Here is a 72,089-nt window from a genome sequence, read left to right as displayed (position 1 = left end):
GCTTGTCTAAAATTAATTCCACACCAAAATATTTTGGAATAATGCACTTCAGAAGAATTTTTCTCACTTGTCTTGTAAAAACTGCTCAACAGAGTCCAATCTGTCTTTGAATTTATCAGCAACCAGGGGGCATCCATTAGCTTTTGATATCCAGGCAGTTGCCAGGTGTTTGTTATTTTGCTGTCTGCTCTGCAGTGGTACTTAACGTGTGCCAAACCAGGCATTTATCTGCAAGGCAGGTAGCATTTTCTTACTTACATTTTTCTGCAGTCTAAGAGCTAAACAACTCTTACAGCTTCTGTGTATCAAGCCAGTACTATAGGATACAGTATGATTTTGTTTTACAGAAGATCAATTTATGACAGAAATGAAGCAGATATTAGAACTCCTCACATTGAATCTGTGGCAATCGTTTCAAAAATATGTAGGGCAGAAGGTTTATAAATCTAAGTAAGCATTACTCAAGAATAGGGACATTTACCTTAAGACACAGTTTGTGAATCAAACTTAGAAAACTACAAGTACTTTGCTTGTATAAGCTTGTGAGATCATTCTTAAAATTATGATCTGACTATGGGAGAAACCTGCCTTAGAGCAATGTGGCGATTGCTGACTTCTTATATTTTAAACCAGACACTTACTCTTTTTCTTTGAGTTTAAACTTTTGTATCAACTTCGGTTTTCTTGAAAGAGTCATTAGGCTCTTTGGTGGAAGTTCACACTTGCAGTTCTGCAGAGAACTGGTCATCTCATCAAGAGGTAACTAAGGTTTTTACACAATGGCTGTTTTCTGGTTCTGATCAGAGGAACAACTTGAGAATCCAAACTGAAAAAGGGGAAATGCACACTGATTAATAAGGTCACAAATTTATTGACAGTTAGAATATTTCAGTCTGGTCACTTAGACCTCATCAGCATGTACTAATCAGCATGTGAACTTCTCTTGCATGTAGCCAATATTTTTTTCCTTTCACTCAGAGTAGTTGCTAATAAAAGTCATAGTTTCTTATCAGCAAGGTAGTAAAAGAGCACCCCCCCCCCTTTTTTCTTTTTTTCTTTTTTTTGTTTTGTTTTCTTTAATATCCTTTCCCTTTCCAAAAAAAGAATGAAATTTACATTAGTTCTTTAAATGAGAACTGACTTGTGTTGGATTTTCTGTTCTTGTTGCTTGGCAGCAGCAATGCAAGCATATGGGTGTGTCTGCTTCTAGGGCACTTTTACTGATATTTGTTCACTTCAGTCCATTTTCCACATTAATGAAATGATGTTGAATTTCATGTTATTGAAAAAACAACAACAAACAAACCCAAAACCAAACAACCTTGAAGCTCAGTTTCTGTTTCTTAGTTTAATTGTAGAGGGAAGGATAGACAAATAACAGTAAGGAAATGCCTGTCTTGCAAGAGAAATATATGTCCTTTGGTGGCAATGCATTTTCATTTTATTAATTGCATATAATTTTCTTCTGTACCTTATTTTATAAAAGCAAGGCCACTTCTATAAACTGAAATCATTTGAGTATCTGAGAGGATTAGGAATTAAATATGTAACTCTTTTTTTTTTTCTGAATATCTACCATTAAATGGTTGAAATTATAAGTGATTAACAGTTCTATTTGTTATTAAAGCCTAAACCCCTAAAACAGACCTGGTATCTGGTCTTTGCGTGTCCGTTGGAGCGTATGCCTCCAAAGATGATGTTAAATCAATATGCTTTCTCTATGATTTTCCAGACTTTGAGCTGTATTGATATCCAGAGTCTAGCTACTACAGATCACAGAAGATTTGCTACACTCCCTTGATCCTCACAGATCAGCTGCTCTAGTGAATTTGGTAGAAGAAGAAACTTCAGATTTGACAGAGCAGTTGATCAGTGCTGAAAGATTACCAGCTCAGAGGAAAAAAAAAAGCACAGTTTCAGTTATTGTGTGATTTTTCAGAATGCAAAAAGAAAAAAAGTCATAGAATCATTAAGTTGGAAAAGACTTTTAAGATCAACGAGTCCAACCATTACCTAACACTGCCAATTTCACCTCTGAATCATGTCCCTAAGCAACACAACTACAAGACTTGTAAACACCTCCAGGGATGGTCACTCAACTACTTCCATGGGCAACCTGTTCCGATGATCAATAACCATTTCTGTGAATAAATTTTTTCTAATATCTAATCTAAACCTCCCCTGGCACAGCTCCAGGCCATTTCTTCTTGTCCTACTGCTTGTTGCTTGGGAGAAGAGACCAACACCATCTATTCTACAACCTCTTTTCAGGTAGTTGTGTAGAGAGTGATAAGGTCTCACCTCAGCCTCCTTTTCTCCATGCTAAACAGCCCCAGGTCCCTCATCCACTCCTCATCAGACTGGTCTAGGTCCTTTTCCACTGGGCAGCTTTCCAGTCACTCTTCCCCAAGCCTGTAGCGCCGCCTGAGGTTGTTGTCACTCAAATACAGGACCCGGCACTTGGCCTAGTTGAACCTTATACTATTGGCCTTGGCCCATTGATCCAGCTGGTTCAGATCCCTCTGTAGAGCCTTCATACTCTCAAGACCTTTGGTCTCAGCAGAAAAATAACATGCAATTATGCATACAATTGTGAAAATAGTAATATGCAGAGAAGATATTTAGGGAACTAACTACATGAGTTTGTTGAAAGGGTGATGGTGATATGAAGGTTTGTGAAGAACAGTATATTAATGGATACAATGTGAGGCTATTTTAGGTCCTATATGAACATAAATGTTTAAACTATTTTACCGGACCATTAAGTTAAATGGACTTTTATGTCCATTTAAAATTTTAATTAAATTGTTGAAGATTCTATATTCTTCTAAACCTTTTTTAAAAAAACACTTAAAGAGGGTTTTTTTTAAAAGAAGTAGGTATATCTTGGGCATGATTTCAATTGTGATCTTTCAGGGGGTCAAGCCTTGCTACTTTTTGAAGATAGGAAGTAGTAGAATGGTCTACTCGTTGCTGCAATTTTTGAAATGCTGATCTTTCACAACCCATCTAAAGTACTCCTGTTTTTTTCAAAGATTTAAGTATGAGTTTAAATTTCATTGACTGAGCTAGTTTGCAGATTGTTATGAACAAAAGACCACTCATTGCCAGCCTTACATATTTAACATTCTGCATTACTAACGATCTGGTAGCATTGATTCATTTTGGTTGTGTAAACATTTTAAGTCACTAGGAAAAATATTTCAGAGTCTTGTAAATGAAAAAAGTAGTACGCTAGAGAGCAATATTATGCTGTGGTTATTACTTTGTCTAGAAAAAATCAATACAAATGGCATGAATCTGTAGGAAGTAGAATAAGAAATACATTTAAGGCTGGATAGTAGTTATTTACCCATCACTCCTGTATATTCATATGGATTCTCTGATATGCTAAGGAAATTTGTGGCAGGGGGACCAAACAAATGTACTGTATTTACCACTAGTACCATTATAAATATTTTAGAAGGTTAAAATACTTCTTACTTCTGGAGTAGTATTCCTAACTTTTTTTAAAGCTTATTTTAACCCATGCAAAACTACTTCTGCTAAACAAATACTGTTTCTGTGAGTAAAATATCTGTTAATTTAATTCTTTCTATCTAAAAATCAAACCTGTTATCCAAACCGGTCTTGGAAAGATGCTCTGCAAGTGAAAGTCAATTACATACCAAGACTAAAAGCACTGGCCCACATCAGATTTTTCTACCCATTAATTCAATGTTTTTTTGATCATTAGACCAATACATCATGTATTGTTTCTGCATTTTTATGTCTAAGGCAAATTAGAACCAGAGTTACTGTGAGACATTTTCCAAAGCTATGAACTTTCCCAGCTGGCAACTTTCTCAGCTGCGGTTGCTTGGAATAATGTGTAAGTATTCATTCTAACCGACTTTCTGCAAAAAGCTACCTTCTTTTCCATATCAAAAGATGACATGCTGATCACTACAGTATTTGGTCAGATCAAGGAAAAGGCCTTGTGTAGTCAGAATGTATAATGAAGGCTTCCTTCAGCTCCAGCTCAAACATAAACCCAATGATTCTCAGGGTCAAGGCTCCTGTGCTGCAGAAGTCAGTCCTGGATGTGAGCTAGGGAAGCTGAGAAACTCATGAGTCTGGCCAATTAGTCTGGCAGAAGTAATCACTGACGTCAGTCATACAAGATCTCTGCTTTCATGATTCATACTTTTAACCCCCAATCTACCAGGTGTCATGCTGAGTCCTGTTATCACATCATTATTTTTTTAAAAAGAGGAAATCAGAAAGAAAGTGAAGTAAGGAGTTTGTATCAGAAAGAACAACTATATGGAGCTAAAATAAAATGCAATATTCCTAGTTAGTTGTCTTTACTATAAAACATTAATCGACTAACATCTACTTGAAAGCAAATCATTGTCCTGGGTACTCAAAGAAGTATTTTACACAGGCAAATCCCTTTGTTAGATGGACATAAGAAGACTGCAGGTTGGGTAATTTTGTTGAAGCACTATATTACTGAATTTCACTCTGTTCCATAAACATTTTGTTTCTCACCAGTCTTTGGGGGATTTCCAACTTCAGAGAGAGAACCCCCCTCTCCACACATGTCCACCAAAATAAAGTCAATATGCATGATCCATGTATGTTTTTTGAACTTTCACAGAAATGTGACTGTTTCCTAGAGGTTTGGGTTTGGTGTTTTGTTTTTTTGTTTGTTTGTTTGGTTTTGTTTTATTCTTCTCTAATTGTTCAAAACATATTCTTCTTTACATGGGGTGTTAGAATGATGCAGGAGAATTCTTTCTCCATTTTAATCAAAACCTAGCAATTGCCAAAGTAATTTCCAAACATAAAAGAGTTATTGCAAAGCAAAGAGAAACAGCTTGCTAAATGAGGCTGGGACAATATCTTTAGGTATAGAACATATACTTTTAGGTATGGAAATGTATGGCTTCTAAGATAAGCTTTTTAAAAATTTTATTTTATTTTTTTTTAACCATATCATAGCATCATAGCAGCATATTCACACTGGCAAGAGCAGTAGCTATCTAATTCAGAAAAACTGAGTAATAACAACTCATTTTCACTCAGTGGCCACACACAAAATCTCCATTGGTTCAACAGCCACAGTTAACGGTTTTGAAAATTGCTGGCTTACAGATAGATCCAAGAAGAGCATTTCATTTTTAACAGAATACTTAATACTGTCCTACTGTCTATAATTGGGAAATTAGAGTTATGATTTCAATTTCAGGCCCTATGTCTGCTGCACATCTTCAAACAGAAAATTTTGTCTCTGTAGGTTTCATAAAATGTGTTATAGCCCATAAAAAGCTTTTATGGACAACAGTTGCTGAATCATTCAATATCTTCAGTTACACAGTGTCTACTTATCTCCTTTGCCAACTCTCCATTGTGATAAAACGTATGGGAATAAACATATAAAGTGAATGCCTATCCTAATTTGTCAGGCTTAAATGAATCCTATTCACTACCATTTTTTTTGTAATTAAAGTGGGCACGTTGTTATTGGAAATAATGGCTTACTTGGTAATTTTTATTGATTACGAACATATATTAAATGAAATAAATGAGTAATCTAATTGTTTGTGGATTATTGTTTCCTGCGCACTCATTACACTGGGTCACACTGAAGTAAACAATACATTTCTCAAGGAGAACAAATATTGTTTTTTATTAGCAAAGCCAAACACTTGTGAGTGCCAACAGAAAAAAGTATTTGCAAGTCTTCATGTATACACAGAGGAAGACTCAAGGGCAGTAGGGTAGTCCCAATAGAGAGACAGATCAGGAGGACATATGCCTCAGTTAAGGGATGAGTAAAAGAAGCAAAGAATCATTTAGGTTGGAAAGGGCTCCTGAAATAATCTCATCCAACCTCTCACTCAAAGCAGGAGAACTTCAGTGTTTGGTTAGGTTGCTTGGGTTGCTGCCTTTTCAACACCTCCAAAAATGAAGGTTCTGCAGTCTCTCTGTATTTGACTGCCCTCATGTTGCCAGACCGCTACCACTGTTGGCATTGTCCATAGAATAGTTTGGGTTGGAAGGAACCTTTAAAGGTCATCTAGTCCAACTCCCCTGCAACTGAGTAGGGACATCTTCAACTCATCAGGTTGCTCAGAGCCCTGTCCAGCCTGGCCTTGAATGTTTCTGGGGATGGAGCATCTACCACCTCTCTGGGCAACCTGTGCCAGTGTTTCACTACCCTCATTGTAAAACATTTCTTCCTCATGTCTAGCCTGAAACTCCCTTATTTTAGTTTGAAACCATTACCCTTTGTCTTATCACTACAGGCCATAGTAATAAGTGTGTCCCAACCTTTCTAATAGGTCTCCCTTCTCCAGGCTGAGCAACACCAACGCTCTCAGCCTTTCCTCATAGGAGAGATGTTCCATCCCTCTGATCATTTTTGTGGCCCTTCACTGGCCCCTCTCCTACAGGTTCATATCTTTCCTGAACTGAGGGCTCCAGACCTGGACCCAGGACTCCAGGTGGGGTCTCACCAGAGTGGAGCAGAGGGGCAGAATTACCTTCCTTGGTCAGCTGGCCAGATTCCTTTTGGAGCAGCCCAGAATATGGCTGGCTCTCTGGCCTGTGAGCCCAGAAAAGCTATCATTTTAAGCTTCCGCTGTTGATTTACAAAAATTAGTAAGAGACTCTGGATCTAGACCAGAGCTACTAAGCAGAATAAATTTCTGGAAAAGAAGTAACTTTATGCCTTGACTTTATGCCTTCCTAAGTAAAAGGAAGAATTTTATGGCAGTAAATTCTGGGAATGGTTTAAGATTGTTTAGTTTTCCCTAGTTTATATGCACATCTACCTGTATTCATTCTATGGATGCTTTATAAAGGACTGCATATTCTGATACCATACACCACACTTAGAATTTTGCTTCTGCAACTTGGAGCATTGCTACACACAAATACTTTCCTGGATCCAACCTCTAGGAAAGTGCCACCGAAAGCGGTGAAAGCCCTTGCCTAGAAAGCCTTATAATTGGACCAAAATAAAAAAACCAACCCATTGTTTATTACTTAACCTTTAGTCCTTTCCAAAGTATATTTATCAGATAAATCAATATCTGTTCTTGAGCTGAACATTTTTTCCACAGGCATGTGGTAAGAAACCAGTTCTTCTGGTGTTTTCTCTGAGGTCAGAATGTTCTCTTAAAAACAAGGTAGGAGTGAATATCAGCTATGCACTTTGGTACAACAACATATGCTGATCAGTGGAGTTCAAGATGTTATGTTATGTTCTTTTAAGCCATATTATGTCCTTTTAGCTCCTTACATTTTCTTTTCCAGTTGAAACTCAGAATCAAACACATAAATCAAATTGCTTGTATTCTCTGTTGACATTTTATTCCTATTATTCCAAATCAACTGTATCACCTAATTATTAGATTTCTCTGCATTATCCTTAAAGGATTGCACTCAAATACTTTTTTTTTTTTTTTCTTAACAAGAATTTCACAGGGTCTTCTTTTATTTTCCTTAACCCTTTAACCTAACTTGAAATGTGAATAAAAATTTGCAGCAAATTTAATCTAAAACTGACGCTGATAAACTATTCAGGAATCCCTGGGTTCATAATCTAGCTATGTCATCAATTAGGTAAGGCATGCCTGGTCTAGGAATGAAAACCACTAGTGTCTGCTGTATTGAGTGAAAGGTGTGAATGTTTGATGTCCTGTAGAGTCATAGAGCAACTGAAGCTGGATGGCACCTCTGGGGATTCTCTAGTCCAGGGGTGTCAAACCCATTTTCACCAGGGCCCGCATCAGACTTGTGGTTGCATTCAAAGGGCCAAATGTAATTTTAGGACAGTCCTGGTGGATATTTCTTTTTCAAACTGAGGTCCCCAGACTTGTTCAGATGGACCTCATGGCTCTGCCTTTTACTCTGTGCCATCCTTTCCCATTTACATTCTATCTCTTGTACCAGCTTTATTATCATGGGTCCTCTCCCTTTCCTGTACCTCTGCAGACATGTGCCACTTCTGGTTTTGGGAAATGGTAGAAGACCTGAGGCCTGGAGTGACCCTGCCACTCTCCTCTGTTCTGCTTCTCAGTACCACACACTGTTACTGTCACCTTTCTACATCCCTACATTTAACAAATAGCAGCTCTGCAGGCCCAGTACAGCAGTTGAGGGGTTCCTGTGTGTCCTAGTCAATGCCATCCCATAAAAGACACCTTGGCTTTTGATAATGATAATAATAACACGGTTCAGAAGTTTTGATACCTGAAAAGTTAAGGCTGTGTCAGTGAAGGGTTGATCTCAGGCTAACTGCCTCCGCTTTTCAGTAGCAGTTAATTAGATTTGACAGAGCACTGTGTTTAGGACACTTCAATAATTCTAGTTTTGGAGCTAGCTGAGGAACCTATGCATGATGCAGACATACTCTCTCTCTATTCTCTGTATATCTTTCCAGCACTACAATAAAATAAAGTTTTCCACTTGCAAAATGGACTTATGCCACATACCCAGTGTTGAGGAATGTTAGGAGTGGTCCTGAGGTGGGGGTAACAACAACTGCATGTCCTATGCAGGTTGCTTTGGGTTGCCAGGCAGGTTTACTGTTATGTGCTCTGTGACATCTCCAGGGTGTCCTCGCTTTCCTTCCTCTGGGCCTGCTGCTTCCAACCAGAGATACAGGTTTGTTGATAATACACACAAGACCTACATAACTCATGAGAAAAACCATAAGAAATTAAGGGGATGCTTGCACATGTTATCGTGAATAGTTCTCAGGGACAGTTTCTATACTTACAGAAACATTCTGCAACTTTGGTGGAGATAAATGGAAGAAAAGCCATCAGCCTCAGGGGCTCTTTGTTTCTAGAAAGCTTTTAAGCTCCAGAATCCAGTATGTTTTGAAGGAAGTTGTTTTGTTTAATTACAAGATGGTTAAAAACAAAACAATAAAAAAATCCCAGGGCATCAATACACTAGGCATTATTCAAATTTATTAGGAAATAAGAGTCCTTGTCCCACAGGATTATTGTGTTTGAGGTTAAACTAGCAGAAAGATCCATCTCTCTCTGCCCTTAAGGCGGAATGTTGATAATTCAGCTTTCTGTCATGGTCAGTTCAAGTGGAGACCAATACAGATACACACATCTGTGTAAATGGTTCATTATTTTGCTTTCTACGATAATTAAGTAAAAGCCTAATAGATGAGCACAATTACTTGAAATTAATCACTTTCAGGCTGGTTAAGTCATGACAGATTAATTGTGTGTAGCTATTACTACATCAAGAATTTTTTATTGGCAGAAATACCTAAGTAGCTCTCCTGTCTTAATGTATCATTGCTCTTTTATTAAGAAAATTGTAAATATTTGTTTATTCTAACCAACTGTATTTGTTGTTAGTCTTTAAAACTAAAGTGGTTTTAATTACATTTTGTATGGGTGACATTCGCCTGCTGTTATCCCAAGCAAATTATTAAACATCTTCATTTCTCTGATACCACTGAGCTTCATTCTAAATATTTGGGGGATGTAATGCCACTCTGGGAAAAACAGTCTGACTTTACTACTGAACACAGCTTATGACAAAGGATAGGACTCAATTTCTAGAAGAGGTTCGGGAATTTGAATATATTATGGCATTATTTCAAAACTCTGGTAACTAGATTTTACATTAATTATTTGAGCACTCAAGAAAGCAGTGTCTGTGTGTTCCTAACATGTGAAAGATCTATTACTTATTTGCTTTAAGCCATACAAAGCTTGATCTATAGGAACAGCCTTTACAGTTGTCCAAGAAGGTTTGAATTCACCTTAATTTTAGCGATCCAAATGTTAAGCTTATAAATTATTCTGGTTATCTCCTTCTGTAATCACTGGAAAGGAAATGAGAGAGGCATCACCAGAGAATGATCAGTTCCACACAGAAATCCATACTGTGATCACATTCATTAATTATTCTTAATGGCTAAAGTTCTGTGAGATGAATCTAAACACACGTTGCTAGTACCAAAGATTGGAAAGAGGAAAGGCTGCTGAGCAGATCTTGTAAGGCTGGATAAGCAATCTGACATTCTGCCAAACTGGCATTATATGGTAGTTTATCCTGTCTTTTGGATATTCAACTTAGAAAGGCAGGCATTGTGGTCTTGAGGAACATCTCTACCTATTGGCTCTAAACAGATTCTGGAGCTCTTAGGTTCTATGTCTTGCTTTAGCATAGCTTGCATTAAATGAATGCCACTCACAAGGTCTACAAGATCTGCTAGCTATTTGGCTATTGTTGTTGTTCCTGGGTTCAAGGCAATTCCCTATTGGTAGAGAACACTGAAAAGCTAGAATTGCCACCTGAACCTGTGTTTTTCCAGAGATAGCTTTGTAGTGTATGAATTCCATATCTTTTTAATGTCAAGAAACCCCACACCTGTCTAACACGTGGAATACTCACAACTATTAGAAAATCTAAGTCAAGTGGATGCCAGCAGATCCTCTGCATTTTACTGCTATTGAATTTATGGTAGTGTTGAAAATGGATTTGTTAAAAGAAAAAACAAAATCTTGCTGATGTTGAATTTTATTTTGGGATTCAAATAGAAATCACCAGAAACAAGCTTAGGTCCTCTGTTATGGGATGAGTAGGTAAAGTACAATTCCAAGGGATAAGAAAAGGATGTATTAGTTCATTGGAGGAGCATTAAAGATTCACAGTTGAAGGTATCAGGATGCTGACCTAGAATAGATTGAGATTAATGATGAGTGACTCTGCTATTGTATTGATCGGTGCCTGTGGCTATTTAGTTGGATGATAAACCAAACAATATTGATTAAGGCTGGTGGCAAAATGCTTTAGATGTCAAAGCTGCGGCACTTTTCTTAAAGCTCAAAAAAGCCTTTAATTAGGTGTACACAATGGAATATATGTACAAACACGTACATACACACACCCGAAATACTTAAGAACGACTGGGAAAGGCACTGGTTTAGTACTACAAAGTGATTCAGGTTTTTTACAGGTCCTTTAATACTATTTTGGCAAGCTGTCATGGAACTAGTAGATTATACAGCAACTTTTACTAGAAAACACTATATACATGGAAGATCAATCAGTTTAACTCTTATTATATAGAGACTTGGGGAAAGGAAGAATATTGAAATGTCTGCTTGTTACCTGAGAGATCCATTTCACAGTTGGAATCTTCCTGGGGGGAAAATATAGATCTGAACTCATTAGTGACACAGTAGAAATTACTGAAATGTTGAAGAGATTTCAGAGAAAAGGAGTAAAATAGGAAGTAGGCATAAGAAAATAAACACTTTCATGTTGTAAAGAACTTATTGTAGTAACATTGCATGCTCTTTGGCAAAATATCAACAGGATTGTAACACATAATTGCAGCTTCCGGAAGTCACCACAATTACCTCAGAAATGAATGTCAGTTATGTAGAATCTACCATGAAGAAACAATAATGCTGGTGCAAGCATACAAACATGTTGTGAATCTCCTAGGCATCTGTTTTTCTAGTTTTCAGAGTTCCAGAAATGTCTATTCCATTTCTTCTTAGAGCAAATAGACTCTTGATGTGGCCCTGGTCAGAGCAATAATCAAACGCTGGACCATACACTGAGTTCATTCACAGACACTATCAAAGTGTGCAAGTAAATGAAAAACTCAGGAAGGGTTTATTCCAGATGCAGAAGCTGTTTCCTAGCATAAAATGTGGAAATGCAACCTCTTTAACTGGGTCACTTTTGTTCAAGCATATTTTACTATTCACAGAGATCCTGCAAGCAGGATATATGCCTTAAATATTCAAAGCAATTATTTATTTTATCATATACACAGCTACTAAGCTTAGCATTAATTTGCTCATTGGCTCTGATGAAATAACCAATGAATCTCTGCTGGCCCGGTAGTCATCAGTCAGCTGCAGAAGTGCTGCCTCTTTACTCTTTGCAAAGAGCTGATCCTAAATCTTGCTAAGTGTCCATCTTCTGATTCTCTGTGTTTTTTCTTTCTTTGGTGTCTATTTTTTCTTTTTTTCTTTTCTTTCACTTCCTTGGATCCTTGAATTGGTAACTATTATTGTCTCAACAATTTTAATTCTGTCTGTGCTTTTACTTATCTTTCTTCGCTTTAACTTGGGTATTTTGTCACACCTCAGCAACAATTTTCTCTGACAGGAAGCCACCCAGCTGTGCTACACAAAACTGGGCTTCTGGTTACAGACAGCTGAACTCCTTGGCCACGGGTTACAGAGTCTTACAAATTTATGCTTCCTTAACTGGTAAATTAGTTAAGGTCATGTGCAGAGCTCCATCTGGGTTGAGGACACATATATATAATCCTGAAATGATCTCAGTGCCTTTCCAGCATTCTGGCCCTAACTCCATCATCTTACATTCAGCCTGGCAAAAATCCAGACAAACATCTACAACACTCTTTTGTGATCAGTGTAATCTAAATCACAAGTGGATAAATAAAAATGTGACAAAATATGTTGTATAATGTTGTATATATTTTCTATTTTTCCATGCAAAGCATAGAGAAATGCTAGATCTCAAAATGAAAATGTCAACATCCACTCTTGTTATACCATTTTATTTCTTCTGTGTATACCAATTGAACAAAATATTCTGCAAAAACATTAAGAATATTTAAGGTAGCCAATTCTGTCCACTGAAATGAAGTAAAATGTTTTTGTTTCTGCTGCAGAATGGTCACTGGGCTGTTTTGTCAGTTCTCAAAATTTGAATGACAGTACACTATGGGATGAATGAATTTTGAGCAGTTCTGCAGAGGAGGACTCAGGAATACAAGGGGATGAAAAATTGGACATGACCAAGCAATGTGGTCTTGCAGCCCAGAAAGCCAACTGTATTCTGGGCTGCATACAAAGAAGTGTGACCAGCAGGTTGAGAAAGGCTGTACTCATCCTCTACTTCCCTCTGGAGAGAGCCACCTGGAGTACTATGTCCAGTTCTGGCACACAAGAAAGACATGGACCTATTAAAGCGAGTCCAGGGAGTGCCAGAAAAATAGTCAGAGGGCTGTAACACTTCTCTTATGAAGAAAGACTGAGAGATTAGGGTGTGTTAAGCCTGGAGAAGGCTCCAGGTAGACCTTATAGCGGCCTTTCAATATTAAAGGGGACTTATAAGGAAGATGGAAAAAATTTTTTAGCAGGGCCTATAGTGACAAGGCAAGGGACAAAAGTTTTAAACTGAAACAGGGTTGGTTTGGACTGGCTATAAGGAAGACACTTTTTAATGATGAAGGTGGTGAGACACTGGAACAGGTTACCCAGAGAAGTTGTGCTTCCACAATTTCCCTATCATTGAAAGTGTTCAAGGTCAGTTTGGATGGGGCTTTGAGCAATCTGGTCTAGCAGAAGATGTCCCTGTGCATGGCAGGGGGGTTGGACTAGATGACCTTCAAAATTCCCTTCAAATCCAAACCATTCTATGATCCTATGATTCTAAATATGCTGCTTTCTCTTTGCTTAATGTAATTGAACTAAGTATCAATACTTCACTTCGAGATCTGCAATATAGATGTCTAAAATCAGATTAACTGAATCCTATCCATGGTATTTTTAATGATTAAATAAATAGGTTTGATATTGAAAAAAGAAAATATTAACATGGGAATGGAAGAAAGACTTTTAACTATGGGATTCTTTTCAATACTCGCAGTGTTCAGGGAAATGGGGACTTGGTATATGTAATTGTTTTCTTATTTCAATTTTTTTCCAAGGGTACTTATCGGAAAAGTATTTTTCTTAAATAAGAAAGTGTTGCTGAAGTAATATAGCAAGACTACAGTTATTTTATTTTAGAAAAAGGAAACATGGCAGACTGAGTAGAACTTTGTTAGCATTCAAAAGCGTTGCTTACATAAGTATGAAACGAATTTTGAGTGTTTTTTTCTTGCATGTTAAAATGCTACATAATGCTTTAAAATTAAATCACATAAATACTATTTTTGCATTTGGAAGAATGTTGCAAGTTTTTTCACTAAAAGTAGTAACTTATGAAACAAAAATCTTATTAGTGACAACAAAATTGACTGAGCTTTAGAAATGGTACTCAATATTTGAAGGCTGCAGTTGCTGAAGTATATATTACTACCATTCTTCAGACTGAAAAAAGTATATTTGAGAGATTATATGATTGGTAGAGGAGATTAATAGGTATTGTCAAATCCTGTGTTTATAACTGTGACACATATGTTTATATGAAAAATTGTTTTAAGATAATGATAATAAAAGAATACAATAAAAAGCACCTTCTAAAGATTTATTTAAATAAAAAACCCTAACAATGGAAAGTGAACTCACTGAACTAAGTGCTTATGTATGCAAGAGTGTAGGTATTAGCTCCTTGTTAAAAGCAAGGAACATATTCAACAAGAGATATTCTCCAAATTAATTCACAGGATTTACTGTCTTTACTAAAATATATAAAAAATTTGTGCCTGTTTTGCCAGGTCTGCTCTATTAGACTCAATGCATGCATCTGAATAAAAAATGGCTGGATAGCGAGGCCCAAAGAGTTGTGGTGAATAAAGTTAAGTTCAGTTGGCAACTGGTCACAAGTGGTGCTCCCCAGAGCTCAGTATTGGAGCCAGTTCAGCTTAATATCCTTACCAATGATCGATATGAGAGGATTGAGTGCACCTTCAGTAAATTTGTAGATGACACCAAGTTAGCGTGAATGTTGATCTACTTGAGGGTAGAAAGGTTATACAAAGGGATCTGGACCATCTGGATTGATGGCTCAAGCCCAATTGTATGAGGTTCAAGAAGGCGAAGTCCTGCACTTGGATCATAACAACCCCATGCAATCCTACAGGCTTGGGGAAGAGCTGCTGGAAAGCTGCCTGGTGGAAAAGGATCTGGGGGTGTTGGTCAACAAATGGTGGAACATAAGGCAGCAGTGTGTCCAGGTGGCCAAGAAGGCAAACAGCATCCTGGCTTGTATCAGAAATAGTACGGCCAGCAGGAAGTGATTGTCCCCCTATACCTGGCAGTGGTGAGGCTGCATCTTGAATGATGTATTCAGTTTTAGGCCCCTTACTACAGGGAAAAACAATGAGGTGCTGGAGTGAGTTCAGAGAAGTGAAACGAAGCTGATGAGGGGTCTAGAGAACAAGTCTTACGAGAAAGAGCTGAGGCAACTGGGGCTGTTAAGCCTGCAGAAAAGGAGGCTGAGGGGAGACTTTATTGCTTTCCAGAACTACATGAAAGGAGGTTGTAGCATGGAGGGTATTGGTCTCTTCTCCCAATTAACAAGTGATAGCACAAGAGGAAATGGCCTCAGGTTGTGCCAGGGGAGGTATAGGTTGGATATTAAGAAAAATTTCTTCACTGAAAGGATTGTAAGGCCTTGGAACAGGCTTCCCATGGAAGTGGTCAAGTCAGTATCCCTGGAGGTAAGATGTCTAGATGTGAGACTTAGAAGACATGGTTTAGTAGTAGACTTGGTAGTGTTAGGTTAATGGTCGGACTCAATCTTAAAGGTCTTTTCAAACCTAAATGATTCTATGATACTATGAATACAAGGTCCAAATTTTCAGCTTTTAGCGAAAAGAGCTCTTAGTGATATGACAGTCATTCATCAGAACCCGACCTTCAATATCTCCAGCTATTTGAAGATCTCCCTTTTCTGAAGGACTATGTCATGAGTTCCTCTGCATTTCAATGTGTCATTTGAGAGACTTTTCAGAGCTCATCCAGTTGACGATGCCAGCAATTCCTCCTGCTGCTGGTTAGTTCCTGCACAAATCCAGTTCCTGTGATTGCTATTCTTATTCACTTTCAACTGTTATACTGAGTCTACCAAGCAGCTGTATAGTTTCCTCCAGTAAAGAGAGAATCTGCCATATGGGCGGATTCCTCAAAAAACCCATAGACAGCACAGATTTCATGACATGCTCCCCTCCTTCACTTCCAGACTCTCAGACATATGCATTTGTCTGCAGCTAGGCCACAAAGTGAAATGCAGGGGCCATGCTAATATGGGCCAGCTATGATTAGGGTATCTTGAAGCCAGGAGTCAGTTTAGAGCTGATACAATCTCTGATACAATCTCTGTGCATGATGAGGTTCACTTCTTTCCTGTTCTATAGGTTAGGCCCTTCCTCTAACTTCCCAAAGTGAGAAACAGTGATTAAAATGCCAGTTTCAGATTTAAACTAATTTCACACTATTTATCAAATAAGCAAAAGTAAGTGAAAACTGGATAGCATTATTGTAATCTCAGTGTTTTATAAATTCATTAGCAATCCTGGAGATTAGAGAAGTGCATGAGATATGTTACCCAAGTAGAACCATGGTATTGTTCAGTTATTCTATTCAATAGATAAGCTACTGTTATTGTTCCATTTCACCAATCCTTTACTGTTTAACTACTACAGTTACCAAAGATTGCAACACAATACTAAGAAATAAAATATTGAAATATTGATTTTTCATTAATTCTTTCCCATTAAGTCTCATTGTGCATATTCTTGAAGTTCATTAAGGTACATCTTGAGCATTTTCAGGTCTTGGGTTTATAATGCAGGTACTAAATTTTTGTATTCAGTTTGGATTTCAATAAAGTTCCTCTAAACATCATTCAGACGATATTTCTTTTTTTTTTCATTTTCATGAGAATATTTTTGAGAAAACAGAACAAAAGCGTACAAATAAAAACGTTACCATATGAAGCAAGAAAAAGATAACTTTCAAACGTGTAAGTTATAAACAAACCTTGGTTTCCGACTGAGAATTGAAAAAAATGGCATCCTAGTATAAGGAGGAGAGCATTCCACTGCAAACTCTCTGCTTCAAAGAAAACCAACTCAAAAGAAGTCTCTGTCGGGCTCCTAGTTGAATCTGAGCTGTGATCATTTATGGCAGTGGTCCAGAAACTTCTCTCAACCAAGGCATTTAATTGGTAAAGGGCTCTGTCTGTCAAACAAGGGGTGTGTGCATGGCCATACTGGTTTATTTGTCTAGAAGTTTCTAGTGTTTTCAGGGTCTGAGGTGGGGAAGGAGAAAGTACACCTGCCACAGACCCTAAGACCATTGAGTCCAACAGTAAATCTTACACTGTCAAGTCCACCATTACACCATGTCCCTAAGCACCACATCTACACATCTTTTTAATGCTTCCAGAGATAATGACTCAGCTATTTTAGAAATATCATGACCAATATCCAGCAGATGACAGCATAGACTGCTCCCGTGTTTCAGTACTTTGTTGAATTGAGGCTGTGAGAATGAGAAGACCAGAAACTGGATATATGAAGAAAATATATTTAAAAGGGGGACCAGTATGAGGTGGCACAACATTTTCATATGTTCAAATACCTGCCATGTATTCAATTTATTGAAAAGAGGCTGTGATCTGGTTAGTATATTTGTGTGTATCTAAGTACCTCACTTATGTTCTCAAATTCTTGTTTGCTTTCCTTGTGAGTACTTTCTTGTGTGGGAGAAGTGTACTAAAATTAAACAAATACGCGGCCTCAGAGTGACTCAGAAAAAGCAATTTTTTTTTTCATTTCAGTACTGGTTGTTTATGAAATATGCATGAGGCACAAAATCTGCAACTGCAGATGTACACGCACTAAGGATCCTACAGCTGTTGGTTAAAATCAAAACCAAAAAACAGTAACAGGAATGATCAAAAGCAACAAATGGAAAACTTTCTCTTCAAAAGCTCTTAATTTAAATCTTGGGGGAGTATTCAAAGCAATATACTATTTGAGTTGTTACTGCTGAATGTTAAGTTTTTTTGTAGGTTCTTTCTGGACTGGCCACTGAAAATGAAGCTTTAGTAGCATCCTGTGTCAAACAGCTGTGTTCACTGTGTGTTGAAATGTTACCTAATTTTCTCTCTATGACTTCAATTGCTTCAATGCCTTTGTGGCTTCAATGGCTTTGGTGACTGAGACAAGCAGAGCTGTTTTGTCATACAAGTTATGATACTTTGCTTTTAATGTGATGCAACGTGTAGAAAAAAAAAAACTAAGGGTATTTATAATCAAAGTATGCAGATGCAGATCACCAGGTTTGCCAAGATCTATGGCATTCATTGTTTACAAATATCATTCCATGATTACCAGGTACTGAATGTCAAGTTACACAAGAAGGACACCTCATTACAACCTTCTGGCTGCTCTGCATTGGGAAGCTGGCAGGTAAGAAGAAATGAAGGGTCTGATGCTGTATAAACATCTAGGACACACTGCATTGTAAAATTTTATTTATAATTAATGTAGTGGTAGAGCTTGATGAGGTTTAATATAAAAATTATATGGCTGTTTTTCAGATAGTTGAATTTCTAAACCTGCTCTAGTAATCTGAGGTTGAAAATGTATTTTACACATTTAATAACATAATTTTTTAAAACGGTTGTCAGGGTGCCTAGAGCTTTTCACAAGGATATTTCCTACTACTGCCCACATCCAATTTCTTTTCTGTTATTCAAGAAATTATAATAAAATTAAGATGAGGTTAACCAGAACCTAAGCCTTTAAGATGTTACTTCTCCGACAAGAAGAGAGAGTTATTTTTACAGAAGGAATCAGAGAGAACAGAAGCCAGCAGATCTTGTGAATTTTCACTGTGTCCTATAACTTTTGCTTTGGCTCCTCTTGTCCACTGTAGTACGTTTTTCACCCAAGGAGTCTGATTCTGAACATATTTGAAACAGTTGCCACTAAAGCCAGTGATCACAATCATTTTGGCTTTGACATAATTGTATGGAACTAAGACAACATCAGTGTTTCTAAAAAGCTAGAACTGAATTGTTTCTATAGGGAATTATTGCAGCACCCATGCTTGTGCTTTGGTCTTTTTTCACTTTGTGTACTTTGGGTAAAGTATTTTGACTATGAGGAGATCTAGGACGACACAAGCAGACTTCTGCATATAGTCAAAGTGTGTGAAATACTTAAAGTACCTAATGCTACTGTGGAAATCTGAATGTGATATAGCTGGCTCTTTTTGCACCGTGATTAAAACAAAACCAAACCCAAAACAAAACAAAAACCAAACAAAAAACCCAAGAAACCACCACATTATGATTAGCTGAATCTTATTTTATGTGTGAAAGAATATCAGAAGCCAGACAATCCAATTGCAACAGCTATTTTTTTCTGTTCCAAAAATTCCAGGTGGTCATATGGTCTGAGAGTTGCAGTAACATGAGTTTTCAAAAAAACCTTGTAGGAAATATATGCCCACTACACACTGAAGGATGAGAGCACCTAGCATCAGTTAAAGCCCCCGTGGAAGACTGGGAAGATCTAAAGACTTTTTATTTCTCTTTTCCAATACCTGTCTCCCTATATCAGAATGTTTTACATTAGAATTATAAGGCAAAAAAACCTTCTAGCTTTATTTAGCTTTAAAATAATAAAAACAACTTGACTAGGTGTGGGAGGTCTGCTATTAAACTGAACAATATTAAGCTAGAACTCGATTTGCCCCAACTCTCATAATCACATCTTAAACAGAATCATAAATCATGATGGAGTTACAGTGGAGGAGATTGACATTGTCAGTTGTTTTTTTTTTTTTAATTTGCTAAAATAGTTACACAGAACTACATGAGCTACATGGGACTATTTAATCAAGGGTTTTTTAAAATCAAAGTATGTTTTTTTCTGAAAGAAACTTTGGCAAACAATGTCTTTGAGTTTCTTACATTTTTCTTTCTAGTATATTCTATTTTCTATTTGTACCCAGTATTTTTTCACTAGTAGTGCATTTGAAATGGTAGCAAGCTGTCATATTGAATTCTGTCACAATCATATATATCATCATACTAAACCAGCAGAATTTCTTCCATCAGAACTGGAAGGATTCCTGGACAATCAATTTAAATGCCTTATCACTTACTGCATTGTAGGCTTCAATTTATAAATAGATAAAACACATATTTCCAGAACAAATCATACAGTACTTGCTTTGCAATGAGACAGCTGAAAGCCTGGTATCTTGAACATGAGAATAAGATGAGTACTAATTTAAAAAACCTTTGTTTTCTGTATTCTAATAGTAGCATGGATTTCTTGTACTAAGATATCAATAACGTATTGCCCATGCCATATCTTTTTTTTTCTCTTGGCTTGGTGATAAAAGGAGTAATAACAAAAGCAGTAATAATAAAAGGAGCACAACAATCTTAAAATACAAATTTATTTACAAGATATCCTGGAGAAAGATGTGATAGAGAAAATATGTAAGGTCAGAAAGAAATCGAAAGGACCTAACTTTTATGATTTGGCTTGGAAATAATTAAGTTAGAAAAAGAAAAACATTCATAGTTTGTTATACTGATGCATGATCTTTGACAGTGTAGAGTTGGCAACAATGCATAAATAACCAAATGCTTATTCAAGATCAGAACAAAGCCTCAAGGAAAGACTATAAAAGGTCTTCTCAATGTCTTTGCATTTACTGCTCTGGTACCCATTCAAAACTTCAGGGAAGAAGCAATCTCTGTTTGCCTGATATGACAAATTGTCCCAGACCTTAGAAGATTAGCATATAGGCAAGATATATAGGCTATTCCTGTGGTGTTTTAGTGAACCTCCTCTGTCATGTTGTTCCCTATCCATCTCATGTATGATTTTGAAAAGGAGGCTAGATAAATTAGTGTTTTCAGGAAATGGTAAGTTTCAAACAATTATCAGCTGTTACCATTGATTAGAATTTCCTAGTTTCATTGAATAGCATACATCTAGTTGGCACAAGAACAGGCCATAGATACCAGACACTAAGAAAGTAGATCCTTCAGTGTTGAACAACATTCAAAAAACAGGATTTAGTATAAATTCCATAAGCAGAGAGCTTCTCCCTATTGTGAGCTCAGTCTCCTTACAAATAAGCATCAAAATATTTGTACACCCAAGAAAAGGAGGATTGACAGATCACTTCAGCACTGATTTATCACAGCAGTTCAAAACCTTCTGAAGAGCTTCCTTTCTGCATGCAGCTGAATGCTCAGTCCAGCCTGCACCTACAGTAATGCACTGGCAAGGCTGCAGGGTGAAAAGGGACAAAAGGTGAGGAAATGTGAAAGCAGGGTTTGCAGTATGACTTTGCTGAGCATCCTGTGGTAATTCAGTGATACAGAAGACTTGCACATATGGGTATTTTTCATATGTTAGATAATGCCACTAGAATGGCAGAGACATTTTTAGCTCTCAGAGGCATTTTTAACTCTCCTCTTTCCCTCAGGCATCTTCTAACTACTGTTTCTGCCTCCTGCTTGCCAGACCTGCACAACTGTTCTCCCTGGACTGCAACAGCAGCAGCTATCAACTTGGATCGGGCATATTTGCTTCAATTCAATGCCACTTTCTTACCCTGCCTTTGCTACAGGTCACAGAAGATAAGAGATGGACTCACAATTGGACACAATCTTTCTGCTTGCCCTAAGCTAGTGTGATTCCCTGGGCATCATACATCTTGAATTTGATGTAGACTCTATTCAGTATCCATTGATGTTTGTGGAGTTCTGCAGTTCAGGGGACTAAGCATTTGCAATCTTTATCAGTCAGCATGGCCAGAAGTTGCAGCAGGAATAAGCCATCTAAATTCCAGAGAACGAACACACCATCCATGAAATAAATAGGATAAGGCTGATGGGGGGAGGTGACATATTTAACTTCATTTTAATAAAGACTATTCTTTCTGCTTACATTCTTTGCCTTATTTTTACTCCACATAGAATACAGGGTCTCTTTTTCAAGTCAACCATGAATCACAAGCTGCAATTATGTCATTGACAACTACTTAGGAAATTAGCATCACTATAACAGAAAGTAAATTCCTTTCCTTTCTTGGTGGCATATGTATGTTTCTGGAATGGGAAAAAAGTATTATTGGAATTTATCCCTTCTTCGTTCAGCCTACAGCCCGTTCTACAACCCTTTGTCCTTTGTTTATCTCAACTGAGGTGATTAAGACCTTTATGATTTGCCTCTCCAGTTTTACTCTCCCTTTAAACACTGCCATAGAGGAATAAAAACCAGAGAACTTGAGAGAAGTTCCCACAACCCAAATTCAAACCTCTACCTACAATGAAGGGCAGAAAATGAGCAACTGTGAGACTGAGCATTTCTGAATCTCAGGCTTCTTTTCAGGGCTCCCCAGAAACATGGATATTTTCAGAGTACAGAAAAAGAAAGCTAGATTATTCTGACTTTTCTTATTCAATATCCAGTTCTTTATGACGAAAGAGATTATTGAAGAAAGCTGTGATGTGTCAATGCAGAGCAAAATTGCACTGAACTAAAAGATGAATGTGCACAAACCATGCATCTCCTTTGCCATTGTAGCATTTATATATTATTTATGTCTACACTGAGAAACATTTATATATTAATGCAGTCTTTTTTAATGTCACTTAGCAATATTTCAGCATCTACTTTCCTGCTGCAGGTCACTAACAGCAAGTTTTTATATACTCTCAGTCAGAAAGAGAACAATAACTAGATGACCACCTGATCTTATCATAGTGTGTTGTCATTATTATCAAAATAAAGATAAAAATTTAAATGTGAAGAAGCCTTGGACTTCCCTAGTGAGAAATAACAATAGGAACTATATTTATGTGTCTGTCTTCACACTTTTTGGCTATCGGGCAGAGCAAGGATCTCAGAAAGAAAGCACCCCTGGCTTTTCATTTATTTCAGGATGAAAATCACTTTCCATTTTGTTGGTTACTGACTATGTAGTCATGTGTAAGCATGTTCAAAACATTTTGCTTAGAGAACAATGGTGCATCAGGCCAAATATGATCCTGTGCTGAAATATTTATCTTTTTTCCAAATATTATTATGATCAAACCACAAGGTTGTCTAAACCTGTTATACTGAAACGACCAACAAGATGAAAAACCATGCACTTAAGCTCTGAACAAAGCATCAAATGTGGAATACATAAGTGTCACGGAGGCACCCCGAGGTTAATTTAAGGGACAACAGAGTCCAAAACAACTTTTATTAAACCAATGAGAAACAGGGTTTTAGCACTCCAAAAGTGACTTAAATACAGGTTCGGATATCAGTTGAGGAAAATTATTAAGGGGCAGCAACTAATACAACAGGCGGTCCACAGTGTGCATGCACGTGGCTTCACTCAAAACAATGCCGGAGCTGGCCCTGAGTCCTGGAGAAATACACACTTGCCTAAACACAGTGCAGGATTATTTTTAAAGAGATACACGCACTCGTAGTGAGTACGGGAAGTGTACACTCGCGATTCCGTGAGGGTAAATTTATAATACACTCGCAATCCTGCGAGGGTTAATTTACTTACATGTGCAAATATGCACGGAATCCTACACGTGCTTATGTAGAAGCACGGGAGGAAAATACACTCGCGATTGTGCGAGGGGCTCTCGGCGGCCACTCGCGATTGTGCGAGGAAATAATTTAAAGTACATGTGCAAATGTGCACGGAAAATACATGTGCAAATGTGCACAAAAAGTATAAATATACTCGCAATTCCGCGAGAAGTTTTACTCACACCCGTGGCGGCAAGGCAAGCGGAGTCTCCATCCCAGGGAGGGGGGGCTCTCAGCGGCAGCATCTTGCTTGTGTTCCGAGAGACCCACACAATGGGCGGAGTCTCAACGAGAATCCCGTTTTTATCTGATCAGATCTGACTGTAGGCATTCTAGAAGCTTCTCTGCACCCCCATACTGGCTGTGAGTGCCCTGCGGCTCACTGGCTCCTTGGCACTCCCTTCTCCCAATGGCCCTGGCCAGTGTGCTCTGGGGCCAAACAAAAGAAGCTGTTAGCCTCAAGTAGCAGAGAAAGAGGGAGATGTGTCTACTCCTTCCATACTGAAGGAGGGAGGGGGAGAGAGGGGGCAGAGAGGGGGAGAGAGGGGGGGTTGCATTCTGCCACAATAAGTGTAAACATGGCAATTTGGAAATGTCATCTAAGAAATATATAGGGCCTTCAAATGCACCTGTTGACTCTTTTAGGACAGTGGCAGTAATTTAACAATGCCCTGTAGAACCCCCAATCCTGTATCAATCAATGGACATTAAAGAATTAAAGGTTAATTCCTGCTCCCTGTTCCTAGTAAAATCAAGGGGACCTATATCTCTGTTTGCTCCTTCAAGGCCAGATGGAGTAGCTAGGTAGGTTGAATAACAATTTCTTATACAGCTGTATGAATAATTCATTCTTTGATTCCTGACCAAACTCAGAAAATGCACTGTTCTTGTATTATGTGAAATACTTTTTTCCTGCTTGGGAAAACAATAAAACATAGCTGCAGACTTGATCTAGGTGAGTTCATTGTACCTAAACCAGTATTTTTTCTCTTTAAAATTTTCTTAAAGCCTTTGTTATTACTATCAAATAAATAAACTTTAAATATGATGTTTTAGACTGAAAACATGAAATATCTTGACTTTCAAAGCATCTTCCTTAAATAGTTTAAACTGTCACTAAATTCAACATGCCTCTGGACATGCATTCAAGTCAGGTTTAAATGAAGTTTTTGAAATCCTGAATTTGCTTTTTTATTCCTAACTCTTTTTTATAACCTTTATGCAATACTCTGAGGATTGTAAAACTTTCAATAGTGATGTTTAGATGTGAATGACCTAATTGCAGGATGGAGTACTAGCTGACTAGAACCTGGATAAAAAGCAGAGTGTATGAGAATCTGAAGTGAGCACCTTGGATTGAGGAAAAGGCAGTAAAGAAAGGTTCCTTATAATGTAATATTTCAGGTGAAGAGAGCCAGGAGAAGTCCAGTAAGGCTTTGTGACAAATTGTTAGACTTCAAACTTAAACTTCCTAGAAGCTATTTAGGCTTAATATTAATTTTGGTTCCTTCTTTGAAGGCCTTCCTTACCAACCTTGGTTAAGCAAACACACTGGTATCTCTCATGGAAACCTTTCAGTAGAGCTGCCAGCTTTCCTTTGGTCAGTCATTTCTTTATCATCCTCCTTAGACCAATTTTTCAGTAGAACAGCTAACAAGTAAATTTTCCCACTAACTCCTTTGTCTCTCCCGTTATTTTATTAGGCAAATTTCTCAACTGTTCCAGTCTATTCTAACGTTCTAACTTTGGTTGACCTACTATTTTTCCAACTCCCTATGCATTTCTCAGATGATTCTAGCTGAGGTCCTGCAGACACTGAAATTATCCACCTGATGCCACTCTTTATTTGTCAGGCTAATACACAGATAATTTGGACTTGTTGTGTCACAGCTTAGCCATCTTATTTTAAACCAAAGAGCCAGATACAGGAAAGTGTATAATGTCACAGAAATATTTTAAGAGCAGGACAAAATAGTTTTAAACTAAGTGTAAAGAAGGCTAGATTAAAAAAAAAAAAAAAGCTACAGTGTTAAATATAGTGATGCATTAAGTAAGGAATAGAGCATTTAGCAGTCTAAAAGAAGCATATAGTGCAACTACCTTTATGTTGGATACTTCACCTGTGATGTTTCCTGAATTTATCAGGAAACTTAACTGTGCAGGTCAGCTGTTTGTGACCAGATGTCTTTCTTTTATATTTCCACTTGAATTATTAGATCTTTTCTTTCCTGTTATTTTTAACCTTTTTTTTTGTTTGTTTTAATTGTTACTGTAAATATCAGCAAAGTGCATTCAACACCCATGAGAATTTCTTCCTGGTAGGCACTGTCACATATGGCATTGTCCATTATACTTTGTAAAGTTGACACAAAGCTCCCTGGTGTCCGTTTAGATGATGTAATTGAATTAATTACTTATAGCATGCTGCTCATGAGAGGCGTATGAAGTAACAAATGTCAAACATTTGCCAGGAGACAATAAGACATTATTGGTAAAGAGAGAGTTTGCATTATGCCCAGTGGCAAATCTGGGAACAGTCTTCATATTTCATGTCAAATTTGTCTTTTGGTCTCACAAAATTCAGTATATACTGGTGGTTGAACTGAGATAAAATTTCAAAGGTTACAAATGATAATACCAACTGTGAAGATGTATGAGTGAATAGGTAATTTCTAAAGATTCATATGTGTTTCTCTTCTGCTTCTATTTCCCCCCCAAGTTCTTGTTTTCCACAAGGTGGATAGCAATTGTAATATCCACCGTTGAGTACCTTAAGATGTCATTTGGTACCCAAAGCAGCAGTATCCAAGAGTCAAATTAAAAACTATTTCAGATTCCAATATTCTCAAAGCAGTTGGACCTTACTAGCAGATCAGCATGAATAAAAGAAGGAATAAAAGAACGACATTGACCACCTCTCTAGAAAGTCTATTCCAGTGTTTGTCCACCCTGTAGTTAAAGAAATACTTCCTAATGTCAGGTCTGAACCTCTGTTGGTGTAGTTTTGAGCCATTCCAAAATATCTTATCACTGGATACTGGAGGGAAAAGATCACCATCTTCTTCTCCAGGTACCCTCCTCAGGAAGCTGTAGAGAGAAATGAGGTCACCCCTCAGCCTTCTTCTCCAAACTAGACAAACCTGAGTCCTCAGCTGTTCCTCGTGGGTTATTTCTTCCAGTCCCTTCACCACCTTTGTTGCTGTCCTCTGAATACACACAGTACTCAGGGTGAGGCCACAACAACACTGAATACAGTGGGATAATCAGCTCTTTTGACCCTCTGGTTGTACTGTATTTGATGCACCCCAGGATACAGTTTGTCCTCTGGGCTGCCAGGGCTCACTGCTGGCTTATGTTGAGCTGCTGTCATCCAGCACCCCCAGATCTCTTCCTGCAGGGCTGCTCTCCAGATACTCCGAATTTATATTTGTGCCTGGCACTACTTTGTCCTGGGGGAAGAATCCAGCATTTGGACTTGTTAAATTTCACCCCATTAATCATTGCCCAATGCTCCAATCTATCTAGATTGCTCTGCAAGGCTGCCTCTCCCTCAAGACAGTCAACAGCTCTTCTCAGTTCAGAATCAACAGCAGATTGCTAATGATGCATTCAACTCCTGCAACCAGGTCATTGATAAATATATTGAACAGAACTGGCCCTAGAATTGAGCCCTGAGGAACACTGCTGATGATGGGTTGCCAGCCAAATGTAGCCCCATTCACTACACTTTGTGTCCTGCCCTTCAGCCACTTCTTTCTCCAGTGCACCGTGTACATTCTCATCTCACATTTGGGCAACTTGTCTAGAAAGAAAGTATCAAAAGGCTTAATAAAGTCCAGGAAAAACTACATTCACTGCTTTGCCTTTATCCATTGTGCAGGTGACCTTATACTAGAAAGATACCACATTACTTAAACAGGAATTTCCCTTTATATATAACCCCCCTTTAAGGGTTGAAAGTTTACAATGAGGTCTCCCCAGAACCTCCTCTTCTTGGGGCTTAACAACCACAACACTCTCAGCCTTCATAAGAGAGGTGTTCCAAACTTTTGACAATTTTTGTGGTACTCTACTGGACCTGCTTTGGCAGGTCCATCTCTTTCTTGTGCTGGAGATCCTAGAGCTGGATGCAGTACTCATGAGAGCAGAGTAGAAGGGGAGAATCACCTCCCTTGACCTGCTGGCCATGATTCTTTGTATGCAGCAATACCATGTTTTTTTGGGTTGCAAGTAGACATTGCTGGCTCATGTTCCATTTTTCATCCCCCAGTATCCCTAAGTCTTTCTCTGCAGGACCATTCTCAATCCAATCGTCCAATAATAGGCTATGAGGAAATGAGAAATTATGAGAAATGGTCCAAGCATAGGCCACAAGAAAGGTTTCTGCAAGTTGCTCACTTATAGAATTGTTTTTAAGCAGTAGAATTTATGTTATTCAATATAGCTAGTTAAACATTGCTATTAAAAAGATTGTTTAATTTCTTCTAACTTCATATTCTCCTTTTAGATCCAGACTGGAAACCCATCAGGTGCGTATCAGATAATTTACTTTTTTGAGTAATCCTATCAAGAGAGTTGCATGTTTGAATAACTTCTAGCCACTAGCAATAAGAACTTCATACCTCAGTATTTATGAGTTATAGGTTACTTAAAGTTTATTTTTAACATTGCAGGAATTAAGCTAAATTAATGTTCATTAAATGTTCATTAAAAATTGAATTTTCTAAACTTCTAAGTGAAAAATGAATATAATATGTAAGAAAAAATAAGGCTTGGATTTGGCCTTTTTGTAGACATAACATGTGATATCTGCCATTTCAAATAAATAAAAATATAAAATATTGCAAATAAATTTAAAAGCTTTTCAGTTTCAAAAGAAACTAGAAACTAAACAGAGATGGAAAAGTAATGTTCTTCTGAATACGTAAGAGTGAAAAAAAAAATTATTTTTGATCTACAAATCTTGCCTTAAAATTTAAGAACTTTTGGTTTGCAGGAGGTATTCATTATTTTCTTTCGAATTTACTGTTTACCAGGGACTGTATGATCATCACAAACAGCTCTTTTAATGTTGCAAAAGACTAGGAAAATGTTTCCCTCAAAATGGGTAAGTGTCTCAGCTGAACCCTTATCACACAACTGTACAAAGTGAGGCTTATAAAGTTATCAGACAGTAGAGGGAGAATAGCTCATTGCACTTTCCATTAAAGTACTGTGTTATGTAAATTGTCAGAAAACTCTTTGTTCAAGCGGTTGAAATGTGTAGCCAGCTGTTTTCAGAGATATTTTAATTATTTTATCAAGAAAACTTAATGGTCGTTGATACAGCAAAAGGATGCTGGGGCAGGAATTAGCTGGGCTCATTTGGAGAGCTTTAAACTAGGCTCGAAGGGGGATGGGGTTGTAGCTGGGCTTGTCCCAGTGGGGCTGCATTCTAAAACTGATGAGGACCGGGTGGCCTCCTATGCCCCTAGGGAGAAACTGGTGTGCTCTGCTCGCTCCCTGAAATGCCTGTATACCAATGCGTGCAGCATGGGGAATAAGCAGGAGGAGCTAGAATTCTATGTTCGGTCGGGAGATTATGATCTGGTGGCAATTACAGAAACATGGTGGGACAGTTCACATGACTGGAATGTGGTCATGGATGGCTATGCCCTTTTCAGGAAAGACAGGCCAGGCGTGGTGGTGGAGTTGCTCTCTATGTGAGAGAGCAACTACAATGTACTAAATTCTGCCCAGGAGCAGATGACGAGCGAGTTGAGAGTATATGGGTCAGGATCAAGGGGCAGGCTGGCAGGGCTGACACTGTTGTGGGCGTCTGTTACAGGCCACCAGATCAGGCTGAGGAAGTTGATGAGGCCTTCTATGGGCAGCTGAGAGTGGCCTCACAGTCACAGGCCATGGTTGTTGTGGGTGATTTTAACTTCCCTGATGTTTGCTGGAAGGACCATTCAGCCAGCCAGCCACAGTCCAGGAGGTTCCTCCAGTGCATTGATGATAACTTCCTCATGCAGATGGTGGAGGAGCCGACTAGGAGAGGTGCACTGCTGGATCTCATCCTCACTAACAAGGAGGGTCTGGTCGAAGCAGTAAAGGTTGAGGGCTGCCTGGGTTGCAGTGACCACGAGATGGTGGAGTTCAGCATCTCGTGTGGCAGGAACAGAATAGCAAGTAGAATTGCAACCCTGGACTTCAGCAGGGCTAACTTTGGCCTTTTCAAGCAATTGCTGGGGGAAATCCCATGGGCAAGACTGCTTGAAGGAAAAGGGGCCCAAGATAGCTGGGTGGCATTCAGAGATTGCTTCTTCCACGCTCAGGATCAGAGCATCCCCACACGTAGGAAGTCAAGGAAGGGAGCCAGGAGGCCTAGGTGGTTGAATAGGGATCTGTTGGGTATGCTCAAGCAGAAAAGGAGAGTTTACAGGTCATGGAAGCAGGGGCTGGCCACTTGGGAGGAATATAAGGCTGCTGTTAGAGGATGTAGGAAGGCAGCTAGGATAGCCAAGGCCTCCTTAGAATTACAGCTGGCGAGAGGGGTCAAGGACAGCAAAAAGAACTTTTTCAAATACATAGCAGATAAAACTAATACCAGAGGCAATGTAGGCCCACTGATGAATGGGGTGGGTGCCCTGGTGGCAGAAGATACAGAGAAGGCAGAATTACTGAATGCCTTCTTTGTCTCTGTCTACTCTGCCAGAGGCTATCCTGGGGAGCCCTGTACCCCTGAGACCCCAGATGAAGCCAGGTCAATGGAGGAGTTTGCTTTAGTCGATGAGGACTGGGTTAGGGAGCAATTAAATAGTCTGGGCATTCATAAATCCATGGGTCCAGATGGGATGCATCCGCGGGTGCTGAGGGAGCTGGCTGAAGTCATTGCTGGACCGCTCTCCATCATCTTTGCCAAGTCTTGGGAAAAGGGAGAGGTGCCCGAGGATTGGAGGAAAGCAAATGTCACTCCAGTCTTCAAAAAGGGCAAGAAGGAGGACCCGGGTAATTATAGACCGGTCAGCCTCACCTCTGTCCCTGGGAAAGTAATGGAACAGCTTGTCCTTGGTGCCATCTCAAGGCATATCAAGGATAAGAGGGTTATTGGGGGCAGTCAGCATGGCTTTACCAAGGGTAGGTCATGCTTGACCAACCTCATAGCCTTTTATGAGAATGTAACAAGGTGGATGGATGATGGCAGAGTGGTGGATGTGGTCTACCTTGACTTCAGTAAAGCCTTTGACACAGTCTCCCACAGCATCCTCACAGCTAAGTTGAGGAGGTGTGGTCTAGACAATAGAGTAGTGAGGTGGGTTGCAAACTGGCTTAGGGAGAGAAGCCAGAGAGTGGTAGTCAATGGTGCGGAGTCTAGTTGGAGGCCAGTATCTAGTGGAGTGCCTCAGGGGTCAGTGCTGGGGCCAATATTATTCAATATATTCATTAACGATTTGGACGAGGGAATTGAGTGTACTATCAGCAAGTTTGCTGATGACACCAAGCTGGGAGGAGTGGCTGACACGCCGGAGGGCTGTGCTGCCATCCAGCGGGACCTGGACAGGCTGGAGAGTTGGGCGGGGAATAACCTAATGAAATTTAACAAGGGCAAGTGTAGAGTCCTGCATCTGGGCAGGAACAACCCCAGGTTCCAGTATAGGTTGGGAGATTACATATTAGAGAGCAGTGTAGGGGAAAGGGACCTGGGGGTCCTGGTGGACAACAGGATGACCATGAGCCAGCACTGTGCCCTTGTGGCCAGGAAGGCCAATGGCATCCTGGGGTGTATTAGAAGGGGGGTGGTTAGTAGATCGAGAGAGGTCCTCCTTCCCCTCTACTCCGCCCTGGTGAGACCACATCTGGAATATTGTGTCCAGTTCTGGGCCCCTCAGTTCAAGAAGGACAGGGAACTGCTGGAGAGGGTCCAGCGTAGGGCAACCAAGATGATTAAGGGAGTGGAGCACCTCCCTTATGAAGAAAGGCTGAGGGAGCTGGGTCTCTTTAGTTTGGAGAAGAGGAGACTAAGGGGGGACCTTATTAATGTTTATAAATATATAAAGGGTGAGTGCCATGGGGATGGAGCCAGGCTCTTCTCGGTGGCAAACAATGATAGGACAAGGGGTAATGGGATCAAGCTGGAACACAAGAGATTCCACTTAAATTTGAGAAGAAACTTCTCAGTAAGGGTGACAGAGCACTGGAACAGGCTGCCCAGGGAAGTTGTGGAGTCTCCTTCTCTGGAGACATTCAAAACCCGCCTGGACATGTTCCTGTGCGACCTCCCCTAGGTGTTCCTGCTCCAGCAGGGGGATTGGACTAGATGATCTTTTGAGGTCCCTTCCAATCCCAAATATACTGTGATACTGTGATACTGTGATACATGTCCAAAAAGCAAAGAATTGGTTAAATTATCTTGCTAGATGATTTGCACTAGGTCTCTGGATTTTAAGCTTTTTACGAATATAGCCAATTTTATGGAAGAATCCCCATCAGGAAGCCCCCGATGGCAGTTAATTTGGCCTTCTTCAATGTCAAATATGCTATGAACAAGCTTCTTCATTGTGGAAGCTGAGAAATAATTAATATGCTATGTGATATTTGATATGTGCACCATTTCATGAATTTTGCCATTTTTAAGACACAAATTCTATTCTCAACATTCTTTCTTTAATTTCTGTGTGATTGTAGAGACCATTTCTGATCAAAGACAGTGTTTCTTTACTACCCAGTGTTTACTATGTAAACAAAGCAGATAAAACTAACAGATTGTATAGAGCATAAATATTAAAATAGTTTCATAGAAGTTGCACAGGCTGATCTTTATTTCTTGTCATAAATTCTTCTGAACCAAATAAATGTGTTTGCGCAATAATATTTTAAAAACCCCACATATGTAATTAAAAATATGCCATGTTATTGAAGTTTCCTAGAAACTATTAAAATACTGAAAGTTAAACCTACCAGACTCTCTTCCCATCAGCTATATTTCCTAAATGAGTCACCACTGTAATATGCGTGCCACTCTCTTTCTCCCATACATTTGTATCTCCTTTTTTCCCAATAAAATAAGTTAAAATAGACATTTCCCTTTTCTCCCTGTTTTGTCTATTATATTAAAGGTTTCTGAGGTTCCGTTTTGGTGTCAATTTTTCAAACATGTAGTTTGAGGAAGCTATAAAGGTCTGATTTTCAGAGAGCAGATGCTCAGTCTTTCACTCTAAACCATTTCACTTTGAATATCTCAAACCGCCAGTCACTTTTGAAAACATAGAGCTGACTCCTTAGAATATTACATAAGAAAATTCAAAGATAACCAATTATTACCTCACTAAAAAGAGTCTACTGCAAAGCAAATGTTTTTTACTACTCTGTGGTAATGAGCACACAGAAAAGTCAGAAGATCAGATGTGACAATCAGGCACGGCTAGGAATCCTCTATCAAGATGTAATGCTAGTTTAATTCTTGTCTTTTTCCACATGCCACTTTAGTGAGTTCCCCTTTGCTTGTAGTTGCTGAACAGCTGAATATTTTCCCAGAAATATTTTAACAATCCTGTACCACAGTTTTCTGCTGAGTTTAACTATGCTAATTATGACCATATCCAGATGCCAGTATTTATAGCACAAAACAACGCACATAGAAAACAGCAGGACAGCTCACAAAATAAGGTTGTCGATCATCTCGCTTAAGCCTGGTTGTCCCCTCTATACTAGTCCAGAGTCATGACAGGAACAAATTCCTGCAACACTGTGATTATTTCTGATGAGAGAGAAGTGTAGTGTTCGAGGTTCAAAGCACTAGATGGATTGAAAGACAGATAAATAAATGAAGAAAAGCATAAGAAGTTAAAAAAAAAATCCAGTTCTGGGCCTTGGAATTCCCACTCCTCTTTGGGTCAAATATGTCTTCATTCATATTGTGAAAGATGAGAGATAATAGTCAAATGGGCAAAGATGCATATAAATATATACATATGTGTATGTATAGGCATAGAGTTACACTATCAGCCAAGGATTTTATGAATAAATAATTCTGTAAATTGTCAGGAACTTTAAAATTTAAACTACAAAGAGACCCCTTCTTCACTTATTCCTATCAGTCTTCTGATAGACTGGAGAAGAAATACATGTTTATCAATGCTGACAGTAATTATCCAGGAAAAGAAAGTGATAACCTTTATCATGTCAAGCTGCTTAAACTTAAAATATACAGTTTCTGAGGTGCTGTCAAGTGCAGTTAACTAATAAGAGCTCTGCTGGAATGCAGTGACAGTGTGCTGACAAGCTCCAAGTCTGTGCAAGATCAAGGCAACTTAGAACCTCGTACCAATTATCTGTTGGATATATAACAGTCTTCTACAACTGTCATGCTTGGAGAAAGAGAAGTGAGAATGAAGAGAGATACCTTAATGAGACATATGGTACCATGGTCTTTGATGCTCTGAATGAGGCATGTGTCACAGATACTGCTGAGGACAGAGAATCACTTCTACCTTCATCCTTCATGAGGTGCCGTATATCTGACTGGCTGCATAGGTTGTCTCAAGGTAGGCTAACTCACACTGGTTTTAGAGCTGACAGAAAACAGAGTGATGTTACCTGGTGCAGAAGAATCTATCACAAACTGAGTATGAATGCAGACTGGCATGACATGAGTCATTCTTTACACAACAAGTAAATAACAAGAGCAAAAAATGAACCCAGCATGTTTCCTAGCAGTCATCTGGCAGCATGATAGGAAAATATTGTAAATATTTACAGTTATAGTCTTTGGCTGTGAAATCATAGTAAGTATTGCTAGCAATACTCAGTTTAGCAGGTCAGCTATCTGAAGTTGTCATTCCAGAAATATTGACAAAAATTAGAAAAGAAAAAAGTTGTCTTGATAAAAAATTCAGTGTTATCTAATACTCTGAATTTTTCTAGTCTTGCTATGAATTTTTAATAGTTTCATTTTTCACAGAAACAATTGAAATTCTTTAGGTTTGAAATATTAAACTTCCAAATATTTCAAAAGAAATTTAAAAAATATATTGAAAAGATATTTTATTATCAAAAACTATTTTGGAAATAAATATCTTGACTAAATCTACAAGTAATAATTCATATTGTTGAAACCCTCCTGGATTAAACACACATAAATCCCCAAAGCTATTTATGTATAGAAATGGACTAAGCTTTTGAATAGCTTACCTAACATAGTAAAATTGCAATAAAGAGAAGGTGAACTAGTTCAGCATATTACTCCTGTCCCTCAACTTCCAAAATAAAAGTAACCAGAAAATGAAATGCTTTCTATTCTAAGTAGAAGTTCAAGGAGGCAAATATTCTCCTTTATCTATGAGTTAAGGCCCCTGCCATTTCTTAATTGCAGTCAACTGTTAACATTTGAAAATAGTGTGAGACACTTCCAATCTGGAAAAACTCTGATTAAAAAATAGCCCTCAAATGCCATGGTGACTCCACCACTTCCCTGGGCAGCCTGTTCCAGTGCCTGAAAACCCTTCCCATTAAGAATTTTTTCCTAATGTCCAACCTAAACGTCCCCTGGCACAACTGTCCTATCACTTGCTACAAGATAGTAGTCACAATTAAGCTTAGAACTAGACTGAAGATATCAGACAGGATCTGACCATTGTAATAACTTTCTGCAGGGATTAAAAAGAAACAGTGCTTCCCCCCCCAAAAAAAAAAATAAAAACAAAACAAAACAAAACACCAACCAACTCTACCAACAACAATAAAAACCCCAAAGCCAAACCAAAACCAAACCAAACAAACAAAACCACAAAAACCCTTACAGTGGGGAACAAGTCAGAATGAATATTATTGTGATACTCAGAACTGCATGCAAAAAACTTTATAACCATGTAAAGGACATTAATGTATCTGACATCTTAATTTTAAGTAATGTAAATAATTGATTAAATTTAAATAATTTTTATTCCTTCCCTGCTCCCCCCCGCAGTCTTACCTGAAGTAAATAGAAGTAAAACTGGAGTTATAGGTTCCAGGTGATATTGCTGATACATAGGAAAACCAAAAACGGTTCTTGTTCACATTAAAAGTTAATTTAGCTCAGTATCATGACTTTCTAACAACGGTCCATAGTGGAGGTTCAGGAAAACATATAAGCACAAGTATGCAGTAATAGTTCCCTCGACTATCCCTCTAGTCTCAAATTGCAGTTGAGGGACTTACAAGCTCAATGGGAAGGTTTTCATACTTAATAGTCTGCCACAGACCTTGTTCCATCATTTAAGCCAGGTACTTTTTGAGACTCTGTGGATTTTCAGAATACAGTCTTTGGCAAGGATCTCCATAGCTTAATTATATGAAGAACAACTTCCTTCTCTTTCTTTTGAACCAGGACCTTGAGCATTTTTTACCACCGCTTAGTTCTTGTTCTTTATAAGACTGTGAACAATTATCAGCTATTTGACTTCTTTATATCACTTGGGATTTTATAGATAGAGTCCAGCAGGTGGACTTTTGTAAATAACTGGTGATCTGTTTTTGCAATGAAAAGTCACAAGTCATAGACCTGCTGAAAGCAAAGAATGTTTTCTGCAGCTATCAGTGGCTAGCTTCACCATGAAGTTTCAAATTTGTTTCTGGTGATCAAAATGTGCTATATCTATGGTGACATGCCAAACTAGCAGTAAAAGTACCTTTGCTGGCACATTTTGTAGAAAAAAATTTTCATGTGTCTGTATTAATGTCTCTAAATGTTCATTCTGGCCACAGACTCTTCACTAATTGTGAAATTATTGACCAGTCAAATCATGACAGATACTACAGTCTCATGCTGATTATAACTCAAGGAATATTTGTACAGGCTTCAAAAATAAACTTATATTAAACATTTTTAAGGTTCCTCACTCTTCACAAATAGAGGAAAATTGGATTCTATTGTATCTTTGAAGATTATTAGAAAGAGATATGGTCTTAAGACCTAGCCAAATAATTTTACAAGGGAATGGAATGTATTAATGCTAATGCTGCTATAGTAAACATTTCTGACATTGACCACATTATGCCTAACAGATCAATAATTTTCAGCTACTTAATTATCTGGGTGACTGCATTTGTCAATTCAAACATAAATAAATGTCTTAGCTGATCAAATAAATGCTTGAAAATAATAAAGTGTTGTAGTCTTAAGAAGCTGCTATGTTTCCTACATCACTGACTACTTGACATTTTTTATGTAAATTGATTTCATTTTTTAAGCATTTCAGAAGTGACATTAGCAGTTAGCTGTGCCCTAAGAGAATCACTCAAAATGGTGTTATGTCCAGGCTTATTACCAAATCCTCTTGAAGAGAATTTAAACACACAGCAAAGACGTAGAAGCTGATAAGCATAAAAATCAGGGCTGCCTCTGCAGGGGAAAACCCTATTAACTCATTCTAAAGAAACTGGAGTATGATAAATGAAATCAACCAAACAGGCAAACAGAACCCCAAAGTTTGTTTTTTCAGTAATGCAAAAATTTTTAGCAAAGTTTTGCTATGCTTTGTTTCTAGCCAATTAAAGAAAATTATGGATCTCCACAATTAAAGGAAACTTGCTTTAGGGATATTTAAAAATCTTATTACAGGTCTAGAACTTCATTTTATAAGTGATCCTGTGAGAAAATAATCCAAAACTTAAGGAGTTCCTAACTTTATTTGTGTTTAAACAGAGGAGACTACTGAGACTGCCTTCACCATAATGCTATAAAAAGGAAGACTCTCTTGGCATTCAGAAATAACTGTTTTCCATCTTAGACTTTTAGTCTTATTACAGGAATTCATTTCACATTCAAATATTACAATAAAGCCAACCAAAGCAGTGCATTGTTTGTTTACAGAGGCACAGAATGCAATGGAGCAATTTGTAAGAGCCTTTCAGAAAATGAAAATAAATAAAAACTCACCGGGAGATGTTATTTTCATGCAAAATTTATAAAGACTTGAGAAATTTCCTTGATGCTGCCATATTTGCCAAATGAAATGATACTCTGTACTTCAAATATTCTTCTGGATGTGTGCTGAACTTAGTAGAAATACCAGGCAGAGGGGGCAATAAAAAGAGTAAAATTTCAAAATTCGTGAATCTCTTCAATACATCTTGCAGAAGAACTATGAAACCACTACTGATACCTAACCATCACACCATAGCTCATGTTCCATTAGAAATGCTCACACTTTGAGGCACTGTCTGAAGAATATTAAGTCATGATATGTAGGAATTATTTTTTTTTCTATATTCTATTTCTGAGACTGTGATCAGATGCTCTTCCTACTTTTGGAGTTTGTTCCAAAAAAAGACAAAGATTGGAAATGGTTCAGAGAAGAATTACTAAAATGATCTGTAGTCTGGTCATGGAAACATATTAGGAAACATCTGAGAACATTCAGCTAAAAGATTTAGCAAAAATGTAGTTACAAATTGAACTCTAAGATCCAATGCCTGAAAGATGAACCCCTGTACATTCAGGGTACAAAGTGTTGAAGGAGTGGTTAAAAGAGATTGAATATATATTTGTATATATTTTTTTTGCTAAAGGCAATGTCTCTCCTGACAACAAAAGGACAAGGTTAAAAGGCCTTTTATATGATATTTAGAGCAAAGTTGAGAAGGCTGAGCTGAAAATATCTGTTTGATTTACATCGTACAGAGGACCAACCTTCACACTGGTATGGAGAAAAAGTATCTCAATCTTTTGCTGAAAGTCTTTAATAATCTTCTTAACATGCAGAGAAACTGAGACCTGGGAGAAAAGCAGAAGAATTTTAACACCTCCTTCCTCCTTTTAAAATTAGAAAGCCCAGAATTGTATAGCTAAGTCCTAAGAGTTTTACTGGGGTGTTGTGGCATCAAAGGGCAATTCAGAAATATCCCGTTCTGCCCTTCCTTCTCCTCCCACCATTGGGAAGTAGTAATAAAAGTGTCACTGAAATTGCTTACTTCAGCTGAATGTGAAATAGTGTGGGGTTTTTTTCTTTCCTTGGGAATTTTCATAGACATGACTTTTTCCCATTCTGCAATATAACAAACCCACAGAATTTTGAAATATCATGTAAATGAACACAAAACATTGTTTATTTCACTCAACCAAGATAAAATCAGAACATCCATTGCAATATTTGCTTTTAAAGTTGAAAAAAACCACATTAAATTCAATTATTTTCAAAAAACATTTCTATGAAAAGTTAAAGTCAAAACTTCAGTTTGAAATGCCTCATCTAGCTATTTCCCTGAAGGAAATTGAGATATTAATTCAAGATTAAATATTTGTTTGAAGGGTCTGATAAATTTTATTTCAGAAATATCTATGTAAGTTTCTTTTAACTTGCTTAATAACCTCTCCACTGGTTGAAGATTCATTGGCAGGGAGCTGTGATATTTGAGAATCAGTCATTCTTTTCAAAATACATCTGCTTTTGATATTTTTGGTAGGAACTCCAGGGGCATAACAACACTTATGACATCTTTTTTCTTACTCATGAAAGGCAAATCAACTTTCCAATGCCCAGCCAGGGTAGATCTGTGAATTGAATAAGGAGAAAAATATCATGTTTCTTTTTGTGAAAATCCAGTAGTTGCAGCACACATTATATCCCACATTTTTTGGTTAAAAAAGGACCTGTATTTTTGGATGTTAGTTACTGAGTTTAAACTTTTGCCTTTCTTTAGTCTCTTCACTACATAATGTAGATATGCGGAGTATTATTTATAATTGGAATTATAAGAGCAGCCCTATTTTTGGTTTTGTTTGTTTGTTTTTGATTATGTTTTTGTTTTTGTTTTTTTAGGTGAGGTATCAAAAAGATCCCTTACAGAACTGTAACTATACAGGTATTTTACACTTTGCTTCATTTGACTGGATGCACCTGGTCTCAATTGCCACAGACCCACTAAGGATAAGAAAGCCAGAATCTACTTTAAATAAAAGGGTACTATCAGTCTTTTTAAATGCAATGTCTTCTACTGTTTCACTTTTTAACTAATGGGTGACTCATTAATTTATAATCTGTTTTTTTTGAGAACTATGTTTCCTAACATTTGCTTGAGATATTTCTTGCTTACTTGCTTGCCATCTGCCTATCTATATATCTGATTATCTACCTGTTCAACTATAATATCTCATGGTACTAGACATTGCTAAAGACTATCACTTTTGTCTGAGTGTAGCATTCAAATGCCAATGCAAATGGACTGTTTGCTAGTGTCATCATTAGTATTTATAGCAGTCTGAATTAAAGTACTTATTACAATGTAGCATTGTAATGCTACATTGTACTCTGTGTCAGGTAAGTGAAAATATTAATAACTTTTGAGTGCTGTGAACTGAGAGGATGTTGGATGTTCAAATATACATGTTCTACTGGGGGAGTAATGCTCGATGTTTTTTTCCATAGTAAGCCTTTGGCTTGCAGCACCACCGAACATAATAAGTGAAAATAGAGTTATGATGGACACAGAAGGCTGCAGCTTTGGTCATTGTGCCTCAGACAACTGAAAGGAGAGTCAAGTTTCTCCATGCAGAACAATCCACCTTTTTACTGTAGTAGGGGAAAGAGATGGAACAAGCTGACATATTGGTCAATTGCATTTCTCCTGACACATTTGTTTTTTTTTCTTTCTGAACAGTGTCTTGGAGTCACTGCATAATTTTATGTTTATACCTTCTTCTGGAATTTTGGATACTGAATAGCTTTATTACTATAACTGATTTGTGTATTAGTGTTAAACCATATTAACGAAAATGTGTTTATTACAGGTAAAATGAAATCAGGAGGGCAGGCATTTGGATAGACTGCATCGTTAGGTAACATGCAGATTTTTGGGTAAACAGCCTGGAGGGAGACCCATGAGGTGCTACAACTCTTATGCCCTTCTCAGAATGTATATTAGCTGTCTGCACAGCTCAGATTCTGTCTATAACCTATCTACAACATAAATGTTGTGTCCAACCCATTTAATTTAAAAAATTTTGTGAGTCAAGGTGAAAAAAATTTAGTAAAAGAGGCTCTTAAAATGTTCTAATGCCTTATACAAAGTCAAGCCTTTGAACAACTCAAATGTTTGAAAACTCATGCAAAGCTACGCCCAAGTTCTACATATGTGCATATATGCAAGTTCAGAGTCTTGTTCTGGGGCAAAATGAGATTGGTATGTACATTTTGCAAAACTCAATTCTGTGCCTGTTTTGCTTTTTAAACTTCAGCTCTGCAGAAGTGAGCGTATGTTCCTTGACAGAAATTCAGCAAGTTGTCAGATAGAGTTCACTTTATGAGAGCTATATGGTTTCATTTTGGAGGAACACTCCTGAAAATTTTAAGGAACTGTCAAAATGAATTCACTTTATTACTGACTAATGTCAGATTTGGAACTAAAGCCACATAAAATAATTCCAGTGATTAAAAATAATACCCAACAGTAGTCCTGTCTTTCATTTAGGATAGCACTGTGGAAACAAACTGTGTTGCTTCTATTTTGATGTGGGAGTTTGGACTCTTACAGGAATTTGAAAATGTGTGGATAGGATGATTGTAGTGCTTGAGATTAAGCATATTCAGGAAAGGAAATGTAGATGGGATAATACCAGTTATTGATTATTAAAAATGGATAATCATGTAAATTAATAATTTCTGATATTTTAAGTACATAGAATGAGTCTGTGAGTGAAATAAAGAAATCCTGAAGTAAGTATAGCAGCTTAATCACAATGCCTTGTTTAATGATGCATGTAAAATGAATGAACAAATAAATAAATAATCTCATTTTCTTGTTATGTGAGCATATGATAAAATTAAAAAGATCTGTGGAGAATATAAACTAGCTAAAATGATGAAGCTGACTCCATTTAGATTCTCTGAATTCAGTGAAGTCAGTATCAGACTTATAGGCAGTATATTCAATAATGTTGATAATATCTTACTGTTATTGTAATAATGTGTAGAAGTCCCAGGCAAGACCACATTTAATGACATCTCAACTGTTATTTATTTTAATAGTCTAAATAGTTTGAAATAGTATAAATAGTCTAAAATAGTTTATTTTAAGTCTACAGCTCTCAAACTGACTTCAAAATGATACATGCACTTTTATAGTTGCGGGATCCACCACTATCGAGAGTGGTGTTTGCCACAACATTTTGTGCAAAAAGTTTCTGAACAACCTATCTGGAGGGATAAGTTGAGGAAAGAACCAATTCTTCATTTAATTTGAACAACATGTGCCAAGGATTGGGGAAGGTACCAATGCCATCAGCACGCTCTCTTATCTGGGACAATTTTTTTTTTTTCAGAATGAGATGCCTTTCAAGTGATCCTGAAGCATACATACATTGTCTTTGGTATATTTTATTCTAGAGAAAGATAAAAAAAAATATTTCAAAGAGAAAAAATAGAAATAAACCATGTCCTTTCATTTAAGTCAGGCACTCCTTGAGCAGAAAACCTATATATTGTTATACATGCTGGAGCAAAAAAAAAAATTGGTTGTTTTGTTTTGGTTTTGTTTTTAATCCTCCTGTGCATTTATAGAAGTTTAAGTTAAATTGATTCTGTCATTTCTAATAATCAGTTTAAGAATAATCAATATTTATTTTCAGGGATTTGTCAAAATTTGTTTTTGATATATTTATGGAGATGAAACTGCTCTTTGAAATTAAACAGCAAATACAAATGCAACTCTGTATTTTTGAAATTCACAGAGAACTTGGAGAGCGAGTGATGCTTTTAAGTAACAGAATGGAACTATACCAAATGAAAATAACACTGAATTGAATTGGAAGTTTTTCCAAGTTTTTTTCTGTTTATCTTGGTATGATAGAGGCCTAGTTATATATACATGTCTGTAAAAGTTAGCGCTAAACAGAAGTAATAACTTCAAGGTCTGTCTATCCAGCTAGCATTTAGATCTTATTCTCCCTGAATCAAAGTGCTTTTCAGCACTGAGTTCACAATTATGTTATATTTTATTTTTTTAAACCTACAGTTGGTATTAAATGCCAAATGTTATACTCTGTTGTTTTGCCTGCAAAGAAGGTAGTAAGATTGACTACAATATGTGATCCATGACTTCTTAATAGAGATTTCAATGAAGGCTGGAGCTCTGAACTATCTATAGAATATAGGATTTTTTATCTTCTATTCAATGTATTTGCATAGGATAACAGTAAAAATAAGGAAATAATCCTATGCAAATCTGCTGAAGGATTGCATAAAGAAAGGCATTTTCATATGTCCAAATTTAATTATGTCAATATATATATTTAAAACAAAACAAAACAAAAAGCAGTACCTATGTGCAAAAGGAAACAAATTGCTGATCTTATTTAAGAGACAGCAAGTTTTTTTTTCTTCAGCCATAGCAAAGACAAATATATTTAAAAAAAAATGCAGAAACAGTTCCGTACATTAGTAATGCCTGACTTACAGCTGTCTACATAGGCCACACTTTCACTACTGTTTCAGATATGAATATAGCCTCACAATTTCTCATGTCAGATCAAGCCAGAAATGTCTCAAGCATGCAGGCTCCTGGTTTTGGGCAGCATGGACAGCCCTGCACGTTCCTTCTGGGCAGAACACCGGTTCCTTATCTTACTGAACAGGGAACATATGTTGCAGTCACACATTAGAGGCTGTAAAACAGGATACCTTTTTTGTTCTTGTTTGCTATCTACCTCTTTGTTTCCAGCAGGTGGAGAGGCTTCAAATGTCAAAGAATATGACAGACTATTTTTTTTCATGCTTGCTGAGGAAATACATCTACTTTTTCTCTAGGCAATATGTAAAATCAGAAAATAACTTTTCAGTAATTAATTTTGTTTGAGTAGGAATGGCTTCTGGCTTGGCCAGTTTCTGGTGTATAATCATCAGGTGGGTTAAGACTCTAAGGCATTTTCTGAATCTCTGCACTCAGCCTTGACTGCTTGTTTAAAAATGAAAAATGTAGCTAGACACAAATTTTTAAGTGAGTGGAATGCTGTCCTCAGGCTGAAGCCTAATGATGAAGCTGATAATTTATTTTAAGCCACTCATATGCTAGTCTTATTAACAGGAAGACAGATTTTCTGCATTGTTTGTTACTCAGAAAGTTGATCACTGACAGATGTTTTTCTAAAACGATACTTTATTAAATGTCTTAAAGTGTGCAAGTAAAAGTGCTGTTTAACACTGTGGTTTACTATTGTTATAGCTATCAAAATATATTGTGCTACAGAACAGTGATCTAGAGTTAAACAATATGAAAGCAGTTACATGTATATTAGAAATATCTCCTTGAATTTAACTAGGAGTTATAAATGGCTTAGATAATGAGAAAAGATGGAAATACACCAAAGAGCATATGTGAAGATGTGTAAACCATTCTGTTTTAAATTTTACAGAGCAAGAGAATCGTATGAACCTCTATTTAGTACTCTTAAATCCTACACCTCTTGCCCACATGGATATTCCAGAAGACTTTTTCTGGTCTGAATATCATATTGACCCACAATGAATCACACTGTTTTGTATGATCAGTCATACATAATGGGGATAGGGGCAGAAATGAGCTCTAGTCTCAAAGCTACCTAAAGACAGTAGCATGTGTTTTAACACCCAAAGCTTACCTGTCCCAGATGAAGGTTATCTTGCTCTGCTTAGTAAGGTGTTTTTCCATGCTAAAATGGCAGACCATGATCTGCTTATTCAGCTGGTGCAGCTGGTGCACAGCTAGCCCTGATGATAAACCAGTGCTGAAATCTGACAGTTCACCGGACAGGACTGCGTAGTTGAGCTTGATTAATTATAATACAAATGAACTTGAATAGCCAAATGCAAAAGATCTCTTCTGACACAGAGGCATGAAAAAACATAAGCATTGAGAAAACAATGTAACATTCATAACTACACTGGTTTAGATTCCATCTTGCAAAATGGTAAAATGATTAAGTATGTTTAGTTATGTATTGTGCCCAAGCAAACTGCTCATTTAATGATTAAAGCAATATATCAATGTTTGTGTAAAAGTTTTATTAAGTAAAAAGCTGCAAAGCCTCTGGACTTTTGGTCCTGAGACAGTTGTACTGGCAATGATGATTTTGTCAGCAGTACAAGGCTGCCATGGTGCCTCTGATACTACCTCAATCACAGTATTGATACTGGTTAAAGCTATTGATTAGAGTTGCTGAACAATGGGAGATACAGACAATGAAGAAGGTCAAAAGCTTAACAGGAGTTCTCTGCCATTACAATTGCATGTTTTTAACTGACTGCCTTTAAGGTATTATTTGAAAAAGAAGGCTCAAGTTTTAGGGATTGGAAATTTAGTGTTTTGTTAAACATGTGAAAGATGTTTGTTGCTGTTTTTCATATTCACTTCCTGATTTACGGTTATCAACCAAGTAATGGCAACCAAGCAAGACTCTCCATTCAGGACTGCAATACACATTTCAACTTTCTGATCTCTTTGAGGACTGGTAGTCCTCAGAGGCTTTCAGCTATAAAGATAGTGAAATGCATTTCTGGCTCAAAGTCCACATCATTGCACTTATATTTAAATAGATTTGAATATGAAAAAAAAATATTACAAAAATATCTAACTGCTATCATGATGCATTAGAAGAAAATGCATGACTACAAAACTCTTGCAAGATCACCTTGTTCATAAACCTTTTTTAGGCTTTAAAAGATTTCTTACTTATATCTGGATGAGGAGAGATATATATGCTAGTATTTTGGGAGTTTCTTCAAACTGCAATGCTAGTTTTATGACAGTTTAGTGCAGTTACATATTAATAGCAGAATATATTACTCAGAAAAGTCCTAAAAGCAAGGAAAAGAAAGTAAAAAAGCCCTTGATATTCACTAGCCTATCCAGAAATCAAAAGACCAATTTTCCTATGTGGAGATATATTTCTCTTGTATACTCATAGTGTATAGAAAACACCAATGTGTTTTAAAATTCTATGAAAACTATTGTGGATATAATTAAAGAGAAAAGATATAGAGAGTGCATCACAAGAAGATATTTTTGTAATGCATGAGGCATCTGTACACTACAATTGCTGTGTTGATTTGCAAATGTCATGAAGTTAAAAGAAAGTCTTTATTGCCTTCTACAAGTGACATTAATTATTTAAAGTTTATGAAGTGCTTTGGAATGTAACTTATTTGTAAATACACTAGATAAATGTTAAATAGTGTTACTATAAATTTGCAATTACAAAAGAAATCTAATGATGTCATTTTATTTATTTGCTAAAATGACAGCAACAAGCTAAGTTTGTTCTCTTTTGGAAATGCTTTTATGCTGAGCTCAGGAAAAATTACCTCTGCACAAACGTGGAGCTCTGCAAGCATGCACCAAAACTAGAACCTTTTATAACATGTAAGGAAATAAAGATGTGCGTGAGAAACTCTGTGGAATACTAATTCATCCGGTAAGAGTTGCACCTAAATTACTCTGGAACAATCCCTATGCAGTTTTTTTCATAGAAGGACCTCTAAAACAACACCAATAAAACACCAAAATGTAATTTAATCTGAAGGCTTGAGAGCCAAGGCTTCTCCCCAAACCATATGAATCAGAGCAGGACAGCCTCTGCATCTGAATGCATGACTTTTATATAGAGATAATCATAAGCAAATAATTAGAAATTTAATCCAGATTTTAATTATTTTCAGTGTTATACTCTGCTTAATAAGGTGTGTTGTAAGGTATTTACTGAAACTGTATAGCATTTAAGTTCTAATTTTATAGTCTAAAAATATCTGTAATATTCTATTCAAATTATTTTTAGAAAGTCAACTAGAAAATAAAAAACTTTGGAAAGATTTTGTTTACTTTCTGGAGTAGTCAATGTTTGTCAGGATATCTCTGTATGCATAGCTTCAATATGTGACCCTCTGTTTTTTTTTGTGTGTTTTTATTTTACTTTATTTTTTTTTAAACACTAAAGCAATGAGTGATTTGATAATTAGCAAGACCAGAGGAAAAAGCTTTTTGCAAGCTGTCCTAACAATGGTACAGTTTTCTTCAACTCACAATAAAATATTTATTTTTTGAATGAATGTGAATTCCCTAACACAAGGTAGAATGTTTCATAACATGTTTTTTTCAGAATATACTAGCTTCTTCTTTTTTATTAAAAAATGATTTATCATTGAACATAAAGTGGTTTTAGGCTCTACAAAAGGAACAAGTTTTACTTTGAACAAGATAGGAACATAACTCAGAAGTGCAATGAAATATACTGTAAATAAAAGTTGTCCTCTATAATTCATGAGAGAACCTGTTTATAACTGGATCAGAACACATTCTTTAGCCTACAAATCTACTTCTATCCTACTGTGCCTGAAGGATATTTAATAGTAAGTAAAGAAATGATGGATTTTCATAATTGGCAGTGAAATTCACCCTGGTGACTTAGAAGAATAGCCAACCAATGCAAATGAAATTGAACAGGCATTAATGCAAATGGAAATCCTTTTTATTTGAACTTTCATTGTTCTAATACTGGGGTTTCAGGTTAAAATGTTGCCTTTTGCGTCCCATTCATCAGAAACCAAGAACCCTCAGCACTTCTTGATGGCAGTCAAAACTTCACTGGGGAACTCATCAATATTGTGTGGAGTATGTTGTCAAAACGTACATACATCTGAAGGAACAACAAAACAGAAAAAAGGATCAATGCATTTTATGAAAGTCACATCTCTTACCTATGGTTCATCTCATTATTCTTTCTTTATAAGGATTTAAAGGAGAAAATAAGATGGTGTTTCATCTACTAATTACTTTGTTGTGTACATAGGTTCCAAATGTGGAAATAAAGCACGAGAAAGTACATTGTGTTTCAGTCAGTTCTCACTTTTTGTGGAAACTCCAGCTTGACTGAAAGATTACAAAATCTAAAGCTTAGTTTTTACCTGAAATAATTTGCATAACACTGATGTAACAACATATATCGTTGAGTAGGTCATTATATGAGTAGTGTAGGATTAGCATATGCCTGAGCAGTATTTATATGACTAGGACATTAAAGGAGTGAATCTGAGGCCAAGACACAGATGTCTAGCACTTTTTGCGGTGACATAAAGTTTCTGTTGCTCCAGAAAAGCACAGATCTTCTGCGTCTCATCTGCCAGCCCCCTGTGAGTGACTGGACATCCTAAGCACTTACATGGTGTGGGTTTTCAATGCACAGGCAGCTGAATTGCATCCTAAACTAACAAGCACTTACTTATCTAATCCAATTTAGTCATGTATGTTCCATTATAGTTAAAAAGACTATAAAAGAAAGAGGAAGTCACTTACAGAGAATGATATATTAAACAGAAAGTATGATTTGTTCTTTGGAAACACCTCTTTCTCTCCACTAGCATGAAGGAAGATGACAAGGAGGGTCCATTTGCCAGGCGTTTGGGAAGATTAAGCTTACTGCAAGATATCTTTTGCAATCCCCTATTAGGTAGTATTTAATTTGAATTAAGTTCCAAGTCACAAGAAAAAAAGAAAAAAAAAAAAAAGTAGTCCCTTTCTTTGTAGTCCCTTTCTATATATCAGTGAATATCAATGGAAAACTGTGCTTTGTATTGTGGGGGGAACTAATCAAATAAACAACTACCTCACCTGAAGAACTGAAACTCACAACACTTTGTTGCAATTATGACACTTGGTAATTCTATTTTGTAGAAAAACATATATTTATTCAGCATCTTTCTGTGCTTGGCAGGCTGACCTTACCAATTTCTTATTTTATCATCAATACCAAGAATAGATTTACCATTGGTTTCAAATTTCCTTAGTATTTTCCTGCTTACATCTAGTCTAGTTTATGCAATCATACCTTTAATTTGATATAGAGTTTATCAGCTGAAACAATACCCACAGGATACAATAAAGCTCTAGATTTCAATATTTTATGCAAATATGTAACTTTTATAGTGTGTCCAGTTTGGGGTTAGTATACAAAATTTACTCTATTTGCTGGTAAGAGAGCAATTACTTTTGCCTGGCTGATAAAATAATTCATTTTGACACACTATAGTGTTAAATATTAACTAAAAGGGCAATTAAAACAAGTGAGAATGGTTCATATATGAATGTTTATTCATGTCCTGATCCTGAAAATTGATAAAACTGTAGACTTAGAATGCATAATTTTATCTGGGTTTTAAAAATAGGTGAACTCATGAGGACATGGTCTTTTAGTGGAATGCTGTATGCAGTGAAGTGCACTGTGATATAATCTGGAATGAAATGACCTTCACTTTTCTGTCAGACGTCTGGTGAATATTTTAACAGTTTGGTCTCAGTTTTTCTTAGCTGTAACAACTTTGTTCTTCCATTCTTCCCCTTAGAGCTGTCAGTGAACACCCCAAGTATTTCGGGAGAAGCAGGGCTTCAGGTAATGTTGAAATTTCCAAAATGATAGAATGAGGAATATCTGCATAGATTTGGTATTTGAAGAAACAACAGGAAGAAAGGAAACAAAACAAAAAAAATATTAGAGGGCATTGTTACTGTCCTTCTGAACTTTGGCGAAATACCTTTTTAACATAGACATGAATAAGTGGTGCTAGCTTCTAGTTGAGGAATATTGCTTGAACTCATCTGCAGCAGGTAAGTGTTGGATTCCATGGAAAAATGTGCTGATTAGGAGAGAAAAAGTGTGGTTTATTTCACCTGTCAGGAGATGGGAGTAGAGGAAGAGAGAGGGCAAAAAAGACATGACAAAAAGGTGTTGGGCCAGACTGCTACTTCATAAACTTAACTGCATGAATCACAACCTCACACAGGCTTGGGAGTGAGAGCAAGGGATTAGATTCCAAAGGAGGGCAGATGTTAGTATGGTAAAAAGTTGAAAGAGAGAAAAGTTTATTTTCATATGCAATTACAGACTGCGGTTCATCCAAGTAGCATGAGAAGTCACAGCATGACATGGAATCACACCAAGGTAACTAGAGAAAGATTTGGTTAGTGTGGTACATAAACAAATACAAGTGTGTAACAATATGCCAAAGAGAAGGAAATTACCTATTTGAGGATTCTAATGGCAAAATGCTTAACTACCATGTGCATGGCTTATGATGCTTCAAGGATCTCTTCACAGAATTATATTAATTTTTTACATGGCTGCATATCTATTATTCTCATTACATTTAGACTCATGGAATTACTAGTGCCCAGGTACAGTTATCATATATTAAAAGGTTTAATTTTTTAAGTCCATGGAAGGATAAACTGATTATGAATTTTTAAGCAGGTGAGTCTTCAAAAAATATAATTACAGAGCTGCCTTGGGAAAAGGTGACAGTTTTTAATTCAGATATAATCTGCTTTTGTGTTAGTTGAAAAATGTTCCCTTTGTTTCCAAGTTTCCAACATTTTGATCATGTGGTGCTGCAGCAAGGATAAAAAGTGATGGTTTACATGGGCTAGTGTCAAATAGAAAGTCAAGTCTGCTGTGGATTGATGAAACCCTCTGAACGGCAAGTGGACAGTCTTCTGAAGTGTCCTGTGAAGGGTTACTCTTTCATAGTGTTATAGGGGTTTCTCCAGACCTGGCCATGCAGGCACTAAATCTCCTAAATCTGCTTACATGCCTTGCCTCAAGACTGTACTGTACAGACATGTAGATCCAGCCAGTTAGACCTGGAATTACAGCTGCATGACTCCAGGGCTCTGGTGCTACAATTGTATTCTGAATATCAGAAAACAAAGATCATTTTCCCATAGTAATTTCTTAGCTGTAACACTGATGCTGAGGACAGAATACCTCAGTGAAGGGTAATAAAGATGAGATTGGATTGTATTTTGTGAAGCTCATGTTTTATATGCTGGTATTTACAAGGTTTGATTTGAAAGCTAAAGCTGATTTGATTGGAGTGAATGTTCCTTAAAATTTTAACTGAAAGTGAAGTAGCACTTCTGATAATAGTGTCAGACAATAGCGGTCTAATAAGCTTTCAGGTAATCTGGCTTGTATTCTTGGACCTGTTACTGATTATTGTTCACAAAACGGTGGAGAATGAGCCACAACTATTTATTTCACTGTGCCTCAGCTACCCCATTTATAAAATGAAGGCACTGATGATGCTCAAGATTTTCTAATTGATCATGTTACTTAAGAGTGAAGATTTAAAAAATAAATCTTGATACACCAGTTTACACCAGATGAGAATCTGACCTTGAGTAAATATTACTTACTCAAGCAATAAATGGAAGGAATAAAAGTGAAGGTGATTTTCAAATTAATTCTCACCCTTTCTCAACTGTCTGTAGAAAATAACAGAAAAAAGTCATTATTTGCCATCCCAGTTTGGATTATATGATGATATTAATTTTCCTTTTTTATACAAATAGTTTGAAAAGGACTATCATTTTGAGTAATTTTCCAGTATAAATGAAAGAAAAGGGTTATGGTTCATAGATACATATTAATTTGGTTAACAGAAAGCAATTTACTTTTCCTTAATTAAACTTAACCACTGCAGTCTTTGTTTTAAATTGATAAAGGGATTACAAAATCATCTTTTCAGGTTTGTATAGCAGTTACTGTTTGAATAAAAATGGCTTTTGCCTGGACTCAAGTTATGTTAAAGAATTATAAAGAGAAATGCTCTTCAGAAAATTAAAGTCATCTTCATGTTTCTTCATTAAATGGTAGAATTCCCTTTCAGTCTTAAATTATAAGGTTTGTGTGATTACTGGAAAACTAATTTGAAATACATAGGTAGAGCCTGTCAGTCAAATTACAAAGTCCATTAATTAAATACATAGCTACTTTTTGTGACTATATTAAAAAAATTGCTACCCTAAGAGCCAGACAGTCTGACTTAGTGGTGAGACTAAACCTCACCAGCTTCAACGGAAGAAATGTTAATAAGAGAAGAAATGTCCATTTGGAGACATCCCCTCTCTATCCATTGACGACTGAATAATATGAGTAAGCTATAATGAGCTGAAACCTTTTTCTGACCCTTCATCAGATGTGTCCTTGAATACTGGGTAATGATAGTTAGTGACTCTGAAAATAAAACCCTGTTATATATCCTGAACAAAATACTGAGCATATCACACACACAACGTACAAATTGAAAGCTGAAGCTTATTGTAGCTGACTTTTGCTATGATTTGTCTGCTTAGAACATCATAGTTGTATGCAAGAGTTACATGAAAATGAGCAGGAGTGCTTAGTTTGAAAGCATAAGGAAAATGATCAGGGAATGGCTTGAGACTGAGAAGGATGAATAACCACCTACAAATAGAATTAAGAGGATGCTGAGAGCCAAAAAGGGTAAAAAATGGTTTGAGCAGAAGGAGAAACATATAAGGACAGAACATAGGCAAGGATATGTGAGGCCTTAGTTCAATAAGAATGAAATTGAATGTAACTGTAATGTACAGACAGCTCCCAGAAATCAGTGTTTTGCCTTAAGTCTTAAACAGGGACAGTTACGCTGGGCAAAGAGGGTAAGCAAAGAATGGCTTGAGGTGATGGCCTGATAAGGGCACTACAAGCAGAATGTAGGGAACCAGCAAAACTGAAATTGGAAAGAACCAGGTAATTCCTACCTTAGTCTTTGGAAATAAGTGGTATAAGAAAATGAATTTCCAGTAGCCATATTTTAAAAAATGAAATCTAGAATAATACAGAGTAAGAATAGGAAAAAGAATTCTCAAACTTGAGGAGGAAAGACTGATCTGATCTTAAGTGGAAAGAAAAAAAAGAAGATACAGAAGATACGTGAACAGAAAAAAATGAAATAGACATCGTGAGATAACATAATAACATAACGTAATAAGATAACTTAATAAGATAATAATAAGTTAACATAACTTAAGATAATAATAAGATAACATAACTTAATAAGATAACTTGATAACTTTTTTTTTTTAGCAAAAAATAAGTAGCTTTAATTTCTCTTTTCTTCCTTAAAAGATTTGATAAGTTGCCACAAATGAATTTTTTTACCTGCCTTTTCAAGGAAAGGAAATCAATAAAAGTTAAGTGAAGTGATGTGGAACTGGATAAAGAATAAAACTAGAAGTAATTGTGCTTACAATGATGTCAAGGTGCCACGAGGGCCAGTGGGTCTCTGGGACATAGGGGCTGAAATGGGGTCCTAGGCTGTACAGGGGAACCCCGGAGAGCCTGGGCAGGTACTGTCAACTCTGATGGTGTCCAGATCTAGTAGGCTTTGAGAAACTGAAAATACCTATCTGGAAGGGAAGGTGATTATTAGAATTTCTCCAAGGCAGAACTTCAGTTTAAAATTTTAAGAGCTTAATTGGCTTTGCCTTTTAAAACTATGACTACAATTGCAACTTATAAACACATCATGGATATAAACAGAAAAGAGACCTGACTTGTTTTGACATAGACTTTTAATATTCAGAATCATATGTCGGTGAAAAAAAAATAACAGATTCTGGAACAGCCTCCAAACATTGCTCTAGTAGAAGTACCAAGAGAAGAAATCCAACCAGTGTCAAGAGGCACTAAGCAAACTTCAGAATTAGGTCAGTGATAAAGAAGGTTATAAATCATGTTTGCAACTTGTGAAGGGTGGAAGAAATGTAGAGGAGGGCTGTTTGCGGTGCTCTGAGTATGTAAAAAACATACGTTTAGAAAATTATATTTAATAGAGATGCATTAAACTAGAGGTTTTAAGTGTTGCAGCTTTACCATCTAGCTCTGGAAGGGAAGTAGACAACTTCACAGTGTAATCCACAAGCCTGGCCTTAGATGTCTTAAGTTTATTTTAGAGTAAATGGAAACTAGAAGGTTTCTGGTGCTGAAATCTCACTATCATGGTAAGTTTTGGGATACCTATGACAGGCAGTTAGAAATATCTGGGAGAAGAATATATTTGAAAATCTGTGGCCCAAGGGAATTCAGAGCTGGACTTGGCATGTGCCTACCTCTTTATTATCAGTATCATGGCAGAAAAGTCTGGGAAGAAGGAGGAGACCTTCTAAGCCCTTCTCAGCTTGGGAGTTTGAACTGGCAGCTTTACTGTATCATCAAAAGTTTTCCTACCTCTCTATCACTGCTGCTTTCTCCAATTAAACTTGATTTAGTATGAACGAGTTAGTTTGCCTGTTCTTTGTAGAGTAAGCTCTTTGGCTGGCATGTATTGTGCATCTTTTCTGTCTCAGGTTCTGTAAGGGAGAGTTAGGCTCCTCAAAACCTGGGATAGTAAATATATCAGCAAAGCTATTGGTCACACTTATATAGCATTGGTCAATCCATCCAAAATGGTTTCCTTGGAATTAGGCTCCTGATTACATCTCAAATGAGATGTACTACCTGGAAACTTTGCAGGCTGGCTGGCTCTTGCAGCACTTGAGAGTTCAGTGCAACTTTGCTGGTTTACTAGAATCCATGCTCAGTTCTTTGGTTTAATCTTTAATCCTTTTACCCAAAGATTCTGAAGAGAGTGAGAATAAACATAGTTTTCTATTAAATGAAAATTCATCTATAAAAACAAAGATGTACTTTTTCATATTGATGAGTGTTTATTTCTACAGACTGCCCATGGAATTAGCTCATCAATCAACATATGATTTGCAGTTTTGTTTTAATAATGTAGTTTAATGGGTGTGGCAGCTGCTAATTTCCTAGCTAGTATGTTGAAATAACCTCTAGATCAAAAAGTAAAAGCTTGTTCTGCTGGAGTTAATTAGTTTGTGTTCTGCAACTGCAGAGGTAGAAAAAAACACACATTGTTTTTGACTGTGCACACCCTTCCTTAAACTGCAGTAGCTTGCCTTGTTTTCCTCCATCTGCTGCATTAAGTTCCATGTCTGTTTTTGTATCATAATAGGAATAAAAATCTAAACTATTTTCTAAACTATATTGCAGTGACATATATAGACTGTTTTTCATTCAGAGATCAAAGTAAAAAAAAGATAACTTTTATTTTGTTTAGTTGAAAGACTTTTTTTTTTTTTTTTTTTTTCCTGCTTGAGAAAATCTTTGAGGCCTTTTCTGAAAACAAGATGATTATTTGCATTAAGGTTGTCATCACTCAGTAGAAAAAAAAATCACATTTGTGGTCCATGTCTTTTGTATGTGCTATTCTAATTTGTATGTTTCACTATTTTACTGGTAGATTTTACTGTCAGCTAGGAAAATTATCTCTATGCTACTCACTTACACAACCTTCTTTAGGAGATATATGTATCTCATTTCTTTAAAGGCAAAGTTCTGACATAGCTGATAGACTCATTACAATTACTCACTCTAAAGAACTAGCTGTGATATCTATGATTAGAAATATTACTGTTACATCATTATAACTTTTCTCTGTTTTTACAGGTCAACCTTATACTCCATCTCTCCATCTCTACTCCATCTAGTACTATCTACAACACTCAGGAAAACAAGTTAGTACACTGTACTATGGGTAAATTGGATTTGTACCAAAAAAGTATTTTTATTCTTGTGTTACTGCCATAATTTAAAAAATGTTTCCTCTTTTTGGTAGCATGCTAAAGGACTTAATGAGGATTCAAAAGAGAGATAATCTCAGATAGATAAAGATTGTCCACTAGCAGTGTCCCAAGATTTTATGTTATTTAAAAAGTGCGACTAACCCAGTCCACATAATTTTTCATGTTACTAAAAGAGACACATGGAAAATTTTGGAGGTGAAATCCCGATGAAGTGAAAAGCAAAACCCTTAAACAACACCACTAGTTTACTAGAGTTCAAAAGCAGGTGGAAAAAAGAAAGTCAAAAAAAGGGGTTTTTTTTTGCAGTTCTCTTATTATATATATAAAAAAAAAAGTTTAAAAAAGTACTTGCAGCCTTGTTGTACATGTAGTTCCTACAAGCATGCCTTAAATTTGGGCCATGTAATTGAAAGCAATTGCCCAAGAACAGATAGCGCATATCACTGAATAAATATTTTGGTTTCTCCCTGAGTTTTACCAGTGGAGAAAACCATCCTGAGGTTACTGTGGACCAGTGAGGTTGAAAGGAGTAACAAAGTTTCTGGAGTTGTTTCAGCATTTATGCGTAGTCCTTGCATGCAAAATCTGCAAATCATCAAGTGGATGAACATCACCATTAATAATCCAGAAGATGGAGGAACCAGATTGTCAATAATGTTTATGGGAGATACTGAAGCAGAGAAGTGGTGAGTTCCAATTATGACAGACAGTATGTTGCAGTGAGTTCTGAAATTAGAAATATAGGGAGGGACTCAGGGGAGAATGGTGAATGTGGTCGGTTGCAGAGGGAGTCACCCGGAGAAAATTGAATAGAAAACAGAAATATGTTTCAGACACAGTTTTAAATCCTTAAACAGTGTAAACTGTCATACCCACACTGATGTTGATTTACCAAGTTACCTGAACTCACAGTGTTTTAGTGTCTGCTGAAGTATGTATTACTGATGCAGTTTCTGGTGTTAACATTTATTCACAATGGTTATGATATACCAGGCACTCATATTCTGAATTTATAGAAACAGAATAAATAATTGAATAAAAGGACAATTGTTGAAAAGTATTACCTTTGCTGTAAGATGAGCTTTTAAAGAGTTATTGGAAAGAAAGTAATGGTGAGCATGGCAGAATTTCTTCAGAAAAAGTAATTTTGTTATGTGGGCAAAGTAAGACCTAGGGGGTTTTGACCTGACTTTCAAGAAACTTAATGTATCATACTTTCTGCATAGCCTGGCTTTTCTTGCACTAAAAATCGTTCATATTCATCTACTACTCAAAACAGAAACTGGGGACAGGGGAATTAAATTGCTGGGATGATTTTAAGTGTCTTTGTACTATATATTCAGGTTTCTTTGGAAACAAGTAACTCAAGTAGCCAGCTTTGATGGCTCCTTTTGGCCCGTACTGTTCTAATTCAGGATAATTATCACAAAGAAATATGCCCAACAAGAATTTCCAGAGGAAATATTTTCCCACTTGTGTTCCAAGAACAAAAGATAATATTTCTTTACACCTCTGCTTACAGTAATTTGCAACATATATAGAGTCTCCTTCTCTGGAGACATTCAAAACCCCCCTGGACGACTTCCTCATCTAGGTGTTCCTGCTCCAGCTGGGGGATTGGACTAGATGATCTTTCGAGGTCCCTTCCAATCACTAACATTCTGTGATTCTGTGAAATAAAAAAATCTGTTTAACCCAAAACTCTGTCTCAGACTGTACCGGTAAGAGGTGTCATTTAGGGGAGCACATGGGTCTGTGGTTCCTTCTCTTCCAGATCCTTCAGCGTGCACAATTGTTTTATTAGGGTTGCTAGTGGACACATTGCTTCCCAGCCTTTTAGTTTTTCCTTATGACTGTTTCTTATTAATTTCTCTACTTTGTTTTTGGGACTGCTGAGACTCTCTGGATTATCAGACTTCACTATATTTTGTGCCAACAAGGTGGAGAAATTTAATACTCACTGTGCAGCCCCCTCACCTCCAAATCTAAAGCCTGTATTATTTTCTTGATTATAAACTGATCTTATACTAGTTTCCTGGATTGTCCCTTCTATTGTTAAAGGACGTCAGGAGCAATGGTCACCTCCTAGCTGCTGGAGCAGCACTCCTGAAGACCTGAGGTCTTTTCCCAGGCTGATGAATGCAGATGCTGCTTTCCTATTTGCAGATTCAATGCATAGTGAGATGAACATCTACCCCACAGACACACACGTGCACAGAGGACACTGGCATGGCTGCTCACACATACTGCCATAGACAAGGTGCTGCCTCCAACAGCACCTGTGTATAGGACCAATATAATACATACGCAGAGACAGCCATGTCCTCATCTTCCACTTTGGCTGGCAGAGATAGAGGGTCACTAGTGCAGACACACTCTCACACACACCACTTTAGATTCCCAAGCACACACACATTCTTGGATTCCCTGAGTACCAGTCTGGCCCCTTTGTCTGCCCAGTACCCTTGCCTGGATCCCAGGCCTCCTTACCTGTCCTATGAATCTCATGTTCACCAGATGGTCCAGCTTGGTGCTGGTTGGAAAACACACTCATCCCACAAGCATTCCACACTCCTAGTCCCCTCAAATACCCTCCACTCACTTGATCTCTCTCCCTGGACCCAGGACCTCCTCCTTGCCACCAATCCTGATCGAGGATTGCTAGCAAAAGACTTATGCACCCCACCCACCAACTCCCTCCAGTCTGGGGAAGATAGAGACACTTCCGCAGCAGCCTGCATCAGGCACACGGGTGGTTACTTGTGGTACCACTCCAACTGAGCCCCTCACTTCCCTCATGCCAGTCCTTCCTGTAGCTGCCTTTTGAGATACATACAGCTCCCACCCCAGTGGCTGGGGTTGAGGCCCCCCTGCTCCACTAGCTGGCACTGGTCTAAGTCAGACCTGCTTACACCTCTGGTCTTAATAGCTGGCATCTAGTCCACCTCAGCAGTAGCTGACAATTAGTTCTTGCATCATGTGGGAGAGAGTGAGGTTACTCAGGGACATATTTCAGATAGGATTTAATAAGAAGACAGGTTAGATGGCAGTGGTCAGGCACAGGGCTCAGTAAGACAAGCGTACTGACCAGCCACATTTTACATGTGACTGTCCCCTTTTATACTCTTTTCTTTCTATTTCCCACTTCTTTCCTCCCAGTTTCCTTCTCCTGAACTTTCCCTCAACAGTTTGTACATTTCTACTGACCCCCCCTCCAACAACCCTCAGGTTTACATCCCTATCAGTTGCAAAGCCCTAGTTTGCCTGCAGTTTCTTGATAACCCACCAAAATTACTGTGACTGACAAGGTTTGTTACTTGTCTTTGCCTCCATTAATTTTGGCTGTCATGTTTGTGTCTCTGCATATACTGTCCCTTTTCCTTAGTATCCCATCCGACAAGGTCCTTGTTCAGATAATCTTACTGAAAGAAACGTTCCCATGTTTCACATACTCTTATCAATTAGTGTGACTGACTAGGTTTACTTTTTACTACTGCCTCCCCTGTTGTTTGTCAGTCAGGTTTGTGTCTTTATATATTATTGTTTATGGCTTCTTCCTTTTCTTGTTATCCCCCTTTGCATTGAACAGGCCCTTGATGAGATACCTTTGAAAGAGCAGACACTTCCTCCTTCCACATAGCCTTACAAGTATGATGAGATTTGGAGAAGATGAAATATCTGTTAGTTGTGCCTCTCTAAAGAAGCAGACAAATGAACTAAAATATGCCATGTCCCAGCTCACAAGAGGAGCTCAAACAAACAGGATGGTTTCAGCTGTAAACAGATCTGTTCAGCTGATAATTGATTTTATGAAAAGGTTTATGCTATGAGTGCCTGGGATTTGGTCACCCAATCTGAACAGGAAAATATAGCAAAGAAAAATGGCTACATGCTAGCTGGAAATGAGAAAAAGAAATCTTGATATTTATGAAAAAAAAAAAAAGGAAGTATGGAAACTTGGAGTTGTCAGAGAAGCAAGAATGACCTGCTGAGGAAAACGTCTGCATAGAAGAGAATTAATTATATTAATTTGTGCTAGGAATTCAAACAGTCCTGGAATTGTGATTGAAGTTGTTTAAAGGGAAAGATAATGTTTTGGAACTGAATCATATACATCAGATTTGTTGTTGCTATAATAATTTGTAAAAGATTTATCAATGCATACTTCAAGATGTAAACATTTTCTTAAGTCAAATGGTGCTTATGATTGTAAAGGTAATAGTATTAGTAACCAGTACAACTTAAAGAGCAGCCTTGTTGGATATTAAGATGTCTTTATCAGACTTGCCACAGAGAAGTTGTTTCCATGTCCTTCAGGAAAACTGGCAGAATGTTGCTAAAACATATACAAAATGTCAATCTGAAAAACTCCTTTGCAAAGACCAGAAACATGGCTAAGACTGTGCATATGCAGAATATGATATTTTTTAAATGTGATCTCAAACTACAGGATAAAATAGAAGACCTGCGAAAGATGGTTCATTCAGTTGTTATGGAGAAACTCGACTGGATCAGCATGAATGGAATGGATCTTGGTATTCTGCCAACATTAGAAAATTAAGAAATTACAAATATCACTGTGCATGTAACACAAGTTCTCTGAATGACTAATAGACTTAAGAAAAAAACATCCGTGTATGATGGGTTTTGTCACTATATGAACCCCTGAGATTTGTATGACATTTTCTTGTGCACCGTGTAAATTACCACCAACTTGTTTACAGTTCTTGATAAATTATTATTTTTTCTGGAAAAAAAAAGGCAGCAAAACACTATCTATATGAAAATGTATACAAATATACTAAAGGAATAATCTGTTTGTTCTCACAAACAAACAAACAAAAGCTTTAAAATATGCTGCATTTTATAAATAAAATAAAATTAAAAATAAAAAATAAATAAAATAAAATAAATCACTAGTGACAATCTATATATTTTTACAAAGTTCACAAAATAGAAGAAAAATTATAATATGCTATATCAACTGATAGAGTTAACAGCTGCTATGTGAGCTGTATAATTGCAAGCCTACAAACTGTATATCCTATGAATCCTAAAGTAAAGTAGAAAAAAAAAATCCTGTACTTTACATGGTTTAGACAATGTAATCAGTGGAAACACTTTATTCTGATTGAAACATGAGAGAGTATGGTTCAAAAAGTGCAGTACTTTAGGGAGTAATCAATGATTTATTCGAAAGATATCTTTCATATAATAGTTACATGTCAGTTGTTAGGAGTTAAAATGAACAATGTAACCATATCTCATTGTTATAAATTTGAATAAATCATTGTAAATTTAAATATAAGGCATAAAATACAGAAATTGTAAGGGCTCATAGCTTGGTCAGATTTACTTGAGTTGATGAATACAGAGATAATTAAACCCATTATTCAAATTATAGAGGAGTTTTAGTATCTTACAAGAAAAAAAGTACTAAGTAAAAATACAAAAAAAGTAGGTCTTCTGCAAACCCTAAATGAGAAGACTCCATCTATTCATATGGAAATGAGGGAATCTGTTTCTTCAGCCACATCCTTCTGAACATCTGACTATGCCTAACACTACCCAACAATACCAGCCTGCAACATAATTTCATTTTTAGCCAGAATATTTTTTTACTGTCTAGTTAATATTTCCTTGCATTTCACCTTAACTTGTAACTTAGCTTAAGGTTGTGCATTCTCATCTCCATTACTTTTAATATTCAAAGGTATTTTTTAAAATTACTTCATTTTGACACATTTTTAATGGCTCAATAGAAAACATAGAATTAATCCAAATAGAAATACACACAAATCAACATGGAAGTTACTAAATTTGTGAGAGGCATACCAATAAATGATCAAATGAGAAAAGGATGCAATAAGAAAATTTTCACTGCCTCTGAAATAGATCACTTTATCCACAATTTGCAGCCACATAATTAAAAGAACAGTAAATTATTGCAATCAAGATGATGAATATTTTTTTCTGATCACTAATTATGTGCAGTTGAACAAGAGCAAGAATTGATGCAGTATAACTCAGATGAAATTTCGTCTGATTGTAAGTTATTTATTTCATTGGGTAAGTTTCAACATTAAAGTAAATTTTTTTTTTTTTCAAGTGGAAGATTTTTATATGGTAAACCTGATGTTACTCTAACCTCTAGGAGGTGCACGGCCATTGGATAAAAGGAAACAAACACAAATTAGGGCAACAGAAATTCTGAACACCTTCATAGAAAAAAAAAAATCTCTGATGTCCAATTCAAACCTACTCTTTCCCAGTTTAAAAGCATTGCCCTTTGTCCTATCCCTACAAGCCCTGGTCTCTTCATCTTTCTCACAAGTCCCTTTAAGGCCGCAATAATGTCGCCCTGGAGCCTTCTCCTTTCCAGGCTGAACATACCCAGCTCTCTCAGCCTTTCCTCATAGGAGAGGTGTTTCAGCCCTCTGACCATTTTCCTGACCCTTCTCTGGAACTACTCTAACAGGTCCATGTCTCTTGTGCTGGGGACCCCAGCTCTCACCACATCAGAGCAGACAGGGTACAATCACCTCTTTTGCCCTGCTGGCCACAATTCTTTGTATGCATCCTAAAACATGGTTGGGTTTCTGGGCTGCAAACACACATCTTCTCATGTCCAATTTTTCACCTCCTAGTATCCCCAAGTTCTTCCCTGCAGGACTGCCCTAAATCCATTCATCCCCCAGCCTATATTGATATTGGGGATTGCCCCAACCCAGATGCAGCATCTTGTACCTGGCCTTGTTGAACTTCATGATTTCTGCATGGGTTCACTTCTCAAGTCTGGCAAAGTCCCTCTGGATGTCATCCCTTCCCTTAAGTGTATCAGCTGTACCACTCAGCTTGCTGTTATCCACAGACTTACTGATGGTACACTCAATCCTACTGCATATGTCATTAATAAAGAACAGTACTCATCCCAATACTGACCCCTGAGGAACACAATATAATAAATTATTTCTGTCAAATCAGAAACTGGTACTCTGTGGAATCATTACATGGGAAAATTGTAACCAGTAAATGGTGAATGAAAAATAAGTTAATTTTCCTTTTTGATCTACTTCCAGGTTATTTCCAGAAATAATTATCTGGTTCAATTGACATTGAAGTCAATGGCAAGATTCTGACTAAGTAAATATGAGAACATGCTGTCAGATCACATGCACCTGTGAAAAGCAACTACGTCCATATTTCCTTTAGTTTTTAAGTGTCTTCGTGCACTTTAACTTTAAAACTTTGTATGGATTCCCAGGTCCATGGAAGATGCAGCTATATAAAGATTCTAATGGCAGCCACAAAGAGATCTGGTTTTGCAAACTAAATGTTTCAATCTGCAATACCCATTAAGCATCCATTGTTCTTCAGTTTCCAGCTGCATGTCCCAGCCAACCTCTGAGTGTGTAAACTAAGCTGTTTGTTGAATGCATAAAAGCTGTCTTCAACTTGAGTAGGGTCTGCTGGACTTAGAGAACAAACAACAAACAGTCCCTTCTGTCTGTGGAACTTTCCAATAGCAGTTGTGTTTCTGTTATGTGTTACTCCGGGCAAATGATGTCCCTTGTTCCCAGGCTTGGGGAGCTTCCATCGTGGTTTAAACCTAGCTAACTCAATGAACACAACCATTCTTCAAGAAGAACAAAAATGTGTTTAATACTGTGGATGTCAGTACATCAAGACAACAACAGAAGGCTGAGAGTGCAGCTCCCAGTTTTTCTGTAGAATTATTCAAGTATTTTACTTGCCTTTGGATCACACATAACAATAATTGCATATTTTAAGAGAATCTTCTGAGTAAAGTTAATGATAGAATTTGGATTTAAGGTCTGATTTCTCCACCTTGACACATATTTGTGTTCTGCATTTTGGTAGAGAACACCATGAATATTTCACAAATTGTATTTTCTTAATTTACGTCACTGGAAGCAAGGAATCACATTAAACAGTGGATCACAATGGATGGTAGATTCAAGGCATAAATCATACAGGACTTAAATACACTTTCATTGCAGTCTGAACTACCACAGCCTTCAGCAGAATTAGGAAAGACTTTTGGAAACTACTACTGCAATGGCATTACACAAAATGTTGAAACACTTGTGGAAAGTTGAGGGAAATTACTTTAAAAAAGAAGATTACTAACCTATGTCTACTTTTACAGAAATCACTAGTCGCAAGGAGACTAAATTCTGCCATGGGTAAATAACATCAGTGGGGAAAAATAGGACAAAGTAAAAAGAGGAAAGGATCACCATATATTATTGTCCTGTTAGTTTTAATGGGGCACACTGTTTTGCCACTTCTGTTTAAGAGAAAACACTTAAAAATTAGATGTTATTTCTGAGTGGACAGAAGAGCGCTGAGGTTTTCCTTCCTTTTTCTCTTTTCCAATAGTAAACAGGAAAACGGCAAGGATATTTTTTCTCAAATAGTGTTGATTTTCACCAAGGCATCACCACCACCTGATGAACAGACCAGCTGTCAATGAAGTTATAATTTGTCAGATAGATGTCATAATTGAGTTTTAGTTAAGTTGTGAAATCTGTAATAAAAATCCCTAGTGTTAAATCTACATTATCAAGTATAGATTTACAGATAGAAATAGACCGATATAAAAATAGCCTTATAAAATTGCTAGAATAATTTCAGGATATTGCCACATGAAGAATTATGTTAAGCAAGCAGTACTTCCTAGAGAACTTAAAAAGGACAAGCAGCATATGACTTAAATTTTGGTTTAAGATACTGAGAAAATAATAAAAAATGTGCAGTTTTAATATGAGTTATAGGATGGAACAGCTAGTACTGTGGGAAATCACAACTGCCTCCCTTGATACAATCTTTTTCCATCAGAACACAGCAGGTGTATCTATTTTCTTCTGTGAAGACTATATGTATGGCATGGAGAAGTATAGCCTACAGAAAAAAGAAAAGTTTTATTTGCTATAAAGTATATGAAAATAATGTATTCCAGTGAAGAGAGTGCATGTTAAAAAATGTAAGAAAACAGTTCCTGCCTACTTCTTAGGCAAGATAATTTCATAAAGTTTCTTAAATTAAATGAGAAAGTAACACATCTGTTGGAAATGACTGAAGAATCATACCAAGTAACGCGAAAAAAAGAAGAATTAATAAGTTCTCATGAGATCCTATTAGTCCAGTAACTGAAACACCTTTTATTCAGGCAAAAATGGAATCTGGGATATTCCTGAATGAAGAGCTGAGTATGACTTGCACTTAACAGAAGGGTGGAGGGAAAAGGCATATTGCACCCTAGCACTGCAGTGATAGTACTGTGGGAAGAAATTGAAACAGAAATTAATATTGACCACATGCAGTCCTCAGTGACCAAGAAATGAGATGACTCTTATGAAAAAAAATATATGTTAATGACATATTTGGTATGCACAGTTGTGTCACAAAGGTAACAAATATCACTAGCCATGAAAAATCGACCACAAGCACAGTTGCTGTTTTACAACATATTTACTTGTTTACATATTTGCAACATAAATCTGTAAAGTTTTATCTAGTTTCTAGTATCCAATCCTGCATATTAAACTTCTTTCTTAAATGAGGTTAACCTTGTAGTAGGCATGAGTCATACAGCATCTTTGAGATACTGTGAGAATTCTCATAAAAGATGCAAAAGTTTTATTTTTGGTAATCCAAATGAAGTCAAAAAAGTGACTTCTCTATTGATAGTATAGTATTCGATGCAAAATGTTTGAGTTCAGGAATTTCAGATTGCTTTCAAGTTTGATCACTTTGTAGTGTCCCACATTTTTTTGTGAACTCTGGTCAGGGGAGCACAGGCTTTTTCCACTGGGGATCTGACCTGGAACCATGACAATAAAATTGTGTTCGTGTTTTGTCACTGGTATGTGGTTTTCAAAAAAGCCAGAGTTTCTTAACCTACAACTAGCCTTTGGCCATCTTATACTGTGACATAAACAAGAGTGAATTGAAGTTAACAAGACCTGAGTTTCAGAAGCCATTTGATAAAGACTAGTAAATTGGCAATGAGGAATCCTGTCACTTTTTAAATGACTTGCTTGCATACCAAACCGCCTCTCTACATAGAAGCAAAATGATACAAGACTGAACATTTTGACAGTAACTTGTCTGTTTCAGAGTTACAGCTTTAGAGAAGGAAAGAAGTGATTAAAAAAAAAAAAGCCATGTTAAGATATAGAATTGTACTCTACATATTTTCCAATTATGAATGCTGATAGCATAATTCGGGCTAACAAGGTGGTAAAAAAAGCATTAGAAGCCCTTCATCCTTCCCCAAACAGACGTTATCAACTATGATACCTTTTTATTTTAGATGCACACAAGTGCATACACATACATGTAACTTCAAATACACAACAAAAAATAACTCATTCAGGAACCCAGATGATTAAGTACCAGTCATGACAGGGAAAATGAAATGTTGCAATTCAAATTCCAGTTTTGAACTTTGAACTTTAAAATCAAAATAAACCTGTTACAGTCAACTATGATTCAGCTTGAACCCTTTTTCTCTAAGTACTCAAAGCAGCCTCATCAGAAACTGATCTTCAAGTATTCTGTGTATTTCAACAAGAAAGCTCAAAACCCCTCTTAAAAAAAGCATTTTAAAGCAAAACGGAAGAAAAAAATTGTCCCTTTGAATGGAACAGATGACTGATATTTTCACTCACAGTACTACCATCTTAGATGTAGACCTTCTTATACATAGACAAGCTATACAAGGAGAAGCAGGTTGGTGTGCTTTGATTCCTTCCCTCCACCCCCTAAACCAAAGCAAATACAGAGCTGTTATGGATTTTTTTTTTTTAAATATTTAACAGAAATAACTGTATTATATAGAAAAAGGTATTATAAGAACTCATGTAAGATAACTTTAAGAGACAAGATAATCATGCAAATAGCAATCTAACAATTATTGTCATTGCCAAGAGTATACATTAAATTTAGCTTTAGTTATATAGATCAACATAGTTATGCTAACAGAAAATAACTGGAAAATATAGGGAGATGATTCAGAAACTGGAGGTCACAGAGTCAGTTTAGTTATAAAACAATTAAATTATTTTGTACATATCATGGTATTGAGAGCGGATACATTAATTTCATGTATATAGATCAAGAAAATTTATGCTATTTGTAATGCCTGGTTGTTTTATATTTTTCCTGTTAGTAAAATAAAGTGTTTGTGTTCCTGTGACATTCAGACTTACCTTGTTTTGTAGTTTCTTAAAGCCTTCTTATTCTCTATATTCATTTTAGTGTGTTAAGGTTTTCCTCATGTAAAGTTTTGCCACTGGTTGGTGTTTCTGAAGTACACTTTGCTTTTTAAATCTAATTATGTATTCTTCTTTTACTTCTGTCAACACCTGTGAATGAAAGTCTGGGACCATGATGTCAGCTATTCCAGAGGCCTCACAATATTTCTCCAGGTACAAGAGCAGTTCTGTTGGTAAGATTAGCGTTTCTGTTGCTCTGTTCTCTGCCCGGTAGGTTTTCTAGAGAAGGAAATTACAGAAATTCAAGTAATATAAATAATGAAAACACTAGAATCACAGAAAAACCTGGTGTACTACATGGCACAATAATTTGTTTGCTAGGAGAATATTTCACTACCCACGTAGATACAACAGCTAATAGTGTTCTACCCCATCTATTGAATCAATCACCAATATACTACAGCAGTCTTGTCCTCCCCCACTCCCCACCTTCCTATACATAATCTCCTTTGTATTGAAATGTCAGCTTCTGTCACCAGCAATTATATTTTCCATGGGAAGCTATTGCTGTCACAATGATAAGTCATGATTTTTGGCAATTGTTGGAAATTAATGGAAAAATCCAGTGCATTGGTGGTCTATTTTGAAAGGTGGCTAAAGTAAGGAAGAGTGTTAGGGTCAGTAAGAGAGAAGTACGTCCCTAAATGGGAGGTAATGCTTTGCTTTTCCCATTTGCTGTGTTTCATAGGGCATTTTTATCAATGCTAGGTATGTGTTAAGCATATTGACTATGTGTTGTGAATCTGAAGATTTGCAAGTACATATCCATATTTGGGTACCTAACTACAATTTATTTACAACATATGCAGACTTTCATTAAAGTGAACCAAGGTTTTCAAAGAGTTTTCTGGGTTTTTTTTTTTTTTTTTTTTTTTTTTTTCCTATTCCCACTGAAAGGTAATGAGATACTTGCAATCTGTTTTAAACTCAGTTTCTTTTCAACTCCAGCAATGGACAGCATTGCTTGCTAGCTGTAGTGAATATTGTATGATAGAAAGAACTTGTTCTCTTCTTTTTGTCACAGTGTGCCATCTTTCAGAATGTGCTGCAGACCAGCCACCTACTTTGTTTTAATTGCTTTCTGCAAAGAGTCAAGGAACCAAAGGATATTAATAGTTGGTGGAGCATCTATTTTTTTGCCCCTTCTCTTGTTTTTTCTCTGTTCGTGTTTTCAAGCAGCACTTCCATCCTAGTGGCATTCAGGGAAGACTTTTGTGTCCTATGTTTACAAATTATCTCCAGAGATTCCTATTTATAACCTATAAAATAATCAACATTTTTGCAAGTGGATGGATTTTGTGCTGCATTATAAGAATAAAAAAGATAAAATATTCTTCTATCATTTGTTTATCTTCTTTTCACATGTTGTTGTAATTTTATTCACTTTGTAAAGAAAAGACCCAAAGCTTTAAGAGAATCTATGTATGCTCTACACATGGGCAAGTGATTGAATGTATTTTCGTATTGTCCACAGAAATATAAATCTGGACAGAATGTCCTGGTTTAGTTAGAACAGTTTGTTTTTGGTTTTTAGCATATTTGAAAAGCAAGAAAATATTTTTTCTTGTCACTTGCATTTTTTTTATTTGAGTAGGGTTGTCGTGCAGTAAATAGTCCACAAAGGAATTGCAGTGAAAATACTGCTCTGCTTTCTTTGCTCCTTAATACTGTTTAAAGTGGTTTTTATGCCTTACTGCTTTTATTGGCACTGAGTGTCATTATGCTATACCTCATCTTCCATCTAAGTAGTTTGACCTTGGAGATGAAGCTGTATTCTCAAAGAGATTTTTCTGGCTTTCAGTCTCACAGCGGTGATCAAGACTGTGTATGTTTCTCTGTCTTCTTAACAGCCCATAGAATCTGTTTTCGTTAAAGCTCTGGATACTTGCCGAATTTTGGTAGCGTAGCAGTTTACCATACAGTTACTGACTGCGGTGATTGCCTGTATGTACTTGCTGAGTTTGGGCAAATCTAAAAGCAACAACACTTTTATCAACTTTCCCAATTGCCAGTATTTTGGACAGAAAGTACTCACAACAGCCATTACCACAGCTGAATTAAGTTGCAGCAACTTCTTAAACTCCAGTAATTTAATTATAAACTTGAGCTATTTTACTAAATCTAGGAGAGGCTTAGTGTCTACTCTTTGAGCCTGATTCTTGAGGAGAAAAAAACCCCCATACGTAACTCCAAGGATGTAAGCAAAATGACAGGCTTTCTTTTCCTTTGTCTTTAGCTTGTAAATCATAATAACTTGGATGCTTCCACCTTCAAGCAGGCAAATCTAATGGAGTGAATAACTTACTTTGGGTCATTTGATTAAAAATAATATCTTGGTCTGGAAATAATTTTTTGGGCTAACCAAGCATTTCTCATTTTAACTAAATAAAGCAGAATAGAGTTTTTGTTTGTTTGTTTCTTAGTACAAAAAAGCTCAGTACCTAATGAAATTATTTGTTATCCGAAGTAGATTAAGAGTTTCTGCACTTATGTACACTTAGTACATTCATTTCTGTAGATGGGAGTAACAAAGAACAATAAAGAATAAGAATCAAAGCTACATGTGTATATCGAAAAAACAGTCAATAATTAATGGAAAAACCCCAAACTTTATCTCAGAGATTGACAATCTACCATAAATTTACTTACTAGGCCTAAAGATGACCAAATATTTATCTGTCCTCCTAACTGGTAAACTGGTGTTACCCAGATTACTGCTGCCAGTTTTGTTTTGATTGCTTCAAAAGTATAGTAAAATCTATAGACACATTACAGTGACCTGTATTTTCTATAGCTTCTGCTTTTTTATCAGCAGACATTTTCATATCTTGGGGCATTTCTATTCGATAATGGTTGTAGATGCATATCCATGTTGACTTTCAGGTCAAAAATGAATTCAGGAGCTGAATGGTCTGAAGATGAGAGTGAGAGTCGCCTTAAACATATGACTAAAATAAATTTGCTTGGAGGTTTCTGACACAGAAGTAATTCCTACAAAGTAACATATTTACTTTTCCAGAATATTTAGTGTTGCTAGTGTAGTTTTATTCAGTATATTTAGATCTTGTAGCAGAGAATAATATAGCTTTGAACTTCATAATAAAAGGAAGCAATATTGTAAGAGCAAAAAAAAAAAAAAAAAGAAAACATCAAATGCACATGGTACCCTATCACCAGAACTTTCATAAAATAAAACACAGTTACTTGTTAAAGTTAGAATTACAGAGTCATAACTGGGATGCTACGTTTGGATAGAGATATAAAAATAATAAAATTAACAGATTACTTAGTACAAAAAATGTGGTGTACTACACCTCCTTATATTTCAGCTTTCAAGTTTCCACAATAGGTCTTGGTTTCAGTGCAGGGAGGAAAGGGCAGTGTAAGGATTCAAATAATTTGCCTAAAAAAAGGGCATCTAATTTTCTAGAGCATTGAGGTGCTATGCTGTTCTAAGTAGCCAAAGGTCTTCTATAGGTTCTAGTTTGCATTTGCTGTCCCTGTGCAGAGTCTCAGGTACTGCAGAGCATCTCAGGTAGCACTAGGTGCCTATGCTCAGGCAACTGAAGTAAGCGTGAATTATAGAAATTACATTGAAAATTGCAGCTAGTGTGAAAAGTTGTTAATTCTTGCATAAAATGATATAATTGAGGAGTTATATTTTCTTGATTTATATTAATTTGACTTAAACTACATTTCATTTGTGGCTTTATGTGGATGGAAGGGGACATGATAAAAGTAGTTAGCAAAACAGCTCAGTTAAATCCAATTTGCAGATATTTTTGTCTAAAAAAAAGGAATTTATAACAGAGACTGATATAAGTAGTCCTTTAAGAGAAATTGCATTATTTCAATGATGTTTTTGGATTTTGGAAAGTCACATTTTAGAATTTTAATTATCTCATAGTATGGAACCTCTTGTTATTACAATGATCCTAATTTATAGGAGGTTTTCTTCATGTGGTTATGAAGAAAGAACAACAATATAGAAGCTCAAGTAGAAAGAAAACTCCTGAAGAAACACTATTAAATAAATGTGCTTATATTTCAATTACTTAAGTCAGAAAGATATTGGTATTAAGAAAAACTGATGTAGATAGGATCTCTTTCCTGTCATTAAAGAAAGGAGTGCATATGATGTTTGAAAGGAAGGAGAATTAAATTATGTGCCATCTTCTGGGATTTGACAAGGGGATTTACACGCTTTCATCTGCAAATCAGCAATTCACATTCAATTATGAGTGAAAGTGTGCCCTATATTAAATACATAATGAGCTAGCAATTATTAGTTATATAATTCTAATGTCATTATAGTACAGCTATAATAGTAATGTATAATTTACCATTTATATTATAAAATTATACCATGGATGTATGCGAAGAATTATAGTAAAGTATTATTTTGGCCATCTGTCTGATACTAGACTTATTGCATAATTGTAGGACAACTAAGGCCAACATGAGGTTTAAAAGAGAGCGTAGAGTAGGACTCTGGTCTCTGGATAATCAGATAATGCCATGTAAAATATATATACTAACCAACTATAAAATTTGTGATACACTACCTTATATTTCTGTGGTGGTGGTCATACCTCATTGTCTATGAGCTACAATTGCAATAAATGACACTTGCTAACTGGAGGTGGGTCTTCACATGGTTTCTGTCTTCTCGTTGACTTCAGTGGTTTGTTGTTTTCCTTTTACTCTATCTCTATCCTTTAAACTCTGTGGTCACTAAAACATGCTCAGAAAAAAGAACGGCTAAAAATTCGTTTCACTTCAAAATCTATCATTGACTGGGGTGTTCATAATGAGATTATAACATGGGAAAAACACCCTAATAAAATCTGGATTTCTTTATTTATACATAACCTGATTTCAACAGATGGTAAGGATTAGTTGTGAAATCATATGGGTGCCTGGTAGCAGCTTTTGTTATTATTTTGGGCCTTGTAAGGTCATCTGACTTCTTTTATTCTGTCCTAGACAGAAGAGAATAACCTCATCTTGAACCACAAACAGAAGAATTTTCTCTCCTCAGTTGGAACAGTAGATGGGGAGGAAAAAAAAACAAATTTTGCTTAAGGCCATCCTTTTTTTCAAAAATTTAGTGTCAACGGAGCATTTTATAACAGATTGGCTTTGATCTTTGCTTGTTTGTTTCTATCTCCTTTACCATTTACAATGACAGACTAAACTCACTGCAGTGTAAACTGACCTGCTCACTGTGATACTGTAATCAATTAACCCCCTTAACCTTCCTGCCCACCTTCCCGTTTGCTAATTTGCAAGCATGCAGGTCAAAAAGTACTGACCACAAGCTTGTTCAGTAGTTCATTCATTATTTTAGACCATTTGTAAAAAATAACCTCCCTTCATAATGTCGAAACTCCATATATAATACCCTCAATAAGAGCAAATATTTTAATATGTAGATGTGCTTGATTTCAGCTAGAAGAACCCTTATAGTGTATTGAAGTGTAGGCACACAAACAGTGTGCTGGATAATAATAGTTTCATAAATATATGAACAGAGAATTGGGATCAAAATTTTTCACAGTTCTATATTGTTTTCACTCTTGTGTGGGTGTATATGTACATGCAGAGGGATCTGGATAGACTGGAAAAATGGGCTGATTCCAATGGGATGAAGTTCAATAAGGCCAAGTGCCGGGTGCTGCACTTTGGTCACAACAACCCCCTGCAGCGCTACAGGCTGGGCACAGAGTGGCTGGAGAGCAGTCAGACAGAAAGGGACCTGGGGGTACTAATTGACAGGAAGCTCAACATGAGCCATCAGTGTGCCCAGGTGGCCAAGAAGGCCAACGGTATCCTGTCCTGTATCAAAAATAGCGTGGTCAGCAGGACAAGGGAAGTGATCCTTCCCCTGTACTCTGCATTGGTGAGGCCACACCTGGAGTATTGTGTTCAGTTCTGGGCCCCTCAGTTCAGGAAAGACATTGAGGTGCTGGAACGGGTCCAGAGAAGAGCAACATGACTGGTGAAGGGACTTGAACATAAGACCTATGGGG

The sequence above is a fragment of the Streptopelia decaocto genome (assembly GCF_964273445.1).
Source record: "Streptopelia decaocto genome assembly, chromosome: 2".
NCBI classification, from domain to species: Eukaryota; Metazoa; Chordata; class Aves; order Columbiformes; family Columbidae; genus Streptopelia; species Streptopelia decaocto.
The sequence above is the reverse complement of the archived record's forward strand: the minus strand, read 5'-3'. Positions refer to the sequence as shown.